General features: G+C 42.8%; 1 protein-coding gene across 1 annotated transcript; it reads left to right on the forward strand.

Moving 5' to 3' along the window:
* Positions 1 to 14,959: 14,959 nt before the first annotated feature.
* Positions 14,960 to 59,989, forward strand: LOC309568838 (uncharacterized protein; the record flags this gene model as incomplete). Its single annotated transcript, XM_082274623.1, has 10 exons — positions 14,960 to 15,055; positions 16,191 to 16,317; positions 19,509 to 19,616; positions 22,917 to 23,015; positions 30,396 to 30,470; positions 35,831 to 35,914; positions 48,836 to 48,873; positions 50,730 to 50,810; positions 56,773 to 57,125; positions 59,794 to 59,989. The coding sequence occupies 10 exons, from the start codon at positions 14,960 to 14,962 to the stop codon at positions 59,987 to 59,989; spliced, it is 1,257 nt and encodes a 418-aa protein (XP_082130749.1).
* Positions 59,990 to 72,089: the final 12,100 nt, after the last annotated feature.

Here is a 72,089-nt window from a genome sequence, read left to right on the forward strand (position 1 = left end):
TATTATTATTTTTTTTTTTTTCTTGCACAAAGTTGTCACTAAATGATACATTGCTCACACATGCCATGGGTATATGTGGGATGACACTCCAAAATACATTCTGCTGCTTCTCCTGAGTACAGGGTTACCCCATGTGTGAGACTTTTTGGCAGTCTAGCTGCGTACAGGACCCCGAAAACCAATCCCCATCTTCAGGCTTTCTAAGGGCATAAATTGTTGATTTCACTCCTTACTACCTATCACAGTTTTGAAGGCCATGAAATGCCAAGATAGCACAAACACCCCCCCCCCCCCCCAAATGACCCCATTTTGCAAAGTAGACACTCCAAACTATTTGCTGAGAGGCATGGTGAGTATTTTGCAGCTGTCATTTATTTTGGAAAATGAAGAGAAATCAAGAAAATGCATTGTTTTCCCTCTTTTTTCAATTTCCAAATCTTTGTGACAAAAACTGAGATCTGCAAAACACTCAACATGCCTCTCTGCAAATAGCTTAGGGTGTCTACTTTCCGAAAAGGAGTCTTTAGGGGGGGGAGGGGGGGTTGTGCTGTCTTGGCATTTCATGGCCTCCAAAACTGTGATAGGTAGTCAGGAGTGAAATCAACAATTTATACCCTTGGAAAGCCTGAAACTGGTGATTGGTTTTCGGGGTCCTGTACTCGGCTAGACTGCAAAAAAGTCTCACATATAGGGTATCCCCATACTCAGGAGAAGCAGCACAATGTATTTTGGGGTGTCATTTCACATATACCCATGGCATGTGTGAGGCAATATATAATTTAGTGACAACTTTGTGTAAAAAAACAAAAAAAAATAATAATTTTCCCGGAACTTGTGGCAAAATATGAAATATTCCATGGACTCACCATGCCTCTTAGCAAATAGCTTGGAGTGTCTACTTTGCAAAATGGGGTTATTTGGGGGGGGGGGGTTTGTGCTATCTTGAAATTTTAGGGCCTCTGAAACTATGACAGGTAGTGCGGAGGGGAAATGCACAATTTACGCCATTAGAAAACCTGAAAGTGGTGATTGGTTTTCGGGGTTCCGTACACAGATAGGCTCCCAAAAAGTCTCACACATGTGGTATCCCTGTACTCAGTAGAAGCAGCAGAATGTATTTTGCGGTGTCATTCCACATATACCCATGGCATGTGTGAGCAATTTATCTTTTAGTGACAACTTTGTGTTAAAAAATTTAAAAAAATAAAAAAATGTAATTTTCCCGAAACTTGTAGCAAAATATAAAATAGTCCATGGACTCGCCATGCCTCTCACCAAATAGCTTGGGGTGTCTACTTTCCAAAATGGGGTCATTAGGGGGGGTTTTGTGCTATCTTGAAATTTCAGGGCCTCCGAAACTGTGATGGTGGGTAGTGAGGAGTAAAATCAAAAACTTACGCCATTAGAAAACCTGAAGATGGTGTTTGGTTTTGGGGGTCCCATACACAGCTAGGCTCCCAAAAAGTCTCACACATGGGGTATCCCCATACCCAGGAGAAGCAGCAGAATGTATTTTGGGGTGTCATTCCACATATACCCATGTCATGTGTGGGAAATGTATCTTTTAGTGACAACTTTGTATTAAAAAAAAATAAAAAAATAAAAATGTAATTTTCCTAAAACTTGTGGCAAAATATAAAATATTCCATAGACTCACCAAGCCTCTCAGCAAACAGCTTGGGGTGTCTACTTTCCAAAATGGGGTCATTTGGGGGGGTTTTGTGGTATCTTGACATTTCAGAGCCTCCTAAACCGTGATAGGTAGTGAGAAAATGCAATGAAAAATGTACGCCCTTTGAAATTCTGAAGGTGGGGATTGGTTTTCGGGGTCCCGTACACAGCTAGGCTCCCAAAAAGTCTCACATATGTGGTATCCCTGTACTCAGGAGAAGCAGCAGGATATATTTTGGGGTGTAATTACACATATACCCATGGCATGCATGAGCAATATATCATTTCATTGACAACTTTGTGTAAAAAAAAAAAAACATTTTTTTTTAGTCATTATTCAAACACCTGTGAAAAAATAATTAAATATTCAATGAGCTCAACATGCCTCTCAGGACATTCCTTAGGATGTCTACTTTCCAAAAAGTGGTAATTTGGGGGGGTTTTGTACTGCCCTGCCATTTTAGCACTTCGTTAAATGAGATAGGCAGTCAGAAAGTAAAAACTGCATAAATTCCAGTATTTGCACCATAGTTTGTAGACACTATAACTTTTGCGCAAACCAATAAAAATACACTCATTAAGATTTTTTTTGTCAAAGACATGTAGCTAAATACATTTTGGCCAAAATATATGACATAAATTGAGTATATTGGATATTTTTTAAAAGACAAAGTTGAAAATGTAATTTTTCTCAAAATTTTCACACTTTTTTATTAATATCGCAAAAATTAAAAAGTGCAGAGGTGATCAAATACTACCAAAATAAAGCTCTGTTTGTGGGGAAAAAAAGGACGTAAATTTTGTTTGGGTAAAGCATTGCATGACCGCGCAATTGTCAGTTAAATTCACACAGTGCCAAGTTGAAAAAATCCAGAAAAAGCCAAATCCTCCGGGGCTTAAGTGGTTAAGCTATTCACTAGTCCTGAAGGCGGAGTAGAGGCGGAGCTCTATCACAGGTATGCTGCCATGGAGGCGCCAGGAAAATAACTGTATTCAGAAGTGGGTCTCGGCCCAAAAAAGTTTGGGAAGCCCTGTTCTATACAAACTAGAATACCAGGGATAATATATTTCCAAAAGGAGGCCTGAATATCAGAAAATGTATATTTTCAGACCGGGGCTTGCATATCAGGAAGTGTAAATTTTCAGAACAAGGCTTGGATTTTAGGAAGTGTATATTTCCAGGACGAGGCTTGGATTTCAGGACGTGTGTATTCCCAGTACGCGGTTTGGTTATCAGGAAGTGTATATTTCCAGGACGAGGCTTGGATTTCAGGACAAGTGCATTTCTAGGACGAATATAGAAAACCCCCGCTCCATCGCGGTTCAGTTTTTGGGGTCCCGATATATTGCGTTTTTTTTTTTTTTTGTAATGTTATTTTACTATATAAATCATTAAAAATGAAATATTTTTGTGTTTTCCATAGCTCTTGCTCTGTCTCTCAGTATCTTTTATGTGTTTAAATTAGTTTCTATTGTTTTAAAAGTGTGTTTAAAGACCTTAAAATGTTTTTACACGTACAGTGACAGTAAAAAAAACATGCCTACAATGCATTTTAATAGGGTTTTTCTATTTCGCGGATTTTCACTTTTCGCGGCTGGGTCCGAAACGTAACCCCCGCAATGGAGGGGGGTTTACTGTATCAGGAATTGTGTATTTCCAGAACGAGGCTTGGATTTCAGGAAGTGTTTCTTTCCAGAACGAGACTTGGATATCAGGAAGTGTATATTTCCATACGAGACTTGCCAGGACAAGGCTTGGATATCAGGAAGTGCATATTTCCAGAACGAAGCTTGGATTTCAGGAAGTGTTTATTTCCAGAACGAGGCTTAGATATCAGGAAGTGTATATATCCAGGATGAGGCTTGGATTTCAGGACGTGTGCATTTCCCGAACGAATATCAGGAATTGTATAGTTCCAGGACAAGGCTTGGATATCAGGAAGTGTATATTTCCAGAACGAGGCTTGGATTTCAGGAAGTGTTTCTTTCCAGAACGAGGCTTAGATATCAGGAAGTGTATATATCCAGGATGAGGCTTGGATTTCAGGACGTGTGCATTTCCCGAACGAATATCAGGAATTGTATAGTTCCAGGACAAGGCTTGGATATCAGGAAGTGTATATTTCCATACGAGACTTGCCAGGACAAGGCTTGGATATCAGGAAGTGCATATTTCCAGAACGAGGCTTGGATTTCAGGAAGTGTATATTTCCAGAACGAGGCTTGGATATCAGGAAGTGTTTCTTTCCAGAACGAGGCTTGGATTTCAGGAAGTGTTTCTTTCCAGAACGAGGCTTGGATATCAGGAAGTGTATATATCCAGGATGAGGCTTGGATTTCAGGACGTGTGCATTTCCAGAACGAATATCAGGAATTGTATAGTTCCAGGACAAGGCTTGGATATCAGGAAGTGTATATTTCCATACGAGACTTGCCATGACAAGGCTTGGATATCAGGAAGTGTATATTTCCAGGACAAGGCTTGGATATCAGGACGTGTATATTTCCAGAACGAGGCTTGGATTTCAGGAGTGTATATATCCAGGACGAGGCTTGGATGTCAGGAAGTGTATATTTCCAGAACGAGGCTTGGATTTCAGGAAGTGTATATATCCAGGACGAGGCTTGGATGTCAGGAAGTGTATATTTCCAGAACGAGGCTTGGATTTCAGGAAGTGTATATTTCCAGAACGAGGCTTGGATTTAAGGAAGTGTATATTTCCAGGACGAGGCTTGGATATGAGGGGTATTATTCTCCAGAGTGAGGCCTTTGAGCAGGCAATGATCCCCCCATGGAGTGGTTTGCAGTTGTGGTGACTACAGAAAGGAACTTGGCCACCTTTGGAGGTACTGTGGATGTTTGTATTGATATTACAGAGAGCTGACCAGTGCCTGTCTGGTTTAGTGAGGTTAGCACTGGTGAGATGGAGTGACATGACTTATAATGTAATGATTATTATTATATCTGATGTGTTATTTGTCTGATTTCTCCTCCTCATCAACATAAAGATTTTTTTATTTAAGAAAATCTTTCTGCTTTTCATGATACGCTTTATTTTAGACTCTGTGATGTCATCACTGGGTCTCTGTGTATTGCAGGCAGATCAGGGGTGGGGGGAGGGGTAGGTAGGGTGCTTCATGATGCTTTAGTACTCCTTAAAGAAGAATTCCAGGCCTGGGTATTATAAATGTAATTGCATTGTGTAACCATACCTGGCCGATGCCCCTGGAAGCTGGGAATCTTGTAGCGGACATCAATACTCCGATGTTCCTTCCAGGTCCTGTGCTGAGCGCTTGCTCTGCCGCATTATAAATGCAGGCGGTCGGCCGCTTACCATGGGCCCCATTCAGAGGATGCTGTGCAAATTGTGTCCATGGATGTAGTGGAGCAGTGAGCCCTCATTCACACCGGTACAATTTGACAGTTCCAGATCACATGACAAGTCTCCTCCTATTGCCTGCAATGGAACCATTCAAATTGCTGCGACTCCAAAAAAAGGTTCCGGCACTTGTTTTCCTGATTTTGCTGTGACTTCCATAGACTTCTGTTAAAGAAATCGGAGGGGCAAATCTCACTGAACTGCAGCTTAGAAATTGCACTGAAGTAGCTCAATTTTAAAGCCTTTAAAACCACTTTAACTGCTACATCTGCAGGGCAGCTTGTTCTGTGGAGAAGCAAGGCTTACTGGTGAGATCACCAGGAAAGAGAGTCATAAAACGAAAGCAGTCACTGGTGTCACTTTCCAACTCATCGAATCGAACACTTTTTTTAATCCATTTAGGAAATACAAAGCTTCCACTGAATGGTCGCTGTGCTGAGCAGCCGACTTCTTGTGTCCACCATGCAGGAGAACAGCCGCTCAGCAAAGTACCCAGGGGCAAGTGGAGATCCCTGGAGTAGCTGTGTTTGCTTCAGTGGCTTCCAGAGACATCGGCCATTGCATTCACTGTCCTAGGTAATGTCCATAGAAGATGCTGAGCCTCTGAAATAACAGAAATCCAATGAATGAAAGGGACAGGCTGGGGGGGGGGGGCTAGATGACCTTTTACTTCCTCCAGGCAGATAATGAAGTTGGCCCTGTCTGCATTGCTGCAGCTTCTAATGCACGTTAAACGGTTAAAAAGCAAGCAGCCTGCTATGGGGGAGACCTGAGCCGTTGCTCTGTGTATCCATTCAGACGTGGAGCCCCGGCCGGCCCCGCCCCCTCTATTCTCATTGGCTCACTGACTTTAAATGACAACAGCGGGAGCCAGTGGCGCCCACTGCTGTTTCAACCATTGAGGAGGGAGAGTCCCAGGCAGCCCTTGTGTAACATCGCTGGATCGAGATGAGGCTCAGGTAAGTATCAGGGGGCTGCTGCACACAGGCTTTTTTTATCTTACTGCATTAAAGCAGAGCTCCACCTAAAAGAGGAAGTTCTGCTTTAAGCATTCATACCCCCAAGTAGACATATGCCGGTTTTCGGTAATTCGATATATCGCGGTATTGCATAGCCACGGTATTGTTATTGTGGCATTTTTAAAATACCGAGTTTATCTGCTCCTGGGTCTGACTTGTGAATTGATACATTTTAGTGAGCTGGATGACTCATTCACTCACACAGCTAATGCCTTTCAGCATTAAGTCTCCTAACTATAAACAAAAATGTTTACATTTGTATCTTTTCCTTCCCTCTGCCAGGGAGAAAGGAAGTTTAACCTCTTAAAGACTGGATCTTTTTCTGACACTTGCTGTTTGCAAGTTAAAATCAGTTTTTTTTTTTGCTAGAAAAGTACTTAGAACCCCCAAACATTTTATATATTTTTTTAGCAGAGACCCTACAGAAAAAAATGGTGATTGTTGTAATATTTTATGTCACACTGTATTTGCGCAGCAGTCTTTCAAACGCAATTAATAGACTTTAATGAAAAAAAAAAAACGTAACAGTAAAGTTATCCCAATTTTTTTTTTTTTGTTACACAGAGAATCGTGAGAGAATCGTGATCTTTATTCCAAGCTAAAAAATCGTGATTCTCATTTTGGCCAGAATCGTGCAGCTCTAATATATATATATATATATATATATATATATATATATATATATATATATATATATATATATATATATATATATATATATATATATATATATATATATATATATACATACACACACACACACGCATAGCAGCCCACATTACATTATTATATAGCCATCAAGCAGTGTCTGGCCTACCTGGTGATGACTGGTCCTGGCGCTCTGATCCGATGGCCTGGTCTTTAAAGGGGCAAATCAAGATAAAAACACCGGTCCTCCTGCAGGTTTAACCAATTAATGACTTTACTATTGCTTTAGGCCTGGTTCACATGTATGCGGGTTGGGGGCCCACATTTGCACAGGCATAGCAGCCCATTGATGTGAATGGGCTTGAGCTGCTATGCCTGCGTTTTCAGCTGAAAAAAGGTGCATGCAGAATTTAAAAAAATGCAGTGGCCGTGAAATCCATCCTTCTTTTGCACCATGCGACTTACCTGCCGTTGCTGCACACGCAAACTGTTTTTAAATGCCGTGCCCACGTATACAAAAAATGCAGAAAGCTTGCCAGAGCAGGAACTGCAGGTTAGTCGCATGGTGCAAAAGCAGGATGGATTTCAAGGCCACTGAATTTTAAAAAAATGCTGCATGCACCTTTTTTCTGCGGAAAATGAGGGCATAGCAGCCCGTTCAAATCAATGGGCTGCTATGCCTGTGCAAATGTGGGCCGCCAACCCGCATACATGTGAACCGCCAACCCGCATACATGTGAACCACCAACCCGCATACATGTGAACCAGGCCTTAAGCAATAGTAAAGTAATTTATAAACAACACCTCCTTCAGGTTTAACCACTTCTTGACCACAAGGATTTGCCCTCTTAATGACCAGGCCATCGGATCGGAGCCGAGCGCCAGGACCAGTTATCACCAGTTAGGCCAGACACTGCTTGATGACCTATTTTAGGCCTGGTTCACAGAGTCTGTACTGACTGACTATATAATAATGTGCATAAGTGAACCAAAGCCCCTAAATTCAGCAATGAAATTGAAGTTAGGTGGAAATTTAATAATTTAAATTTAATAATAGAATACCGTGATAATACCGTATACCGTGGCAAAACCTTAATCAATTAATCGCAGCATGAAAATCTGATACCGTCACAAGCCTACCCCCAAGTATGCCACTTTTTTGGGGGGGGGGGGACATGTACTTAGTTTTGGCAGGTCCCTGCTCCCCCTCCCTCCATGCAATCTTCTGGGGACACGTCACAGGTCCCAGAAGATTGCCTGACCAATGGGGAGGCGCTGCTCGTTCATGAGCATTTCGCATTCGGCTGTGAAGCTGCAAACTGTCACAGCTGGGTGCCCACACTTGCAATGCCGGCGCCGCATGGAGCAGAGGAAGAGGAGCGAGGCTTCGGGCGGCCCCATCGCTGGATCCTGAACAGGTGAGTGTGTGTTCATTAAAAGTCAGCAGCTACACTTTTTGTAGCTGCTGACTTTTTACTAAACCCAAAAGTGAGTGGAACTCCACTTGAAGATAAGAAACTTCTGCCTTTAGAACCACTTTAACTGCTACATCTGCAGGACAGCTTGTTCTGATGAAAAGCAAGGCTTACTGGCTGGATCACCAGGAAAAAAAAAAAAAAAACTAAAGCAGTCATCACATGTAAGAATTGGTAAACTGCAATATAACAATTGCTTTTGGGTTTCCTCTGCCTGTCCTGATATTTTTCGAGATTCCTCTGGGTGGTGCCTCTTAAATTGCCACTAAACCCACATTATAAAAAAACTATTAATAAATGGTGTATTACACGCTGTTCATACTCGCTCAGTCACTATGGATTTTTTCTGTATTTTGCAAAAATCCTGGCTGATCCTGCTGCTCTCTATCTCCCCCTTCTGGCCATGTCCCAAATTCAGGTATTGTCCAGCATAACAGCTTCTGCATCTATAGAAAGCCTTTCTTGCATCAATATAACCGGTTGCCGACCGCCCACCACCTTTTTACTGCGGCAGTGCAGCTTTCCTGCGTGAAACGACGTACGTCTGCGCCGGCAGCTAGGGGGCGAGCGCGGGCCGCCTGTGGTGCGCTCCCACCCCCATTCAGCAGCGGGAACGCTGATGCACGGGGCAGGCGGCTCCGATTGCCGCCTGACACTCGCGACCGCTCCCCGCTGAGGACGGTCAGCTGTTGTAAACACTGCCAACCGTTCTTCTCCCTGGAATGATCAGAGTTCCTGTGATCCTTCTATATAGGATCACATGTCTCTATGGTCATTTCACAAGCCACGCCCCCCACAGTTATAATCACTCCCCTAGGCTCACATTTAACCCCTTGATCACCCACAGTGTTAACCCCTTCCCTGCCAATGTCATTATTACAGTAACAGTGAATATGTATAGCACTGATTACTATAGTAATGTCACTGGTACCCCCCAAAAGTGTCAAAAATGTGAGTCAGGGGTCCGATCTGTCCACCGAGTGTCGCAGTCCGGCTAAAAATCGCAGATCGCCGCCATTACTAGTTTAAAAAAGAAAAATGACAGATATCTTTCCCGTAGTTAGTAGAAGTGATCACTTTTGTGCAAACCAATCAAATTATGCTGATTGCAATATTTTTTATATATATATATATATATATATATATATATATATATATATATATATATATATATATATATATATATATACATATACATATATAATAATTTTTTTTTTTTTTTTTTTAAATATGTAGTCCGAAACAAATTGGCCTAAAATGGCAAATTTTGATTTTTAAATTTTATTTTGAGAATGTTATATAGCAGAAAGTGAAAAAATAAAAAAAAAATAAATATATATATATATATATATATATATATATAATATATTTTTTTTTTTTTTTTTTCAGAATTGTCGCTATTTTTTTGTGTATAGCGTAAAAAATAAAAATCGCAGAGGTGATCAAATGATCAAATACCACCAAAAGAAAGCTCTATTTGTGGGGAAAAAAAGGACATCAATTTTATTTAGGTACAGTGTTGCACGACCGCGCAATTGTCCGTTAAAGTAACGCAGTGCTGAATCGCAAAATAAGGCCTGGTCATTAAGGGGGAAAATCTTTCCAGTCCAGAAGTGGTTAATGCAGTGCCAAGAACGTGGTAGCAGAAGAATAAAGCCCCGTACACACGTGCAGATTGTCGGCCGAACGATCGGCCATCTTTTGTCCAAGGGCTGTGGTGTCTGTTGAAAACTGCAAAAGACGGCACACTAATTTTGTCGGCCAACAACAGCCGACTGCAGAAGTGATGTCATGTGATGGTTAACTTTCCTTGTCTTTTTTCTTTTCTGAGCATGCCCAGTCTTGCAAATCTGCTGTCTGTCGGCCGAATTCTGTACTGACAAGCGAACAATCGGCCGTTCTGGTGTTGGCCAACAAAAATTTTAATGCCTGCACGACAGATTCTGTTCGGCCGAATGTGCGCTGTCGGCTGTCGGAAGCATCATACTAACAAGCCGAAAATCGGCCGGTCGGCCGAATCTTTTCGGCCGACAATCTGCACGTGTGTACAAGGCTTTATAATTCACCTGTAATACTGTATAAAAAAAACTTGTTGACCCTTTAATGAGGTTTATTTGGAGGTCTGATTTTATTTTGCAGGATTCAAACCATTTTCCTTCTCCTGTGATGAGCTCTATGCGGCCTTACATGTGACCTGCAAATCTCGTCCTCCCAGCTCAAAGTTTTTACTTACTGAGGACTATTGAAGAAGAAATGACCGGTCAGGTAAATTTTCATTTTTGTTGTTCCAAGTAATGCTATTTTGAGTATCCTGGTGGTGATGTACAAAGCAAGACCAGAAAATATCTGTTTTAAGGGCCGGTTCACAGCACATGCAATCCAGTGTGTTTTTTTTTTTTTTTTTCTGCATGAACCCATGGATAGTAGGTCATATGGTTTTCAATGGCATAGTTTACACTAGTGCGCTCAGTTTCAGTGCCTTGCGGTTCCACAAAGAAGACTGTACTGGAACGCAGTAAAATGCATCAAAACGCAGTGGAATACATGGTTTTTTTTTTTAAGCGCTTGCTGACCAGCCGCAACCTATATACAGTGGCAGGTCTGCAGGTTCCCGCCGATCGTCGTACCTGTACGGCAGTTCGCGGTAGCGATCCTGGGGGCGCGCGCCCACTTGCCAGGGAGGAAGTCTATCCACAAGACCGCCAGGCACCCGTTGTTCTCTTTGGAACCAATGCAGAGCTCCTGTGTTCCTTTTTATTTAGGATCACAGGTCTCTGATATTGATATCACAAGCCCACCCCCTCGCAGTTAGAAATCACTCCCCTAGGCTCACATTTAACCCTTTGATCACCCCTTGGTTAACCCCTTCCCTGCCAGTGTCATTATTACAGTAACAGTGCATATTTTTAGCACTGATTACTGTAGTAATGTCACTGGTCCCCCCAAAAGTGTCAAAAACGTCAGTTAGGGGTCCGATCTGTCCGCCGCAATGTCGCAGTCCTGCTAAAAATCACTGATCGCCGCCACCAAATCGCATACCTGGTATGTTATTTGAGTTCAAGTGGTTGTAGCGGCAGGCATCACCCAGGTAATGTTTTTTTTTTTTTTTTTTTTTCTTTTTTTTTTAGAGCTGACACTTAGTTCTCTTGTAATAGCAATCATAGTGGCTAACTAGCCACTTGATTTGCTATTCCAAGCAGCGGGAGGGGTAAACCCAACAAATTTTATTCTCTAGGGTCTCTGCTTTAAAAAAATATATATATATTATAATGTTTGGGGGTTCTAAGTAATTTTCTAGCAAAAAACTGATGGTTACATGTGAACAAAAAGTGCCAGAAAAAGCCTGGTCTTTAAGTGGTTAAAGCGGAGTTCCGGGCACAGATGTCATTTTTTAATGAACATACCCCCGGGACAGTCAGGGCTAGTACATTCCACAATGGCTAGCCTCTGATCTGTCCCGGTTCGCACTTACCTTTTAGAAGAAATACTCACTTATAAAATTTCTTCCACAGCGTTTCCATCTCTCTTGTGGGCAGCTGAAGCCGGCGCGGTCCTCTTCTGTGTCTTCTTCCGCGTCTTCTTCTCCCGGAATGCGGCGCCGCACCATAAGTGACGAGAGGGGCCGGTGCGGCGCCGCATTCCTAAACAGCTTCTGGGCATGCCCAGAAGCTGTTTAGCAGGGGAATGCGGCGTCGCCCGGAAGTGACGAGCGGGGCCGGTGCCGGCGCCTTGATTCCTGGGAGCGATGACGTTCAGCTCCCAGGAATCATCGCGAGACAGGAAGTGACGGGGTGAGCCGCGGCTCCGAGGGAGGAAGTACTCTGAGGTGAGTATTTACGATCGTCAATTACAAGGTGAGTTTTAAAAAAAAAAAAAAAAAAAAAATCTAACTATCCAATTCCTTTTCAGGTTATGTTGCATTTTTTATTTGTTTTTATTCACATGACCTATGAAAATTGCAGTAAAATTGCTTGGGTTTTTTTTTTTTTTTTTTTTTGGTGTTCACTATCTGCGCTTTTTTCTATTGGCAAAACGCAGATATATCTCACCCCCCCCCCCCTCCTTCTTTTTTTTTTTTTTTTTTTTTTTTGTCGGTGCATCCCTAATGTAAACCAATCAGATTGAAGCTGTGCTTTAAAAAAAGAGGTATGGGCAGACAGTTGTTATGCTGAGAGTCTGCAGAATCTGACATTACACTCTGGATGTACTGTGTATGTCAGTAAAACCTCGCGCTTGTGGTAGGTGTAAGAATAAATTAATAAATGAATAAATCAAGTTCTCAAATACATGCTACACCTAATGAATCTATAAACAATCATAACTGTGTTTACACAAGCTGCTTGCTGCAAAAAAGTGCTTGTGCTCTTTAGATCATGTGAATAATGGCACTTTTCCACTGCAAGTACCGGCTCGGCCCGGTTTGCTTTTCCACTGCTGGTACCGCATGGTATAGTGTCGGAACGGTTCGGTACGGTACGGTATAGGTTTGCTTTTCCACTAAAGAAGTACTAAGTTAAGTGGGTGGGATAACAACGGGGTGGGTGTGATTCTCTGACCAATCAGTGGCTAGTAGTGACTGCATGCAAAGGATTGTGGGATATGGTACCAGTTTGGTACCTGTTGGAACCACAATCGAGTAGGTACTGTTTTTTCAGAGCTGTACCGTACCGTTCGGTTCCATGCAGTGGAAAAGCAAACCTATACCGTACCGTACCGAACCGTTCCGACCCTATACCATGCGGTACCAGCAGTGGAAAAGCACAAAAGGGTGCCGAACCGGTACGGTTCCATGCAGTGGAAAAGCGCCATAAGTGGTTGCAGCGCTGCTAGATCAAAAATACATATAGGTGCAAATTCCCATATAAATAACGAACAATAATATACCCAAAATTCATGTAATCGATAAAATTCATAAATTGATAAAAAAATCATAAAATAGTGAAAAAAATCATAAAATAGTGGAAAAAATATATAGTGAAAAAATCTTTTAAATAACGTCCATACTTTAGTCCATCAAAGAAATGCAAACAAAGTGCTTCTGTGCTTAATCCGTGCTTGGAAGGGGGTTTTCCCCCACGTGGTTTTCTACTTACCACAATGTACTTTTAAACAGGCATAGATTGCTGATTTCTCCCTTTAACATATGGCTCTCTGATGTTAATAGTAAGATCCTCAATGGTGCTTGTAAATCCAGAGTTTCCTTGTTTCTGTCAGCTTTTAGATGGTCACTCTTTTTTTTTCCAACTTCAAAAAATGCATCTTAAGACAAAGGCTGGCCATACATGATACAACTTTCTGTACAATTTTCTGTACAATTTACCAACTATGTAGTACAAAGGCCTGCCTTCCTGTAACTTCAGGTGTCCATCCAGAAACCTTCATATCCCATCATGCACCATCACAAAGTAGGATGTGTTGAATTTTTTCACTATTTTATGAATTTTTTTTATCAATTTATGAATTTTTGATTTTATCGATTACATGAATTTTGGGTATATTATTGTTCGTTATTTATATGGAAATTTGCACCTTTTATGTATTTTTAACCGCTTGCCGACCGCCGCAAGTAGATTTACTGCGGCGGTCAGCCCCGGCCAGGCAGAGTGACGTTAATTAACGTCACTAGCCTGGGAGGGTCTGGGGAGCGAGCCCACGGAGGCGCGGTCACGGAACCCCCCCCCCCCCGCGCGTGTGACCGGCGGACCCGATGTCCGCCGGTCCGCCGGTCACTCGGCGATCGTCGGGGGAGAGGGAGAAAGTCAGGCGGCTTGTGTAAACAAGCCACCTGTCATTCTCCTCAGTGTAAAAACACTGATCAGACGGATCTACTATGTAGATCCGTTGATCAGTGTCCTTACAGCTCAAGCCACAGCCAATCACAGTAGAAAGCACGCCCCCTAGGGACACACATAGCCCCGCCCTTTAAAAAAAGTTAACCCCTTCACTGCCAGTGTATTTTTACAGTAACAGTGCATATGTATAGCACTGATTACTGTAGAAATGTCACTGGTAACCCCAAAAGTGTCAAAAATGTCAGTCAAGGGTCCAATCTGTCCGCCGCAATGTCGCAGTACCGCAAAAAAAATCGCAGATCGCCGCCATTATGCGTTAAAAAAAAAAAACAACAAAAATGTTTCCCTTTGTTAGTAAACGCGATAACTTTTGCGCAAACCAATCAAAATACGCTTTTTGCGTTTTTTTTTTTTTTTTTTTTTTACCAAACATAGGTAGGATAAAACAAATTGGCCGAAAATGTTAAATTTTTTGATTTTTACATTTTTTTTGGGGGGAATTTCATATAAAAAATGTGAAAAATATTATTTTTGCAAAATTGACGCTCTTTTTTTGTTTATAGCGCGTGATCAAAAAATCGCACAGGTGATCAAATACCACCAAAAGAAAGCTCTGTTTGTGGGAAAAAAAGGACGTCAAATTCGTTTAGGTACAGCGTCGCACGACCGCGCAATTGTCCGTTAAAGTCACGCAGTGCCGAATCGCAAAATACCCCCTGGTCGTTTAGCAGCCAAATCCTCCGGGGCTTAAGTGGTTAAACTAGCAGCGCTGCACACTCTCGATGTACTGATTGTGGGTGCAATGATTGGACTTTAACTTGGAAGTGCTAATAAATATGTTTTTATTGTATCAACTATTTGTCCTTTGATTCTTGAGAGTAGGTGTGTAAATTTGGGGCAGGCTGGTAGAGGCCCCAGTGCATTAGTTTGCCCAGGGGCCCATGATGTTATTAAAACGGCCCTGAGCCGTAGGAATGACTAAGGCTGCAGCACACATGTGCAGTGTAAAGAAGAGCCTGCCAGGTCCTTGGGGGGGGATGATGGGGAACCTCGTTGGATCAGGGAGGAAGGTAAGTATTCTCTCTGGTGGGTTGCACTCTGTGGGGTGAAGGGGATTGAATGACAACTTTTACTAAAGGGGAGGTTGTCCGTTGAGGAGACTCTTTCATCAAGGATGTCCCAAAATCATTACAATTTTTGCCAAGTGATGGAGGTATTTCCAAATCTTTAACGGCATAGTATACATAATCTTGGGCTTAAAGCGGTAGTAAACTGCGGCATGCAAAAAAATAAATAAACGTAAATCCCCTGCAAGACCATGGCATAATGTCCTAATATACATCACATACTAGCACATTATGAAATACTTAGAATGAAGCCCTCCAGGAGTGTGCTGTCACCGCTGACAGGACTTCCATGTTCACCCGGTTTTCCTTCCGGGTCCGTGGCCTCCATCTGTGTGTGGCCGGGACCACGATGACGTCACTCCCGATCGTCGGCACTGAGCCCTTGGCTCTGGCATGGAGCTTTGAAGATCCTCTACGGTATGCCGGAACTTCAGAGCACATGCACCGGTAACATCACTGGCTGTATCCATTGTGAATATCTCCTAACGGTCCCAGTTTAGGAGATATTCACTGTGCCTACAGGTGAACCTTATTTTTAGGCTTGCCTGTAGGTACAATTTCACAAAAAAATGCATTTTTTTTTTCTACTGCTTTAAGAAACCACACTGAAATTGGCTGATTTTTAGGTCTTTAGTGAGCCTGAATATGTTGGATCTGCTTGGGTTTTCAAAACAGTACTTACATAGTTTAAGGCTCCATTCACACTTGTGCAACTTGTCCTACAACTTAAGTTGCGTGACAAGTCATTCCCTATGTTTTCCAATGATCACCGTTCATATATGCATGACTTAAAAGTTGCAGCAACTTCAAAGTAGTTCATGCACTACTTTTGGTCTGACTTTCATGCAACTTGAGGGCCATAGACTTCAATGTTAACCCCCAGAAGTTGCATGAAAGTCGTACCTGAATGTTATACAATGCAACTTGTGTGCAACAGTTGTCCGTTATCACTGGTCAAAGTCGTATCCATGTTACACTCATCCAAAGTTGCACTCCAAAGTCATTGCAACTTTGGAGTCGTACAAGTGTGAATGGAGCCTTACGTTCTCTCTAAGGTTGTTTTTTTATATGTTTCTAGGGTCCAATCGCGTTCCATGATGTTGCGGCTTCCTTTAGTGAAGAGCAGTGGATGCGCCTGGATAACAGCCAGAAAGAGGTTTATGGAAATGTGATGAGAGACATTCATGGAACATTATTGGCACGAGGTAAGTTTCAAATCAACCTGAAGCTGAATTCCAGGCAATTGGATAGTGCAGAGTACAAATACACATACTGTATGGGGGGGGCTTTACCTGTTAAAAGAGATGGGATTTTTCTATAGCCGTTCTTGTGCTCAGTCCCTACTGGACAGCATAGCCAGATCTAGGATCTTGGCTAAAGCAGAATTTGGACATGCCCTTTAACCACTTTACCACCGGAGGATTTTGCTGTCTTACGTCCAGGCCACTTTTTGTGATTCGGCGCTGTGCGACTTTAACTGACAATTGTGCGGTCGTGCGACGCCGTACCCAAACGAAATTGCGCTATAAACAAAAAAGAGCGTTTATTTTGAAAAAAATAACAATATTTTTCACTTTTTTTTTTTATATGAAATTCCCCCCCAAAAAAATGTAAAAATCTAATTTTTTTTTTTTTGGCCAATTTGTTTTCTGCTACCTATGTTTGGTAAAAAAAAAAAAATCACAATAAGCGTATTTTGATTGGTTTGCGCAAAAGTTATTGCGTTTACTAACTACGGGAAAGATTTCTGTCATTTTTGGTGTTGTGTTTTTTTTTTTTTTTTTTTTTCGGGACTGCGACATTGCGGCGGACAGATCGGACCCTTGACTGACACTTTTGGGGGTACCAGTGACATTTCTATAGTAATCAGTTCTATAAAAATGCTCTGTTACTGTAAAAATGACACTGGCAGGGAAGGGGTTAATTTTATTGGAGAGGGAGGGGTTAATGTATGCCTGGTGCTTACTAACGTGTGTGGGGGGAGGTGACTATGTGAGACAGGGACAGATCGCATGTTCAGCTATGCTGAACCCTGCAATCTGTCACTCCTTGTCACTTAGGCTAGCCATACACTATACAATTTTCTTATTCAATTTCCTTTAGATTTACCTTAAACTATGTAGTGCAAGGGCCTGCATGACTGCATACAAATTGAAAGTGTTTAGGTTTGACCCTATATTACATGGTTTTGGTAAATTTAAAGGAAAGTTGAACAAGAATATTGTATAGTGTATGGCCAGCCTTAGGAGATCCGCCCGCTCTGTTTACACAAGCGGGCGGATCTCCAAACTGGATTCCCCTGGCCCGACTCCCGCTGTGACTGAAAACAGCGGGAGCGCGCCGCTTACAGGGGGAGGAGTCCAGCGATGTAGGTCTACGTCGCTGGACGGAATCGAGCCACTTTGCCGCAGTACGGTCAACGTGACCGTGGTCGGCAAGTGGTTAAAGTGTATGTGTCTGGATGCTGGGTCAGAATAGTTCATATTCCCATTGCACACCTTACTGGGTATAGGCATATCTGTTGTGGGTGCTGCAGAGATCACCAGCTGGACACTGGATCTATCACAGATAAACATACATGTTCCCCAGCACACCATGGATCTTGCACAGCAGTCCAAAGAAACTTTTTATTGCAAAGGGATCACATTAGGATAAAAACAATGTTTCGGAGTCACATATGACCCCTTCGTCAGGCATGTTATCACATGCCTGATGAAGGGGTCCTGCGTGACTCTGAAACATTGAACTTATCCCAATGTGATCCCTTTGCAATACAATTTTTTTTGGACTGCTGTACAAGATCCATGTGCTGGCAAACATGTATGTTTATCTTGGATGCTGGGTCATTCCGATCAAGCAAAGCTTTTGTCACTTTCTAGTAGTTTTGAAGCTTCCTGTACCCTCCTGACCCTTCATACATTCCTATCACTGTCCCGTTTGTTGGGTATGCTTCAGCACTACCAGATGTTGCTATAACATTTCTTTAACTTTGTCCTATCAAAACAACCCTGAATTTGGGAAGAGCAAGGGGTTTTTTTTTTTTTTTTCTTCTATTGAGGCATTTTTTTTTATTTTTTCCCCTATACGGTGGGGCTGTGCCTGCACTGCATGGGTTAACTGCTCATTTGTGTCCAGGGAATAGGAGAGTGATGTTTTGTCAATATATTGTACCTAATCTTCTATCTGTACTGTTTTATTTTCTGAACATTTTCAAAAAAACATGTTTGTTTTAAAAAAAATAATAATAAATAAATGTGGCAGCACGGTGGCCAAGTGGTTAGCACTTCTGCCCTGCGACACTGGCGTTGTGGGTTCGAATCCCCTACCTACCTACAAGTTTCTCTTTCCTTCTACTTCACTTGATTTACTACTTGGACTGGCATTACCATCTTGGCCTTAACCGTTTCAAACAGTAGCCACACACATTCTCATTGCTGCACGATTGGCAATAGCTTGAAAATGGTAATCTTTGCAACCCCCGACTCTCCAAGAACTGATCACAATTTTAGACAGTCACTTTGCAATGCAATATCTCTTCTCCAAAGCCAAATTAACCACTGCAAAATTCTTGACAAACTGGGAACCCTGGATAAAGGATCCATGGAGCATTTCATTTCTCAATTCTTCAGAATCGCAGTTTGACAGAGTTTATAAGTTTCTAAAGTTAAAATAGTTTCTGGATAATCCCTTTACAGAGCGGGGGGCCATGGTCGGGGGTGGAGATGAGCCGCGTTCTCTTCCGGACATAGTTTTTACCCAGTTGGGTGTCCGGGTTATGGGTGGCGGGCTCAAATTCACCACTGGGCTATGGATCCCTCTGCAGATTATTAAAACTTGGTCTAATATTGCAATGTTTGTCAATATACTGTACCTAATCTTCTTTCTGTACTGTATTTTATGAAAATTTTCAATAGGAGAATGGACGTATACCTGCCTAATCCTCCGATACACTCAGCACAAAAGCGATACCTGCTGCTCCTGCTCCTCCCCCCTCCCCCTGGTCTTATGCAGTGAACTGTTCCTAAATTTCTCATGCTCATAGACCTGCTCTGGGTGTTAAGACATCAGGAACAGTACACCGCTGGATCGTGAAGGAGAGCTGTTTTCCGCTGGAGTGGAGGATCGGGTGAAAGTATAAAGCTTGCTGGTCACCCCCTGGACAAAACAAGTAGTCAAGTAGTTAATCCATGCAGTGCAGTCACAGACCCACTGAATAGTGAAAAGAAAATTTGTCCGGAGTTCAGCTTTAACTGCATCAATTGGTGTCTTGTTTTTATCAGGCAGACAAGCATTCTCTCTAAATGACTAACCCTTACATTATTTTATTTATATATATATTATAATAATGTGTGTGTGTTTATTTTTTCCCACTACTATTATCCTTCTCTTCTCTTAGGTTATACCATTCTGAATCCAAGCACGGTTTTCAGTATAAAAGGACGGAATGAATCCTTTGTCCGCCTAGACAGTCACTCTGCAGAAATGGAAAGCTCTGTAGTTGGAGGTAGGTGATATACTGTATACAAGGAATGATGAGCTACGTCAGGCTGTAGACGGTGGTTGGGTGCTAGTCTACTATCCAGATTTATCACTGACGTGTTTATATTTATGGCACATTCCTATCCTGTGTGTGTGCCTGAAATAAAGATATGTCTGGCTGTGATCCCAGGGAATAACGGATTAGTGGCCTAAAAATATCATACTTGCAAATCCCATATCATCCCACTATGACCTTTTCAGCAACGCAATTTGTTGAAGTCTGTGATACCCCGTAGAATAGGGTAGGCAACATTGGAGCTTCAGCTGTGGTTAAACTACAAATCCCATCATGCCTCTGGAAGTCAGTCTTGCAGTGGTGCCTGATGGGATTTGTAGTTTCACTATAGCTGGAGTGTTGAGGTTGCCTAACTCTGCCATAGACTGATACCCCATAAATCAGAGGTGTCCAACCTGAGGCCCTCCAGATGTTGCAGGACTATATCTCCCATACTACTCTCAGCTAAGAGGCTGGCAAGCAGGGGCAGACTGGCAACTTGCTGCCCAGGGGGCAAGTACAAACCAGAAGCCCATGTTGCAGTAACTAGGCCCCCCTCCCACTCTCCCTCTTCCCATCCTCCTCCTGACCCCCATTCTAGGCTGAAGCCCTGCTCCAGTTACTCTCTACTCACTGGCTGAATCTGGGTTACCAATCTGGCCAGCAGTGGGGCAGTTGGGGGGGAGCTGAGACAGCTCGGTTGGGGCTGGCCAGGGGAGGAGAGTCTCCAGTGGGGCATGGAACCGGCCTCTGCTCAGACAGTTTACACCATCCATGCTGTGGGGGGAGGCCTGTGCTCTGTCCTTGTCTTCAACCCGCACTCAGTAGGTCAGTGGGGGGGGGGCTTTTCACTTCTCTTCACCAGAAATTCCTTAGGCATGTCTGTGGCAGAAGCGGTTCAGCCTTTTTACAGGACATCAGAGTGGCCCAGGGGGCAATTGCCTCCCTGCCCCGGCCCAGTCCTCCCCTGCTGGCAAGGGAGTATGGGAGATATAGTCCTCCAACATCTGGAGGGCCGCAGGTTGGACAACCCTGCAAAATGGTTTGGTGGTCATGTGATCATAATTGCAGTTATTGGATGATACTTGTAACTCGTAACAACCAATCAGAATTCATATCATCAGGTATTCAGTTTTTGTAGTTTGCTCTCTAATTGAATAATTACTGGTCCTACTCAAATGTTGTTGAGTTATATGCTTTATATTTTTAGTTGAATAGCCTGGCCTATATTGTGTAATTAAATTTGTGCATTTTGATGTTTGTACCTTGTTACATAAAACACAAAATTCTTTAGTAAAAGCAGTGACTGGTAGCAACCAGATTGGGACTTTCCAGTATTTAGTGTACTCGGTATATTAAAAAATCTAATTTGGGGTGAAACGCTTTGCAAAGTGCCAATCGCCTATTTTTATATTAAGACTGCTATTGCACAAATTGCCCTCAATAAGGAGAATGCACTATAAGTACAAAAAGGTGCATCCATAAAATATGGATTATGAGTTTTGCAAAATATTGCATTCTGTTTTTATGTAGATTTTATACAACGACCCAACTTTTTGGAAACTGTATTTATAATTAAAGTAATTGTAAAGTCTGTTTTTTGTTATATTCATACAAAAAAAAACATATGTTCTGCTCTGTGTAATAGTTTTGCACAGATCAGCCCCAATTCTCCTCTTCTTCTCGGGTTCCTTACTATGGGGAAACCTGAGCTGAGCTCCCTGTGTCCGTTCAGACATAGAATTGTGGTTTGGCTCCGCCCCCTCTCTCTCCTGATTGGCTTAATGGCCAATGGCGCCGCTGCTGTATCTTAGTCAAACAGGAGGGTGAGTCCCAGATGGCTGAAGCACTCGTGCAGCATCGCTGGATAGAAATGGGGCTCAGGTAAGTATTAGGGGGGGCTGCTGCACACAGAAGGCTTTTTATGTTATTGCATGGAATGTAGTAAGATAAAAAAAAAACCTTCTGCCAATACAACCAATTTAAACATTTTTTTCATTATTAAAAGTGGAGTTTCACCCTAAATTTATACTTGCCTCCATCTTCTCGCTCCGGGTCACCTGATAAACAAATGGATAATCGCAATTTTTTATTTTTTTTTACTTACCTCGTTAAGTAGAAACTATACTTACCTTACTTCCTCTTCCTCCCCTTTGGCGGCCGCGGCCCATCGTCACTTCCTGGCATGCAATGATTCCTGGGAGCTGAACGTCATCGCTCCCAGGAATCAATGTGCCTGCACCGGCCCCGACGTCACTTCCGGTGCAGGCGCCGTCATACCTTGCTAAACAGCTTCTGGGCATGACGCTGAGGCACCGGAAGTGACGGCGGGGCCGGTGCAGGCGCCGTCATACCTTGCTAAACAGCTTCTGGGCATGACGCTGAGGCACCGGAAGTGACGGCGGGGCCGGTGCAGTGCATCGTGGGACCAAAGAAGACGGAAGAGGACGCAGAAGAGGATCGCGCTGGCTTCAAGCTGCCCACACCTGAGATGGCAGCGCTGGAGAAGAAATTTTCAAGGTAAGTATTTCTTCTTGCAGGTAAGTGCAACCCGGGACAGATCAGAGGCTATCCATTGTGGAATGCACTAGCCCTGACTGTCCCGGGGGTATTTTTATTTTAAAAAAAATGTTCACTGGGTGGAACTCCGCTTTAATAAAGCTCATCTTTTGATGCCCATATTTCTAGGCTAGTAACATTTATATTATGTTCTTCTGTAGAAATCAATAGATCCAATTTGTCCAAATCAGTGTAGCTGCACCACAAGCCAAACACTTAGGCCACGTTCACATGTGGGCGTAGCGGATCGCAGGCAGAATCGCGGTGATCCGGAAATCATTGCGATATCCGTGATTTGCAATGGCACCCCAAACGCTGTGCGATGTTGCCGCGATTTCCACCTGCCGAAGCGCGGTAACATGGCGCAAACAGAATCGCGGGACGCATGACGCACAACAGAAGCTCCTGTACCTTTTTTGGGCGTCATGCATCCCGCGATTCTGTTTGCGCGATGTTACCGCGATTCGGCAGGCGGAAATCACGGCAACATTGCACAGCATTTGAGGTGCCATTGCAAATCACGGGCATCGCACAGGCGTCCCCCGATTTGCAATGATTTCCGGATCGCGGGCAGAATAGCGGTGATACTGCCCGTGATCCGCTACGCCCACACGTGAACGTAGCCTGAAGATATGTGCTATTAAAGAAAACTAGTAAATGAGCAAATCCCAGATTCCATTTGAAATTCTTCATATTTTTTTCCTATTGTAGACTTTCCTGATATTATAGTGAAGATAAAGGAAGAACCCATTGGCGAGAGCCCAATAAGTCAGGGGGGACCTTCTGTCCTAGACAACCGGCCTTCCACATGTAAGTAGAGACCATATAACATACATTTCCAACTCTGTGTTTGTTTTGTTTTTTGTTTTTTTGATACAGCAAACTATCCTTTTTATTTCTGAATTCTATCAGCAGCTTTTTACTTCAATATCAAGCAGGAGAAAACAACCTATGAACCTGTCAGTTCGAGTACTGAAGCAAAAATGACAGGTAAAAGAAATCTGTTCTTTAACCACTTCATTACAGGGCACTTTCACCCCCTTCCTGCCCAGGCCAATTTTCAGCTTTCAGCGCTGTCACACTTTGAATGACAATTGCGCGGTCATGCAATGCTGTACCCAAATTAAAATTGTTATAATTTTTTTTTTTTTTTCACACAAATAGGGCTTTCTTTTGGTGGTACTTAACCCCTTGCCGTCTGCTCACTAGAGCTCTACTGCGGAAAAGTGGTTCGTTATCGTCTGGCGACGTAGACCTACATCGCCAGACACTCCCCTTTCTCGGCGGCGCACACGCGCCGCCGGAGGCTCGCTCCCGCTGTATTCAGTCACAGCGGGAGTCGGGCCAGGGGAGGAGCAGCGGCTATCGCCGCTGCTCTTCCCCAATCATCGGGGAATCGAGTGTGGAGATCCGCCTGCTTGTGTAAACACAAGAGGGCGGATCTCCTAAGTGACAGGCAGGGTCAGATTGCAGGGTTGAGCATAGCTGAACCTGCGATCTGTCCCTGTGTCACTCAGTCACCTCCCCCCACACATGTCAGTAAGCACCAGGCATACATTAACCCCTACCTCTCCAATAAAATTAACCCCTTTTCATTTAAATTTCATATAAAAAAAATGTGAAAAATATTGTTATTTTCTAAAAATTTATGTATTTTTTTTGTTTATAGCGCAAAAAGTAAAAATCGCACAGGTGATCAAATACCACCAAAAGAAAGCTCTGTTTGTGGGGGAGAAAAGGACGTAAATGTTTGGGTACGGCGTCACATGACCGCGCAATTGTCAGTTAAAGTCGAACAGTGCCGAATCACAAAAAGTGGCCTCGATGTAAGACAGCAAAATCCTCCACCGTAAGACAGCAAAATCCTCCGGTGGTAAAGTGGTTAATCACCACTGGGTTTTTCATTTACTAAAAAAAAAAAAAAAAAGACAGAAAATTTTGAAAGGGTGTTTCTTTTTTTTAATTTTTTTTTAGTTCTATTCTATATCAAGATGACATAACAATTTAACAAAAGCAAGTAATTGCAATATGAACAGTATGTAAAACAAGAGTAAATATTAGCCATACAGAATAATGAGGTTCAGGTTTGTACATTGGGCATAAAACCTAAAGAAGCAGTAAGCGGTGTTACAGCTAAGGCACTACTATCACTGCAGCCCATGAGGGCCCTTTTGGTACGAAAACAATGGTGGTACCTGAAATCTTCTAAGAATATGTGCTATCAAGTTAGGTAGGCAGAGAAACTATTGATACCTCCATAAGAAGCCTTAAAATGAGTTCAGGTAAGGGAGATGGATCTACAGTCTTGCTTTTTAGCTCCTGTTTTACTTGACTTAAAGTTTTTATTTGTGCACATTTTGTATTTTGCAGATTCACAACCTAAATCATCTAATACAACTCTTATTAAAAAGGAGGAGGAGGGGTTTTCTATAGATGATTATAACAGTGCTGGAGGAGAAGATACTTCCAGCAACCGTGCAGGTAAGGGTGCGTGTGGTGTTTGTATTGTATAAAAAAAAATAAAAATAAATTAAATATATTTTATGTATGTGTGCTTTTTTTTTAATTTTATGTACTCGATAAAGATAGATATTATATCAGGTAAAAAACTGAATTTTTGTAAAATTCCTTTCTCTGAGTCCTCCGACAGTCGCCGCCACCTCTAAGTCATCACTGTTGGGTATTATCCTCTGCTCCGCAGGAGTAGCTAGGCATATAGACTTAGTTAAAAACAAAAGGCATTTGCATATACACACCCATGGGGGCTGTCCCATCTGGTCAATACCCCCCTGCAGTGACCACTCCCAACTCAGTTTTAATCTGCCTAGCGTCAGGAGTAGTTAGGCTGAGACTGTAACCCCAGCACAGGGAAGCCTATCTAATCCTTTTTTATTTGATTTTCTTTTGAAAATGTCAGTTTTCTCTTACTTTACTAGCTGTTTATTTTGTCAGCTTTAGTTGTACACATCACAATTTTTCTAGGTAAATATATTTCCTAAAGGTGCTTTTGACCTGAAATTTTCGCCGCCTATTGGTAACAACCCGTGCAATCCATACATACAAAGAAACCAAAACAAATAAGTTCAGAAACGAAGTTATGTGTAATAAAATGGAATGACCCAGGGAAAATGTATTGCACACGCGAACTGTAATGTATTTAATACTTTTGTACACAATTCTTTGTTGGTAATGACAGCTTCAAGACGCCTCCTGTATGGAGAAACTAGTCACATGCATTGTCAGGTGTGATTTTGGCCCATTCTTCCACAAAGTCTTCAAATCTTGAAGGTTCCATGGGCCTCTTCTATGAACTCTGATCTTTAGTTTTTTCCATAGATTTTCTATTTGAATCAAGTCAGATGATTGGCTGGGCCATTCTAGCAGCTTTATTTTCTTTCTTTGAAACTAATTGAGGGTTTCCTTGGCTTTGTGTTTGGGATCATTGTCTTGCAGAAATGTCCGCCCTTTTTTCATCTTCATCATCCTGGTAGATGGCAGCAGATTTTTATCAATAATGTCTTGGTAGATTTTTCCATTCATCCTTCCTTCAATGACATGAAGTTTGCCAGTACCGTATGCTGAAAAAAGCCCCACACCATGATGTTCCCACCTCCAAACTTCACTGTTAGTATGGGGGGTGTTTTTGGGATGATGTGCCATTTGACCTCCAAACGCGTGGAGAAGAGACGCCTGAGAGGGGACATGATGGCTATTTATAAATACTTCAATGGTGATCTCAGCATAGAAAAAAAAGCTATTCAGTCGCAAGGATTGCATGAGGACTCGAGGACATACAATGTGATTAGAGGAGAATCGTTTTAACCTCAGGCAACGCAGGGGGTTCTTTACTGTTAGGGCTACAAGATTGTGAAATTCTCTACCACAAGAGGTGGTTTCTGCGGGTAGTATGGTGGCTTTCAAAAGACTCTTAGACGTACATCTCAAGGATCAGAACATTCAGGGGTATGAGAGATGATTACGGCCACACACACCTACACAGGTTGAACTGGATGGACTATTGTCTTTATTCAACCTCAACTATGTATGTAACATGGTGTGTATTATGGCATCCGAAGAGTTCAGTTTTGGTCTCATCTGACCAGACTATATTCTCCAAGTATTTCACAGGTTTTATAAATGTTGTGCAGCAAACTTTAAACAAGCTTCAACATGCTTTTTCTTCAGCAATGGAGTCTTGCGTGGTGAGCATGGATACAGGCCATGGCCGTGGAGTGCATTACTGCTACTGTACCTGCTAATTCCAGGTCTTTCTGAAGCTTTCCACTTGTGGTCCTTGACTCTTGGACAACTCTTCTGATTAATTCTTTTCACTCCTCTGTCAGAAACCCTGCAAGGAGCACCTGGTCGTGGCCGTTTTTTGGGTGAAATTATGTTCTTTCCACTCCTGGATCATGGCCCCAACTGAATGTTCCTTTACTGGAACATTCAGAAGTTTAGAAATCCTTCTGTATCAATTTCCATCAGTATGTTTTGCAGCAATAAAGTTGTGAAGGTCTTGAGAGAGCTCTTTGCTTTTACACATCATGAGAGGTTTCTTTTGTGACACCTTGGTAATGAGACCCCCTCATTACCTTTCATAGGCTGTCAGTTGAGACTGAACCAGCTGATATTATTATTTGCACAGACAAGGGTCAGGATTGCTTTCTAATTACTGTTCGAATCCAGTTAATGTCTTGGTTTTCTATGCCTTTTTTTTTTTTTTTTTTTTTTTTCCTGTGTCATTGCATTTTTTTTTTTTTTTTTTATACACATAACTTCATTTCTGAACATATTTGTTTTGGTTTCCTTGTATGTATGGATTGCACGGGTTGTTATCGACATATGGTGAGAATTTAATGTCAATGTCACCTTACCTAGAAAAAAATGGTGCCGTATTCAATACTTATTTTACCCGCTGTATATAAAGTATGTGTGCGTGCGTGTGTGTGTATATATGTATGTATATATGTATGTGTGTATATATATATATATATATATATATATATATATATATATATATATATATATATATATATATATATATATATATATATATATATATATATATATCTCTTTTTTTTTTTTTTTATAAAGTACTCTTGTGGAGGGATCTGGGGGTCTAAAATACCCCAAACCCCTCCTCTGCACTTAAAGCATTCAAAACGCCAAGTTTGGCTGTTTTTGAATGCTGTAATTTTTTTTTTTATTTGGCGCTGAGTACCCGGAAGTGATGTCATGACATCACTTCTGGGTTTTTATATGGAGACCCGATCAGAGCTGAATGCGGCTTTGATCGGGTCTTCTCTTCGGCGGCTGTGCGGGCTGGTTGCCCGGGTCTCCCAGTGGGACGGGAGACCCGGGTGAGCCACGGAAGGCGGCGGGAGGGGGGGGACGTCCCCTCCCGCTCCTTGTAATGACAGCCGAGTGGCTTCTCAGCCGCATCAGTTGTCATTACATGACAGCCGACAGTCAGCTATGGACGCCGGTACCGGGGTGATGCCTCTAGCTGCAGGCATCACTCCGGTACAGCACTTTCCAAATATCGGCAATATTGGTAACCTCAGGGGCCGATTCCGATATATCGGGGAAAGTGCATATCGGCCCTCTTTGCCAATCGGTCGATCCCCAAATAAATATATAATGTAAATATAATTTCCTATTACTGCCAGGCATGCAGGACTTTGCTGCTTCTGCTAGTGTACTAGTTCAGGTCAACTAACGGCACTGGCAATTAACAAACTGCCCTCTACTATTGTCCCAGTGCAATTCAAAAAGACATCCACTACTCTCATAGAGCTTCACAGCTGTGGGCACTCCAGGTGCCATCTTTGAGAGTCCATCCATGCTTGGTGTAACACCGTACAAGAGACAGGCTGCACACAGATGTCGCCTCTTTCCATCACTTGTATTCAGGTGGATGATGCATGATGTAAGGTCCTGCCCAGAAACTGCCCTCTGACAACTTTCATCCTCCTGGGCTGAATCCTAGAGGGCTCTCCACCGCTGCCTCTTGAGGGGTAGATGCAATCCAGCTGTTAACATAAGAACCCAGAAAGTTGCTTTTAGCCTCTCAGGTACAAGAACCACTGGGCTACTGTTTGGGCAGAACCCTTAGCACTAGTTTGTTAGCTGTCAATGTCCTTGCAGTGTAGCTCGCAGACTGAGGAACCATGAGTATCACCACTTGGAATCTAATGTATATTGAACTATCAATAAGGAGTTGCAACATTATGTGAGATTAAAGGGATATTAAAGTGGAACTTTAGTCAGAAAATGAAGTCCTGCTAGATGACTTCAGGCTGGCCCCTTTTTAGTCTATACTGTTTAAAATCTCCCCCTGCTCCGCACATGCTTAGTTGCTCTCTCTTTTTAGGCACTGCTGACAGCCCTAAAGTGGAATTAAGCACTCCTATCCTTTACAGCCAATGAAGCTGCTTCTGTTTGATCTGCAACTTCCTTGGTGCTGCACATCAGTTATGACACCAGACATTTGATGGTTTGACAGTTTGGTTGAGGACAAAAGCAAATGTGACAGTTAGCAATCCTGGCATTCCAGAAATGTAACTGTTTTTTGAAGCTGTTAAAATCAATGGATTAGGGACCTGTGTCTCTTTGAGAATTCAGGAAGAGGGAGCAGCAGTGCTGCAGCCGGGGACTGCACTGGAGCATGAGAGGAGAGGATTGGAAGAATGGTTTGCACTAGTAAAAAGCCATAGTATGTTCTATAGGTGTAGTAACAATAGGCAGTTGTGGCTCTACAGTATTATGCAGCTATTTGGGGAAAAAACAGATACTTTGGCTAAACCCTTCCACTATATTGTCAAAAGTATTGGGACACCTACCTTTTACACGCACATGAATTTTAATGGCATCCCAGTTTTAGACCGTAGGGTTCAATATTGAGTTGGCCCACCCTTTGCAACTAAAACAGCTTCAACTCTCCTGGGAAGGCTGTCCACAAGGTTTAGGAGTTTGTCTATGGGAGTGTTTGACCATTCTTCCAAAAGCAAATTTTTGAGGTCAGGCATTTAATGTTGATTGAGCAGGCCTTTGCTCTAATTCATCCCAAAGGCATTTTTTTGGGTTGAGGTCAGGACTCTGTGCAGGCCAGTTAAGTTCCTCCACCCCAAACTCACTCATCCAGGTCTTTGGACCTTGCTTTGTGCACTGGTCCAAAATCATTTGGTGAAGGGAGATTCTGGTGTGGGGTTGTTTTTCAGGGGTTGGGCTTGGCCCCTTAGTTCCAGTGAAGGAACTCTGAAGACGATGGCATACCAAGACATTTTGGACAATTTCATGCTCCCAACTTGACTGTTCCTGACCTCAACCCGATAAAACACCATGAGATGAATTTGAGTGGAGCCTGCGAGCCAGGCCTTCTTGTCTTACATCAGTGCTTGACCTCACAAATGCGCTTCTGTAACAAGCAAGCAATCAAACATTCCCATAGACACACTCCTAAACCTTGTGGACAGCCTTCCCAGAAAAGTTGAAGCTGGTACAGCTGCAAAAGGTGGGCCAACTCAATATTGAACCCTACGGACTAAGACTGGGGTGCCATTAAAGTTCATGCACATGTAAAGGCAGGCGTCTCAATACTTTTGGTAATCTAGTTTATATGAATAATCTAAGGTTGTGTTTTTTGCTTTTTGTTTTCCTGACCTCCTGCTAGTTTTGCTTATGGCTCCTTATCTCATACGTGGATTAGAAAGCATGCCTAGAGGTATATCAAAGATGCCCCCTTGCACACAATCCATTCGCCACATTCTGCTCTCCCTCATTCACACCTGAGCATTTTTTTGCTTGATTTCCAAAGCACGCCAACGCTCAGGTTGACGAATCCCATTATTTTCAATTGGCGCATTCACACCTGATCGCTGTGCCGCTTGATGCCTAAAGTACATGGACCTCTCTTTGGAAGAGTGGTGCTGTTTGACCCCATAGACTTTTATGGGAGCACCTGGAAAACACGTTTACATACGTTTTTCAGGCACTTCCGTATACAGTCTATGGGGTCAAAAATACACGACTCTGCTCCTGTACTACAAGTGGCAAAACACACAGGGAAAAGAAAAACCTCTAAAATTGCCTGCCTCATGTGAATGGGGCCTTCTAAGACTGTCCTTTTATTTTGAGGCTCTAGGACACCTCCCCTTTCCTACTATGACATCATTTTTGTGTCTGTCGCAGGTGTTCCTGGGATTTTTAAGCAAGAACCTGATGGTAATGCGGGGGAAGCAGACAATGAGGACCATGAAAATATAAGTAAGTGTATCTTCCCTTTCTGTCACGTGGTAAAGAAAAGTGTTAAGTGTATTGTTTTCGGTGTCCCTGCTGGCAAAATCGCTCTGATCTATTTCCCCTGGAGATCAATGTCACTGGGGAGTCCATCTTTTTCTTTTCTTTGTAATTGGAATGAGAATAAAGGTGGTGGGGGGGGGGGGGTTAAAGTGGGTGATTCTGGGCGTCCAGAATTTTCTGAGCCCGACTGCACGAATTTCCAAAATGTTGAAGGGGAGGTGACTCTCTACCCAAGACCATTTCCCCTGGACAGTGGCTTCCTCCAGAACAGCTCTCCAGCTGGAGACACTGGCATCTGTAGTCCCTACCTTCCAGGTCACTGGAAGAAAGATTTTTGGTCAACAACCACCAATTCAGACTCTGAGGTACTCTTGGTAGCAGAGATATGAACCAGTCCAAGGACTTAATTTTTCTGTTCCACTCAAACAGAAGGTTGTTCCGCAAGGGTCTGGCATGGAATTGAGCAAAGGGAATTGCCTCGAATGTGGACACCATCTTCCCCAGTTACATTATGTATACACAGATATCTCAGCCCTACTATAGACCAAACCTGACCCCTCAGGTCTGAGACCCTTCTTGCTGGCAACAATATTTTTGCCTTCACCATGTCGACAAGAAGCCCCAGGTATTCCAGATGCTGGACTGGCTGTAATGCTGACTTTGCTAAGTTTAGTATCCAACCCAGAGGTTCCAAAAATTGTACCGTCTGAACAATATTTCGGCTTAGAGCCGACGACAATCGATCTATTAGTAATGGATCATCCAGCTATCCTATTACAGATATCCGTCGGGACCTTAGAACAGCCAATACTGGAGCTAGGATCTTTGTGAACACTCTTGGAGCTGTGGCCAACCCGAAGTGCAGGGCCACAAACGGGAAATTATGGTTTTTCAATCGCAAAACGAAGGAACCTTGAGTCTGAAATATAGGCACATGAAGATATGCATCCTTAATGTCTATGGATGCTAGAAATTCCTCTCCCTGCAGGGAGGCTACGACTGAACAAATTGATTCCATGCGGAAAGAAGGAATGTTCAGAAACTGATTCCGCGCCTTGAGATCCAAAATAGGTCTCGCATCCTCGTTTGGTTTGGGGATTATGAATAGGTTTGCGTAAAAACCCTTGAACCTTTTCGTTTTCTGGAACCTCGGTTATCACCCTCTGAGCTCTCAGCTGGTCCAACGCCTGAAAGAGAGATCTTTCATTTAGGGGATCTGTTGGTATACTTGACCTCCCAAACCAAGGATGCTGGAACACCCAAAATTCCAGCTTGTATCCCTGTGAAATGGTGCAGACAACCCAGTTGTCTTGAATTAACTCCACCTATGCCCCTAAGAACTGCAGGAGTTCACTGCGTGGGCGCCCCTTCACTGAGGGGGCTTAGAGGAAGACTTGGCTGATCTCTGGGTCCAGGGCTTTTTTTCTGACCTTGCCCCAAAGGCTATGGTCCGGATGCAGACGGTTGAGTCCGTCGCCACTGCCTGGCATTGGAAGCACTGGTATTATGAGTGGTGGGGATCTTAAAGGGAAGGACGTCTGCTCGCCAGTCCCGTTTCCTGAACTGTCGGGATGCATTCTCGGATAAGGGCCTGGTATGGATTTGGAGGCTGGGATCCCAATGCTTTTTTTTTTTTTTTTTTTGCATTGCTAACATTGCACACACTTTACCTTGAAGCACATATCAGATCAGTTAAGATGGTGATCCAACTTGGATGCGACTTCCATTCACTTCTATGGGCTGAAATCGCACCGAAGTCGGACCAAAGTAGTACAGGAACCCTTTCCATAGTAGGGTCGACACTAGTCGGACCAGTTAAGACGGCTCTCATAGGGAATCTTTGTTTTTTTACATGTCCTGCGACTTGTGCTCTCAAAGTCAGAGCGCATGTCGCACCAGTATGAACCGGACCTTTGAGGTTGATTTTCTGAAACTGCAGACTGCAAACTCTAGTGAAGCTGTGCATGGTCGCCAATCGGCTTCTAACTTCACCTTGTTCAATTAAACATTGACAAAAACATGGATACTGGTTTCTATGCAGAGCTGCACCAGATTTTGCACTCTCCAGTTTTAGTAAACCCCTAGATGTCTTAATAATGTCCTCTGAGTAATAATTTTAGCTTTAGAACCTTTTGCATGCTGTGAAGTAGACCAAAATTTGACAATCCTATATAAGCCTAAACGTGTTTGTAGTTTCAAAATGTGTGTTCAGTCAATCTAAAGCCTCGTACACACGCATCGATAGTTGGCCGTGAATTTTCTGCCAACGTCCGATCGGCCGATTTTCGGCTTGTTAGTATGATGTTTTCGACAACCGACTCCGACTTTTCGGCCAAACAAAATCTGGTGTGCAGGCTATAAAATTTTTGTTGGCCGTCAACAGAACGGCCGATTTTTTTTCCGTCGGTCAGTACAGATTTCGGCAGACAAAAATCTGATGAGAAAGACTGGGCATGCTCAGAGAAGAAAAAACACACGGAAAGTAAACCAGCACATGACATCACTCACTTCTGAAGTTGGTTTTTGTTGGCCGAGAAAATTCGTGTGCAGTCTAGAGCACATTTCAACCAACACAACAACACTGGACAAAAGACGGCCGATCGGTTGGCCGATAATCGTTGCGTGTGTACGAGGCATAAGTGTGCAGCTTCCACTGGTGATCCTGTCAGGACGGTCTTTTTTTCAGGCACTTGTTTTGGTGGATAACGGTCTCCCAGTCATGCTTCTGTGCTGTCACTGTCACATGCATGTTCGGTGGAGACTACAAATGGCCATACTGACGCACATTGTGCAAGCAGGGGCCCATTGTTGTCATTTTTAGGAAGCTGGTCTAGACCAATAATGTGCAGCTGAGGCTGCGAGAGTGCATATTGACAGGAAGTGGCTAAAAGAGTCAAGCAATCAGCAGCAGCAGCGCTGAAATGCAAAACCAAATAAAAAAGGCGACCACAGTATCGTGATGTACATTTGTTTATGGTATGCAGTGCTTTTAGTAAGAAAAATCTTTCAGTTTGGGATTTACACCTACTCTTATGTACTTAAAGTGGTTTTAAAATCAGGAGGTTTTTTATTTTAGTGCATTCTATGCATTAAGAGAAAAAAAAATTTCTGTGTGCATCAGTCCCTCTAATATTTACCTGAGCTCATCTCGGCTGCCTGAGACTCATTGGCTGAGATGGTAGCACCGCACCTTTTTGGCTCCCACTGCTGTCAATCAAATTCAGTGAGCCAATTAGGAGAGAAAGGGAGCCGGGCCGTGGCTCCGTGTCGGAATGGACACAGGGAGCTGCGGCTCGGCTCAGGTGCCCCCATAGCAAGCTGCTTGCTGTGGGGGCAATCAGCAGGAGGGAGGGGCCAGGAGAGCCGAAGAGAAGGATCTGGGCTGCTCTGTGCAAAAACATTCAGTGACAATATGTGCTGCGCTAGAAGATATGATTAGATGGTATAAAGTGACATAGTGCAAAAATTATATAAATAAATAAGTAGTGACTGATATATTATGGGTATTATCCAATATATAAAAATAATCAAGTCCATGCAGAAAAAAAACTATATCCAAAATCCACTGTGAAGTGATGTAGTGAATAAAAAGTAAAATTCAAAAAAGCCACAAGAAATCCCAGTAGTAGTTACATCCACAAGGTATCTTGATCGATAAAACCACCAGCGTGCAGATCACCGTGTGATTAAAGAGGTTAGCAGCACGCCCCTGATGACGTCAAGCGTATGACGAAACCGGTCGGGTGAGTCGGACGTGACGATACCACGCCCCCAACAGCCGGCTTGCTCGTGGTTCCATACCGCAGGAGATGTTCGCTCCCTCCGAGGTGTTGCTTTACTAAATTGTATGCTCTCGATACTCGTCTAACGTGAGTTTGATACCATTTTTTTTCAATAAACGAGAATTATTTACGGAATTACGCTATGTCCCTGTTGTTATCTCTCTTATATGCATTATATGGATTCCTACTCTGAGTCGGTGAGGTGACACCCTGTGGCCATATTTGGTATTTCAACCTTAAAGCTTCTTTTTAAGCGGAGTTCCGGGCACAAAAACTTTTTTTTTTTTTTTTTTTGTGCCCGTCCGCTAGTTCAGCCTAACCTGAAAAGGAATTGGATAGTTAGATTTTTTTTTTTTTTTAAAAACTCACCTTGTAATTGACGATCGTAAATACTCACCTCAGGGTACTTCCTCCCTCGGAGCCGCGGCTCACCCTGTCACTTCCTGCGCTGCGATGATTCCTGGGAGCTAAACGTCATCGCTCCCAGGAATCAATGCGACGTCACCGGCCCCGCTCGTCACTTCCGGGCGACGCCGCATTCCCCTGCTAAACAGCTTCTGGGCATGCCCAGAAGCTGTTTAGGAATGCGGCGTCGCACCGGAAGTGACGAAAGGGGCCGGTGCGGCGCATTCTGGGAGAAGAAGACGCGGAAGAAGACGCAGAAGAGGACCGCGCCGGCTTCAGCTGCCCACAAGAAAGATGGAAACGCTGTGGAAGAAATTTTATAAGTAAGTATTTCTTCTAAAAGGTAAGTGCGAACCGGGACAGATCAGAGGCTAGCCATTGTGGAATGTGCTAGCCCTGACTGTCCCGGGGGTGTGTTCATTAAAAAATGACATCTGTGCCCGGAACTCCGCTTTTAAAGCTTGATTTGAGTGACCCACTCAATTTGGTAAGCTGCTAACCTCTTAAATCACACCGTGATCTGCACGCTGGTGGTTTTATCTATCAAGATACCTTGTGGATGTATCTACTACTGGGATTTCTTGTGGCTTTTTTGAATTTTGAATTGTACTTTTTATTCACTACATCACTTCACAGTGGATTTTGGATATAGTTTTATTTCTGCATGGACTTGATTATTTTTATATATTGGATAATACCCATAATATAAGATATCAGTCACTATTTATTTATATAATTTTTGCACTATGTCACTTCATACCATCTAATCATATCTTCTAGCGCAGCACATATTGTCACTGAATGTTATGTGGGGATTTTGTCTATGATTCCTATGTGCAGCAGCTGGTCTTTTCAAATAATTTTTTCATCATTTATTGGCGTGGAAATTTACACTTATTTATCAATGTGCAAAAACATTACACAGAGCATGCAAGTATAACATGTTTGTTTTTTTATTTTTATACTAAAAAAAAAAAAAAGAGACTTTACAATCACTTTAAGCAGATTGATTTATAAGGCTCACAATGGCAAAACTCACTACTTTTCTTCATGGAAAATCCACTCTTTTGGACCCCTAATGTCTAGAAATAAATGGGAGATTTGGGTCCTAATCATGGCATTGTGTTTATCCCATAGTCCCTGTGATTGTGAAACAAGAAGAACCTGAGCCAGGTAGAAATAACCACAATGAAGGAACGCAACCTGCTCACCGAAGTGCAAGTAAATGTTGCTTTTTTAATATATTGATTAAAATGTCGATGTGAAGTATGTTATCCTTTTTAGGGCTCAAGCACATGGGCATAATAAAATGCTGCCCTCTAAGCAAGACCCAAGTAAAATGCACGTAATGGTTTGTAATGTGCTTCGGAAGGGACTTGCAGACGTCTGTAAAACTCTTCTTCCACTAGCTCAGTTGTCAAACCCCAAAATGCTATTACTATTTTTTTTTTTTTTTTTTTTTTTGCTCGTAGACTTTTTTTTTTTTTTCTTACAGCATGTAGATTTGGCGCTTTTATTCTTTGAAGAGCTCCCTGCTCCTGACAGAGGTGTGCACGCTGGCTTTATTCTGAGTATTTTGCTTTGGCAGGTTTTGGGGATCCCATTGACAGTCTAATTGATGTAGCTCTTTTGCTGGTGGTGTTGAGGAGAAGAAGGTTGAGGGAGTTGGAGGAGAAAAGATCCAGGCGTCGTTATCGGGCACATCCTTTGACATCGCAACGGCTGACAAATACTCTATTTGACACAATATACAGAGACCTTCGCAAATATCCCAAAAAGTTTTTTAACTTCACCCAGATGTCTGTCTCCACTTTTGATGCACTGCTTGAGATCCTGCGACCACGACTTTCCCGTTCGGGTACCAACATATGGAGGAGCGTGCCTGCTGAAGAGCGACTATTGGTCACACTCAGGTAGGTTCTGATCATAGCGTGAATGTAAACTGTATGTATCCTTCATGTGTTGATAGCGTATAGTTGCACAGTATACTGTATTGTAAGGTATAGCATATAGTGTGTATACAGACAGATCTGCTATAATGTTATGACCACTCACCAGAACCTGTCAGGCATGGATGCCACTAGACCTCTGAAGGTATGTTGAGGTATCTGGAACCAAGCCTTTCAGTCCTGTAAGTTACATGGTGAGACTTCCATTGATTGGACATGTTGTTCCAGCACATCCCACAGATACTCATTTGGACTGCGATATGAAGAATACATGCTGTACCATTCTTGAATTCATCAGACAAGACCACCTTCTTCCATTGCTCTGTGGTCCAGTTTTGATGATCATGTGTCACTTTTTGGCTGTGGACACAAATCAGCATGAGCACTCCGATTGGTTCACGGCTGCACAGCCCTATAAACAACAACCTGCGATGCTTTGTGTGTTCTGACACCTTTCTATCAGAACCAGCATGAACTCTTTCATCAGTTTGAACTACATTAGCATCTCAGTTGGATTAGACTACTCAGGCCAGCCTTCGCTTCCCATGTGCATCAACGAAACATAACCAACCATAACCTTGTTGCCAGTTTTTTTTTCTTTCCTTGGACCACTTTTGGTTGGTCCTGACCACTGCAGACTGGGGACATCCCACAAGAGCTTCAGTTTGGGAGATGCTCTGACCCAGTTGTCAAACCCTTACAAGTTGCTTGTAGCCCAAGGTGCTCAAATCCTTACACTTGCCTCATTTGTCCTGCTTTCAACACACCAACTTCAAGAACAACATGTTCACTTGCTGCCTAATATCTCACCCACTTTTCATTAATGAGGTTATCATCATTATTCACTTTACCCGTCAGTGGTCATAATGTTTTGGCTGATTTCTGTGCTTATTTATTTGTGTGTGTGTGTAATATAACTTACACACACACATATATATATATATATATATATATATATATATATATATATATATATATATATATATATATATATATATATATATATATATATATATATATATAATATATTAGTGTGTAAGTTATAAAATGTATATAAATAATATATCTCATTTTTTTTTTTTTTTTATTGTCCATTGACAGACGCAGTAGCAATGCTTCTTTACCTTTGGGTTATGCGCTATTTACAGGAGTAGACTAGGCAGTGAAAAAAAATATCACTGACGCGCCTATAGGGGCTGTCCTTCTCGGCATAACCCCCCCACACACTGTGCTCTCAAATCAGTTTCTTGCTGCCTGGTAAAGGAGTAGGACCTAGGTTTCCTGCTCAGACTTCGGTCTGAGGTTTTTTTTTTTGTTATGTTTTTTGTTTTGTTTTGTTTTTGTTTTTTTTGTTTTTTTAATTCTAAGATTAGGAATTCAGATTCTTTTTGTCCTTACTGAGGGATCTCGTAAGGGTTTGGCTGCGTCTGCTGCGACCAAATCCAGATGGAGTCAGCAGACGGTTGTTCAGGCTTATTCATTGAAGGTTCAGGTACCTCCTTTCCCTGTGAAAGTGCATTCTACTAGAGCGCTGAGTGCCTCTTGGGCCTTTCATCATCAGGCATCTGTTGGTTAAGTGTGTAAGGCGGCGACTTGGTCGTCCATGCATACTTTTACAAAAATTTTACAAGATTGATTGATTGATTGGCATCTTCTGATGCCTCCTTTTGGCCGCAAGGTTTTTTTTTTTGTCTTTAAGGGGTCAAACTTTGTTTGTGGGTAAGCTCCTGTTACTGGTTGAGCTTTTTTCTTACCCAGTTGGCTACCATTTTTAGCCTTGGAAATAACGTTAACTGTTTTTTTTTTTTTTTGGTTGCGTTCTTCCCACCCCTCATGCCTATACTGCTTTGGGATGTCCCAAGGGTAAAGAAGCATTGCTGCTGCGTCTATCAATGGACGATAGAGAAAACTGGATTTTTGTAAGAACTTACCGTAAAGAATCCTTTTCTCTAGAGTCCATTGACAGACGCAGCACCGGCCCCTCCATAATTGGGATGGTTTGTGTTTTCTTTTTACTGCTTGCTATGAAACTGATTTGAGAGCACAGTGTGTGTGTGGCGGGGGGGGGGGGGGGTGGTTATGCCGAGAAAGACAGCCCCTATAGGCTTGTCAGTGTTTTTCTTCTTTTTTTTTTTTTTTTTTTTTTTTTTTTTCACTGCCTAGTCTACTCCTGTAGATGGCGCATAACCCAAGGGTAAAGGAGCATTGCTGCTACGTCTGTCAATGGACTTCAGAGAAAATTATTTTAAGGTAAGTTCTTACAAAAATCTATATATAATATATAGATTTATGTATTTTCTAATTTTAATTAAAAAAAAAAAAAAAAAAACTTTCTGTTCAGTATATAGACATTAGGGAATCTGAACAGTTCCATTATTTGCCTGTAACAACCTATCAGCTCCTAGCTTTCATTCTCCATGCTGCATAGAAGAACATGAGAGTCTGATTCTGACTGGTTGTTTGGGCAATAGGCAATTGGAGCAATAAATAACCTCCTATATATTTCCCCCCTATATCTATACTATACAAAAACCATGCAGTATATATACCAGGGATAGGCAACATTCAGGGTTTCAGCTACTCTATATATTCTTGGTTAATTTTTCCCAATGGGACAGCATATAAGATATTACATATTTAAATAAAACAAGGCAAGATTGTCAATGGTTTAGATACAGTTGCCTATAGCAGTCATTCACCTTTTAGATTTCCTTTTCACAATATTGCTGGATTTAGGAAACCACCTCCAAAATAGTAGCAATCTCCACACTTTTTTGGGATTCAGTTGAGGTGTGTGTATGTATTACAATAAATATATTGCTATTTAAGTTTTTTGCATTGCATTTGATGTTTCAGATTTCTGGCAACAGGACAGTCCTTTGCATCGCTCCACCACTATTTTCAGCTGGGTGTGAGTACAGTGGCCAAGGTGACCCATGAAACTTGCCAGGCGTTGTGGGAGGAGCTGCATCTGGTCGTGATGCCAAAGCCTAAAAAGCAACTATGGAAAGACGTGGAAGATGAGTTCTGGATGTTGACAGAGTTTCCCAACTGTATCGGAGCCCTGGGTTGCAGACATGTTAGAATGAAGATGCCCCCAAACGTTGGGTCAAAGCATTCAAAAAATGTCCCGATTGTCATCCTGGGTTTGGTGGATGCCTACTATCGTTTTATTGGCATTGATGTTGGGGCTTATGGGAATGCAGACAATTCCAATATATTCAGGGAGTCCACAATGGGACGTAGCCTGTATGAGGGATGCCTAAAGATCCCACCTAAGAAGCCTCTGCCTTGTACAACAGAGCCAAATCTCCCACATGTGATTGTGGCAGATGAGACCTTTGGACTGACGGAGAACCTAATGTGCCCCTACAGTGGGAATGAACTTGCCCCTAAGGAAAGGACCTTCAACTACCGTCTGAACAAAGCCCGTCAGGTGGTGGACTGCGCCTTTGAAGTCTGCACCTCTAAATGGCGTATTCTCCGGTCTGAAATACAGCTGGATGTGGAGAATGCCATTAAAGTAGTACAGGCTTGCTGTGTGCTGTACAATTTTGTCCTGGAACGGGAGAGAAGATCTTCATACCCTGTGCCAAGGAACACTGCTCAAGATGTGCCTGTCATGGACTTGCAGCCCACTAACTATGCCATGAACGTTAGAAATGCCTTTGCAAAATTTTTTGTGTCCCCAGCGGGGAAAGGTCTCTTTGCAGGATGAATATTTATTATTTGCATTTCCACACCTATAAAAACACTTTCTGTTTTAATCCCCCCCCCCCCCATTTGTTGTGGTCCCTGCAGTTCTTCAGTACACAGTGGGGACAGGCACCTACACCTTTCTCTGTTGTATGCTGAATATCAGCTGTGACCCATTCCCTATCACAAAAAATACTATGCTGCTTTAAAAGGAAAGGTGTATGCTCACGATAAGAGTGCTGAAGCTATCAGAATTTCAATAAACCCTCCAACAGGTCAATGTTATACTGTATATATTTTCCCGGGATCATTACTATCTGCTACTCTATCACTAGGATCTCCATTGCCATTGAGAATCTGGGCCTATTCTAAGGTTGTTTTCCAATGTTGGCAGATGGCCACACTTGCTGCCATAAGGCAGCGTCTCAGTATACCCTTCTTGGCCTTAGGTTGGACCCAGGAATCACTGAGAGAAAAGGTTAATCCCTACATGTAATTCAGGGGTCTCCAACTTTCTAAACAAAGGGCCGGTTTACTGTCCTCCAAACTGTAGTGGGGCCAGACTGTGGCCAGTGGGAGTAGATATTGCCTCAGGCTTGGTGTTCAGTAGGTGTAAAAAAAATTACCCAGCACCCCTGTGGTTAGCCATATGAATAGGTATAAGTGGGAGGAATAGTGCCCCAATCATTGGTGTCAGTGGGGAGAATAACGCCCCAATGTTGGTGTCAGCGGGAGCAATAGTGCCCCATCTTTGATGTTCGTGGAATGAATAATGCCCCATCAATGATGTCAGAGGAAAGATATTTGCTTCATTATTAGTGCCAATGGGGGAAATAATACCCCATTGTTGGTGTCAGAGGGAGGAATAGTGTCCCCCAAGAGCCAGATAAAGGCAAGAAAAGAGCTGCATCCGTCCTGTGGCCACAGTTTGCCACCCACTGGTCGACTGACAGACCACTTTTCTGCTGTGGTATTTTTTTTGTTTTGTTTTTTTTTTCCTCCTTTCTTTTTTTTGGACTTTGGACACCATGCTAGGCCTGGGCTTCTTCCCTTTCACCCCCCTTCCCTTTCTGCTTGTTTTTCCTCCTTTTGGGGGTTTTGCAACTATTTGATCCTTCTTGGCAATTGCATTATTTTGGATTACTTCTGTTCTAGGTCGTGATGTTAAATGTTATTAATGTTGATACCTCACTTCTTCATGTTCTTTGTTTTGCTGAATTTTTTTGAATAAAGGCTATTTAAACCAAAAATACTATGCCTCTTAAAAACCAATTAAAAAAATAAATAAAAAGTTATATTAACAAAGTATTAGTGTCCGGCTGTAATAAATGAATTTGGCCCTGTACCATGCAGTTGTTGTAACCAGTCACAGTGGTCACACTTGTAAACAAAGGCTGTTGCAACCTCCTGCTCTGTTTTCTCCTACAGTGATAGGCTCTGTAGGAAACACTCAGTGTGTGGGGGAAACAAAAAATCAGAGCAGTGCAGTGTCACTATAGTGACATTGTACTGCTGTGGTTAGTGATCAGGTACAATGGCTGGCTGCTCTGATATCACTGTATGCCAATGCAGCCAGCCAGTGTCTCTGATCACTAATCACACCAGACCAGTGTAAGCGAGCAAGTGTTCCTGATCACCTCCACACCAGTCCCAAGTGTCACAAGAGCAGTGTAAGCCAGTAACCGTGTTCCTGATTGCCTCCATACCAGTGTACGTGAGCAACTGTGTTCCTGATTGCTAGCCATGCCAGTCCCAGTGTCCCCAGACCAGTGTAGGCCAGCCACAGTGGAATTGATTTGCTAAATCCTAGAGAGTGCAAAATCTCATGCAGCTGTGCATGGTAGTCAATCCGCTTCTAACTTCAACATACAGCATGTTCATTTAAACTTTGACAATAAAACCTGGAAGCTGATTGGTTTCTATGTACAGCTGCACCAGGTTTTGCACTTTCCAGTGTTAGTAAATCTCCCCTAGTGTTCCTAATTGCTACCACACCAGTGCACCTATCAATAGTGTTCCTGATCACCACCAGACCAGTGTAAGCCAGTCAGTGTTCCTGATTGCTGCCGAGCTAATGACAGTGTAACAAGACAAGTGCAGCCAGCAACAATGTTCCCGATCACCAGTACACCAGTGCAGTGTTGCCTCTATCTGTCGTCTGTATTGACCCTAGCCTGTTTATTGACCAAACTTCTGTCTGCCACCTGACCTGACCTGACATATCTGCTTGTCCTGCAGACTACGTTCCTGCCAGGCACCAGTCCCAGCTATCCCCTGCAGACAACTGCACTCCTGGAACCACAGGAGCTCTTTTGTTCCCCCTTTTTCAGTCTCCTGTACTTCCTGGCCGCTTAGCATGGCAGGTAACCACTTAGTAGGCTAAGCTGAGGTGAGGCCACAGATAATGTTCCACTAAGCTATATACTTCCTGACCACTCGTACAGAGGAAGCATTACAGTACACAGTATTCGTTGATTTTTGTGACAGACAAGAAGCTATGTTCGGTACATAATCAGTTGAAACATTGAAAAATTCTCACACATGGTATCCCCATACTTGAGAGGAGTAGAGTAGCGGAATGTGTGTTTTGGGGGGAAATTCCAAGTATGATCATGCTGTGTTATAAAATATGAAATGTCTTTTTTAAATTACAACTTTTTGTAAAAATCTTGTTTTCTTGCTGCATTTTCCAAAACTTTATGGCAAAAAAAATGAGAAAATACTCACTATGCCTCTCAATTACTTAACTGGACACTTGCACCCCCTTCCTGCCCAGGCCAATTTGCCACTTTCAGCGCTGTCACACTTTTGTCAATTGCAACGCTGTCATGCAACACTGTACCCATACGACATATTTTTTTTGGAGACCGAGCTTTCTTTTTCTGGTATTTAATCACCACTGGATTTTTTTGTTTTTACGAAAAACGACCTGAAAATTTTGGGGGGGGGGGGGGGGCCTTTATCTTAGTATCATCTGTCATAAAATTTTGCAAATAGGTATTTTTTCTTCTTGCCTGATCAGTGCCCTGATTATCAGTGTAAACCATGTATTCACTGTGCCCTGTCAGACTTGCCAGTTATCGACTCTCCTTTGCTCACACACACAGTGTGGTGAGGAAAGGAATAACGATAACCAGCAAGTCTGTGAGTAGCTGTGATTGAACACAGGTGATCACATGGTAAAGGGCTATTGTGATTGGCACGCTGTAGCTGTCTTTTGACTATAGCGCGGGCAGGAAGAAATAAAAAAAAAATACCTTTTGGTGAGTAAACAGCCCAAAATGTTTTTCTTTTGCGTGTGTTTCTTTTGTCCTGTTGCTCCACAGCCTCCAAAAATGAGATAGTCATGAAATTTAGATGTGTAATTCACGTCCTATGCAAGCTTGAAGGTGCTCCTTGGGTTTTGGGTCCCTGTGTGTGGTTAGAGTGCAAAGTGTCTCACATGGGTATCCCCATACTCAGGAGTAGCAGAATGTTTGTTTTTTGGCGTGTAATTCTAAAAGCGTCTACTTACTGCTTGTTGTGATATTTTGTTAGAACCTTTTTTAATTTTTTTTTTTTTTTTTTTTTTACTTAATTTTCCAAAAAACTACAAAGAAATTAACGATGTCTCTTACTAAATAAGAAACAAAAATCGGTGTAAAAAGTGCTAAACTTCAATATTGTGATAAGTGCCTAATCGATGTAGGAATTCAATAATAATACATACAAAAGTGCACAGTGCTGATTTCATAAATAAATATACATATCTACATGTGTGTGTGTGATCATCCTATATGGTGACAACACGCATACATATCTTAAATTGAATGTGCAAACTATGCTGATTTTTAGTACTCTAATATGTGCTAACAAATTAAAAAAAAATACTGTGACCGTATATAAATACACTGAATAAAATTTGTAACAATCCATAAATACTAGTGCAAATATGCTGAAAAATTGATCACTGCATGAATGCTAAATCATATAGCTAAAATCATAAATATTATAAAAAATATAAAATTGCAGATCATTAGTAAAAAAGAAGTCCCAAGAAAGAGTCCAATAAGGTGCAACAGAAAAAATGTGCAGAAAGTGTCAGCTGTGAAGCACCCTTTGTGCTGCTTCCACCAGTCTCCCCAAACTAACTCACCGGATGGAGTAGCTGGTAAGTTTATAAACCAGCAGTAAAGCTATTTAGAATGTACAAGTTGATGTCCTACTTCACTGAATCCTCCTCAGACAGACATCCATATGACCTCAGACAGGGGTATATCATATGTGCAGGAGAAAGTAAAAAGCCAACATAGCGTGATTCTGTACAATATAAAAGACTTTTATTAAATAAAATGTAACTCCCATTTGATAAGTGTCATCCTAACACTAAGGAATCTGGCATAGGTACAGTTTCGTAGAAACAATATGGCTAAAACTTGTGTAAATAATCCATCTCTGGCTGCTGCATCCCTGGCCGTCAGAAAGAGATTGACATGCGCAGTGTCTCCCAACGTCCTAGTCCCGCCCAACTAGTTTCGTCGTTGACGTCTTCACTGAGCTCTTACTAAATACCTTGGACTTACTATACTTTCCAAAAAGGGATCATTTTGGCAGTATTTGTACAGTTCTGGCATTTTTAGCAAGATGAGATGGGCAGTCAGTACATCAGGACTGATAAATTTCAAATATATACTCGTCCATAGCATGTAGACTAAAGCTGGATACACACTATAAAATTTTCTTTAGATTTTTTTTTTTTTTTCTTTAGATTCATTAAAACCATATAATAATGAGGTCAAACCTAAACACTTTCAATTTGTATGCAATCGGGCAGGCCCATGCACTGCCTGAAAAGTAAATCTAAAGGAAATCGAAACCACAAAAGTTGTGTATCCAGCTTAACAGCTTAACTTTCCCACAGGCTAAATAATATACACTAATTTGAGTTATTTTTACCAAGTAAATGTAGCAGAAAACATTTGACCTAAATTTATGAAGAAAGATTTGTTTGCAAATTTTTATAGCAGAAACAGATGTTAATGTTTTTTTTGTAAATTTTTGGTCTATTCTATAGAAAAAAATAAAACCCAGATGTGATTTAAGTACCACCAAAATCTGTCTTAAAAAAAAATATATATATAAAAAAAGTAAATTGGGTACAGCCTTACATGCCTGAGTAATTATTTAGTCAAAGTATCAGAGCGCTGAAAACTCTGGACAGGAAGGGGTCTTACATGAAGGACATGGTCAGGCTCCAAAATGAAAATGGGAAGACAGGCTGGATGTTATATGCAGAAGATACATGCTTTGTCTATGCTGCATTAAAACTACTTACCTGCCTGTCCGCCCCTATAATGTAAGCGGCGCAATGCCGGATCTATAAGAAATAACGTGAATGCGCAGGAGTGATGTCATCTCGGTCCAGCCAATGACACCGGCCACGGCCAGAGATCAAGACCCAGAAGCTGGCCGCCCAAAGAGGTGAGCGGCCAGTGGGGCCCTTGGTGAACGGCACATTGCTGGATTCAAGGTGAGTATAGTTCCGCTTTAAATTGAGCAGATGTACTGGTCGTAGATGCACAATTTTCCATTTTGATTCTATGTGGCTGAACGAAGCACAACATTACTGCGCACAATACCGCTGTGTGCATAGGTCTATAAAATGCAATATTGCTGAATGCAGCATTTTTTTTTCTGCCCATAAGCATGAGCCCTTATGTTTGAATGCCACTATATAATTTAAGTTTACACTTTATTACTTATTTGTTTGATAACAGGTTATTCAGCCTAAACTTTCAGTTAGCTGCAATTGGTGCAATAATTCAGAAACTCACAAAAAAAATATATACAGTATATATTACTGTGCAAAGGTTTTAGGCTGGTGTGAAATAATGCTGTAAATTAAGAATGCTTTCAGAAATGAAAAAAAATACAACTGTTAGGAACACTTAAAGAGGTTGTACACCGAGAAAAAAAAATTTTCTCTTCTTTACATCCTGAAAGAGAAACCCATAATGAGCTAGTATGCATCGCATACTAGCTCATTATGAAATACTTACCTTAGAACGAGCCCCCGCCGTGCCGTCCGCTTACCTGTATGACGGGCGACATGTATAGTCGCCCGTCTTCCGGGATCGCGGCATCCGGCCATCTGATTGGCCGGAGCCGCGGTGACGTCACTCCCGCGCACGCGCGCGGGAGCCGACGGTTACGGCACGGGGCTCTGAAGGAACGGCACGATCTGCCGTTCCTTCAGAGCGCATGCGCCAGTGACGTCACTGGCTGCATTAAAGGTAAATATCTCCTAAACGGTGCATGTTTAGGAGATATTTACAGTACCTATAGGTAAGCCTTAATATAGGCTTACCTATAGGTACAACTTCCCGAGGAGGGTTTACTTCCTCTTTAAAACATAGGAACTGGGTGCAAAGAAATGTCAGTAGATGCTCTGCACTGATGAGTCCAAATTTGGCTGTAACAGGAGGCAGTTTATACTCCAAAGGGCTGGAGAACGGTACAATATTGAGTGTCTGCATGCAACAGTAAAGCATGGTGGAGGTTCCTTGCAAGTTTGGGGCTGCATTTCTACAAATTGAGTTGGATATGTGGTCAGGATCAATGGTGTCCTCAGTGCTGAGAAATACAAGCAGATACTGTACTTGCCCATCATGATGTACCATCAGGGAGGCATGTGATTGGCCCCAAATGCAGCAGGACATTGATCCCCAAACATACAGCCAATGTCATTAAGAACTATCCGTGTATGAACAAGGAGTCCTGGAAGTGATGGGTTGGCCCCGCAGAGCCCTGTTCTCAACATCATCAAGTCTGTCTGGGATTGCATGAAGAGACAGAAGGATTTGAGGCAGCTGACATTACAGAAGATCTGTGGTTAGCTCCCCAAGATGTTTGGAACAACCTACCTGCTGAGTTCCTTCCAGAACTGTGTGCAAGTGTACCTAGAAGAATTCATGCTGGTTTGAAGGCAAAGGGTGATCACACCAAATATTAATTTGATTTGGATTTCTGTTCATTCACTTTCCATTATTTTTCTATTCATTAATAAATATAAAATATTAACACTAAGAGTCCATTCACACTGCCGCGACTTGTGAGGTGACTTGTGTGCCCTCAAGTCGCCCCAAGTCGCTTGACATATCAAAAGCAATGTTAATCAATGAGTGCCATCTTAATTGGCACTACTGAAGTCACTCCGACTTTAGAAAAGGGTTCTGTACTACTTTGAGGCCACTTGTATCCGACTTGTCCCATAGACTTCAATGGGAGTCGCCTCCTTATCTTATTTGAAGTGACTTGTGATCCGACTTTCCAGGAAGACGGAAAATTAACCATGTATTCCCCACATTGCAGCCATGCCTACAGTTCCTATATACCATTATCTCTGCCTGGTCTGTGTGAGTGGCACTGGTGGACACTGATACGTGACACTGGTGGACACTGATACTTGGCACTTCTGTGTAGGGGTATATATACACACACACATATATGTATATATACACATACACACATATAGGTGTGAAAGTAGCGGAACCCTATGCCTGCGCTAATGAAATTATTTGCAGGCATAGGGTTCCACTCCTATCACACCTATATGTCGCGCTGAAAGTCGGGCTAACAAGTCGCCCCTTATGAGGAGACTTAGAGGTTGCGGTAGTGTGAACCGGCTCTTATATTTCTGAAAGCATTCTTAATTTAAAGTATTTTTTTCACACCTGCCACATGGCAGCCAGCATCCCCCCCCCCCCCCTCCACTGCCTCATTCTAGCACGCACAGTAAGCACACAGTGCAGAGCAAACTAAAGCCCCTCTTCCCCTTCTTCTAGGCTGTGCTGTTCTCCTATACAATATACACAGACAGGAGGAGGGGGGAGGAAGATGGACACAGCTCTTCATGCCCTGTGCTGCGCTGAGGTCTGTACTGATTGCAATATACATGAGACTTGCAGGTGAAGGGGGCAAGTTTGCAAAGAAGAAAATAATATTTGCAGAGATTTGGGAGGGGGCACTTTGGGAGTGGAGAGAACTTGTGTTGGGGGGGGGTATGTCTAATCCTCCTCTCCCCTCACCTCCCCTTCCAAAGCACCCCCTACCACATACAGAATCCTTCTACCCCCCCCCCCTACTTGGCACACTTGCCCCAAACTTGAATGCAATGCTGGCTGCCAAAGAGGGGCACTCTGGGATTCCGGGCACCTCACTAAAGATTCGGGGCATCAAAATGCATCTTCAAGTAGACGATAATCCTTGCATTGCACTGGCCCTGACCCACACTGCATGGTAGAATTTTTAGGTTTCCTGGAGTTTAGCCTTACCTGCTCAGGAAAAGTAGGTGAAAGGAAGATGTTTTTTTCCGACTGCACCATAAGTGTATCTAATTGGTGTTAAGGAAACTAAAGTTGGGTTTTAATGGGAAGTCCTGGGGAGATATTAGTCAAGCCATTATGATTTGACTTCACGTTCTGTAGCTTGTCCTTTTTAAAGTAATCTTCTGTTTCAGATGGTGGAGGCAAACATAAAACAGAAAAGATGACACCAGTAAGTAGCTCTAGTTCTTCACCTATTTGTCCATTCAGCTGAAAGGGAATGTCAGCACATTGTTGGTACCCCATGGATTATTCCCTGTCAGTTTTTATAGCTGTCTGTGCCCCTGTTAAAAATATTCACCCTCTCTATATGTCATGTTTACCATTATCATTGAAAGTAAAAGAAAATCCCAAATTTTCGGTTGTCTACAGAAAAGTAAAACAGCGGAAATCTTCTAACGGGGACACTAGTTCTGGTGACCTGGGGGTCCCCAAAGAATTCCTTTAATTTGCAGGGATCTCCTCTCACTTCCTGTTTGGTTATGGGACAGGAAGTGAAGGGAAATCTCCACAATGAGACACAGATGGTAAAAAAAAAAAAAAAAAACTGACAGGGGTTATTACCCTCCCTTACTTGATCCAAAATGAAAAAAAAAAAGTTTTGCTTATAGTTCATCTTTAAAGTTGTAATGCAGTAAGGCCATCAAAGCCAAAAGGCTTTGTATAATTAAGGTAATATACTGTAAATTACATGATTTTAATGTTACTTGATTTGTAACATTTCCCACATTTCTTTAGACTGTTTGATATATATTGTTCAATTCAAGTCAATTTCTTTTTCTTTGTATATTACACCTGGGATCACCAGCCACCCGCTTGTAAAAGTAATCTTCTTGAGCCACTCCTTTGTTGCCTTGGTGGTATGTTTTGGGTCATTATTATGCTGGAATACCCATCCACGACCCATCTTCAGTGTTCTAGCTGAGGGAAGAAGGTTCTTATCCAAGATTTTACAATACATGGCCCCGTCCATTGGGCCCTCAATGCAGCATAGTCGGCCTGTACCTTTAGCAGAGAAACAGCCCCAAAGCATAATGTTTCCACCTCCGTGCTTGACTGTAGGGATGGTGTTCTTAGAGTCATAGTTGGCATTTTCCTTCCTCCAAACATGGTGAGTCCCCCTCCTCAAGAAGGCACATGTACTGTCATGCCAATGAGCATCTAAATGATTCAGAGAAGGATTGGGAGAAAGTGCTGTGGTCAGATGAGACCAAAATTAAGCTCTTTGGCATTAACTCCACTCGCCGTGTTTGGAGGAAGAAAATTGCTGTGACCCTAACAACACCATCTCTACAGTCAAGCACAGGGGTGGAAACATTATGCTTTGTGGCTGTTTCTCTGCTAAAGGTGCAGGCCAACTTTGATGCATTGAGGGGCCAATGGACGGGACCATGTATTGTAAAATCTTGGATGAGAACCTTCTTACCACAGCAAGAACACAGAAGATGGGTCATGGATGGGTTTTCTAGACAGACAATGACCCAAAACATACCGCCAAGGCAACAAAGAAGTGTCTCAAGAAGAAGCACATTTGGGTCTTGGAATGGCCTAGCCAATCTCCAGACCTTAATACTATAGAAATTTAATGGAGGGAACTGAAACTTTGAGTTGCCAAGAGACAGCCAAGAAACCATAAGAATTTAGAGAAGATCTGTAAAGAAGAGTGGACCAAAATCCCTCCTGAGATGTGTGCAAACCTGGTAACCAACTACAAGAAACGTCTTACTTCTGTGATTGTCAACAAGGGTTTCTCCACCAAGCACTAAGTCATGTTTTGCTTGGGGATCAAATACTTATTTTACTCACTGAACTGAAACTTATTTATAGCATTTGTTGTATGTGTTTTTTTCTTGATTTTTGGTTGATATTCTGTCTCTATCATTTAAAATATATGATAAAAATTATAGACCCTTCATGTCTTTGTAAGTGGGCAAACTTACAAAATCTGCAGGGGGATCAAATAATTATTTTCCCTACTGTAGGTAGTGTACACCGATATAAACGTGTGGTGTTTTTTCTGCTTTTCAGCTGTCAGTAGAAGCAAAGAAGAGACGAAGTGGTCCTCAAGTCCATGGGGATATCCTGAGCTTGGAAGAAAGAGAAGCGAGGGTAGGTGCATTCGGAAGGCCACACAAAGGCTAAACCATTTTTACAGACTCACACTGGGGTTATGTTAATTATTGCAGAGAGCAGAAAGCCATTAAAACTATTAGTCAGCTTGTAAAAGCTTTGTCTTTATGCCAGCTGATTTTTTTTTTGCTATATTTAAAATTAAAATAGAACTTTTACATAAAAACTAAAAATGTGCCAACAGGCAGGCTCTTTTATTCAGAAGAAACATAATGGGGGATATTTACTAAAACTGTAGCACACAGAATCTGGCGCAGCTTTTCATAGTAACCAATCAGCTTCTAACTTCAGCTTGTTCAATTAAGCTTTGGCAATAAAACCTGGAAGCGGATTGTTTACTATGAACAGATTCTGTGTGCATCAGCTTTAATAAATCTCCCCCACTATGTCTCATCTGCAATAAAGGATTCTCATTTGCCTGTTTGTTGCATCATTCCGACACAGCCAGTCCAAAATGGCAGAAGAACTCAAAAGAAGATTGGGCAAAGACGACTGCACCAGCTAAGGGAGCTCACGGACATTGCGTTCCTGGAGGGGAGGTGAGTAGGATTGCCACTTCATCCCTTTAAAACTGAACACATATTAGGGGTAAAAATATATTTTTATTAACCACTTACCGCAAAGTGACGTACCCCTACATTGGCAGACTTTGCGTGGTTATACCGTTGTTTAGAGATGGCGGTCGGCTTTCCGGCGGTAATGACCTATGAGGCTCGGGAGCCTCTCGATCGTTACCCCGGCGAGCGGGAGGGGACGTCCTCCCGCCGCCTTCCACGGCTCTGCCCCGGTCTTCTGTCCCACCAGGAGACCCGACCAACCAGCCGGCTGGATGGAGTCCCGATCTAAGTCGGATGCGCCTTCGATCAGGTCTCAATGACGTAACCCGGAGGCTGCGTCCATGACGTCACGCCCGGGTTACTCTGCTGCTAAAGGCGGCACATTCAAAAAAGTGAGTGTATTCAAAAATGCCGTTTTGCATACAGGGAAGTGTAGTGGAGGGGTTTGGAGTCTTTTAGACCCTCGATCCCTCCATAAAGGGTACCTGTCACTGCATATTGCTGTCACAAGGGATGTTTACATTGCTTGTGACAGCAATAAAAGTGATCAGATTTTTTTTTTTTTAAAACCTGTGTTAAAATAAAAAAAAAAAAATAAAATAAATAGGAAAAAAATAAAATAATTTTAGCCGCCCCCGTCACCGTTAGCTCGCGCATGAAAGAAAACGTATATGGAAGTCGAGCCGTGAATTAAATCACTGTTCAAACCACACATGTGAGGTATCGCCGCGATCGCCAGAGCGTGAGCAATAATTAAAAAAAAAAAAAAGCTACACTCTAACTCTAAACTGATAATCGTTAAAACATTTTAAAGCGTCGCCTATGGAGATTTCTATTGACCGTAGTTTGTCGCCATTCCACGGGTGTGCGCACTTTTAAACCGTAACATGTTGGGTATCTTTTTACTCAGCGTGACATCATCTTTCACACTATACAAAAAAAATGGGCTAACTTTACTGTTTAGTTTTTTTTAAATGCAGTGAAATGTGATTTTTCCTAATTTTTCCAAACAAATGGCGTTTGAAAGACCACTGCGCAATTACCGTGTGACAAAAAATATTGCAATGACTGCCATTTTATTCTCCAGAGTCTTTGCTAAAAAAAATATACATAGTGTTTGGGGGTTCTAAGTAGTTTTCTAGCAAAAAATACTGATTTTAACTTATAAACAAAAGGTGTCAGAAATAGACCTGGGGCTTAAGTGGTTAATGTAGAAAAGTTGTAACGATAAACAAATCAAGTATAAGGGCTCTTTCACACACTCCGTCCGTTGGACGGAGTCCGTTTTTCTCAGCGGGGGATCGAGCCGCGGATCCCCCGCTGAGCAGCAGGAGGACAGCTGTGTCTCCGCGCTGTGCGGAGACACAGCTGACAGTTCCCCATGCATCTCTATGGGGGAAATCGGATGTCAACGGACCGTCAGTCCGTTCTCATTCGATCCCATCCGATCCGCTGGACGGATGGAAAATAGGGTTTCCATCCGTCAAGATTTGACGGATCGGGTCGGATGTCAGCAGACATGTCTTCGCTGCCATCCGATGCCCCATAGGAATGCATGGGGGGACCGTTCAGATCCGCCAAAAAAAACGGACAGGCGGATCTGAACGGTCCGCCTGTGTGAAAGGGGCCTTAAAGACAGTTCAGGTGTATAGGATCCAAAATTCGAAAACAAATAAAATCCAACAGCAGAAAGCATTATTGGAGTTCAACAATTTATAATATATTAAATAATTGGGAACCATGAAGCCATACAAATACAGAGTTAAAGAAACTCGTTATACCAGGGAAAGCTTTTGGCTATCCCTCATAAGAAAATGTAAAAGAAAAAAAATACAAAAAAAAAATAAAAAAAACTGTCAGACATCAAACAAAAAGGTCTGTAAAGGAAAAAAAAAAAAGAATTATTAATTTTCAATTATAAGCGGAGGGAGTAAAAAAAAAAGAAAAAAAAGGGAGAGAGGGGAAAAAAAAGAGAAAAAAGGAGGAAAGAAATAGAAAAAGTATGGTGGGGATATCAGGAAAGATAATAAGATAATAAACTACTATAAGTAATGCACAGCAATAAACAGTAAACCGGCAGGGGGAGGGACCAGGGGAGGAACCAGGGAAGGCCATAGGCAAGCTCCCGAAATTACAAGTCAAAAACATTTTTAGCAATTAGGGAGAAAAGAGCATATTTTTAAGGGAGTCAGAGGAGGAGAAATGTGACCAAACCAGCCATAATGTGATAAAGATAGGGATTATTGCGCTCAGCAGTAAACTCACAATAAAGTGCTATAGGGGGTCATGACCAGCATGTGTCTCCACAAGAGCTCCAGATTATCCTAATACTGTCTCCACATCCAGTGTGTAATAAGCCAGAAGTATAAAGGTAACTCCTGGACTCCGGAAGCCTGAGAGATTCCAAAAGTGGAACTTCCGCTTTAGGTGTTCCTACCCCCCTGACATGCCACATTTGGCATGTCATTTTTTTGGGGGGGGGAGCGGGTACCTAGTTTTGACAGGTACCCGCTCCCACTTCCGCTCGGAGCGCCGCGGCGCCCTGAGCGGAAGTTCTCCTCTCTCCCTCCCTGCAATCTTCTGGGACACGTCAGAGGCCCCAGAAGATTGCCGGCCAATCACGGCTCGCAGCGCGACTCGCGCATGCGCAGTGGGTACCCGGCTGTGAAGCCGCAAACTGTAACAGCCGGGTGCCCACAGCAGTGATGCCGGCGCCGGGGGAGAGGATCGAGGCTTCGGGCGGCTGCATCGCTGGACCGTTGGACAGGTGAGTCAAATGGCTGGAACTCCGCTTTAAGTCCAATTTGCTGCTGAGACAAGTAGTTTGCACCGAGCACTTTAAGGACTTTACTTATTGATATATTCACCTATTTACTGCTATTTATATTCACCTATGAATTCATATTGGTTCATTTATTTATGCGATATATGTGAGACATAACACTGTTTATGCACTAGCACTTTATTGTGAGTTTACTGCTGAGCGCAATAATCCCTATCTTTATCACATACTGCGTTTTCACGTTTTTATTGCTGCTCGCTAGAGGAAGAAATTCCCTATTTTTCACATTTATTTATTGATTGTCAAATATCACTCTGTTTGCGCAGTTCTTGTTTGGTATAAACCGAATTTTGTTTTTCAAACCAGCCATAATGCCATAAATTTACTGAGCACTTATTAATTACACAGGTTCTGTGGCTGAGTAAGGTGGTAATTAAACTCACTTATTGCCTTATGTGCATTTAATTAGCCTCAAAACCTGTGTAATTCATGTGTTCAGTTTTAAAGGGATGAGATGGCAACACTAGAGGAGAGTATTTTTCCACTTAAAAGAAGAATTATGGACTCCCGTATAAAAATATGTGCCATGGCACCGAATTGTAAGTACATCTGCACTGAGGAAAATGTCACAAATACCTACTGATCCTGCCAGTAAAGTCCACCTCATGCTTCCTGTGGTAGGTGACAATGCAGCTGCGCTTTTCCTTAATTTAGAGAAGTGTGGTCACCGTTATGTAAGCTGTGTCTGCTTATAACACAGTGGGATGAGAAGACATTGCAGAAGTCTCGGGTATCATGTCACTGCTGAAGCCTTGATCTTGATCAGCAGTAGGCCACAACTAGATCTGCCAACTTCTTTCTGGATTGACAACATTGACAACATTGTCTCTGGCAAAAACACTCCTGTAAAGCGCAGATGGGAGGATTTGGCTCGCTTATGGAGGGTAAAGGGTTTTTTGTGCATCACCTATTAAAGCGGATCTTCACTGCATCTGATCAGCACAAACCAAAAATGATATTTAATTCATTTTTATTATTCAAAGCAAACTCCCCCATCTATCCATGTCTCCATCCTTTATTTTGTTGAAAAATCACTTTGAAAAACAACCCCCTAGCATTTCTGGTCGTGGCCATCTTGAGTAAGGGCAAACGATTCATGTAGCATTCACTTCCTGGAATTAGCTCAAGCATGCATGTAGGAGAGTGTGCTTAGCTGAGAAAGCCCATCCTTCCCTTATGAAGACCCCTGGGATGTATGACATCTATTGCCTAGGCAAAAAAAACAGAAAGTAACTTCAGAATTGTAAAAAAAAAAAAAAAAAAGTTTAAACAAGTAAATAGCAAAGTATATCATATCTATTTACTAATGCTAGCAGCATGAGGATTAAAAATAATCAATGTTGATTGGGAGATTAAAGTTCCACTTTAACTTGATTTGGGACTGGATTAGGCTGGCCATGTGCAGAGCAGATTTGCTCCTTTGGTGGCCCTATTGACACCCTCCTGCCCATCATACTTCAAAGGTGCAGGGAGACAAATTGTTGGCCTAACAGCCCCAGCATCCAATCAGATGCAGGCACTGTTTGGGCATTCTGTTGGCAGGACCGGCTGCCAGAATACAACAGTCATAGAGGGAGATTCAGTCATGTAAGCTGTTTAGCTCTGATGGAGAAATCTGTTATTTATTTATTTCTATCTATGTGTATGGCTAGCTTAAAGCCCCGTACACACTATCAGATTATCGAACGATCTGTCGTCCGTTTTTTGTGGCATGCTAGTCTAATGTGGAAAGTGAAGAGGTTATTTTCATACGAATTTTCCCGTACGACAGAATTCTACTTCAGAAGTGATGTCATGTGTTGGATTGTTTTGTATGTCTTCTTTCATCTCTGAGCATGCCTAGTCTTGCTCTTAAGATGTTTTTCCGTCGAAATCTGTACTAATGAGATGAAAATCGGACGTTGTTTTACGGACAACAAAAATTTTATAGCCTACACATCAGGATTTTGTTAGCCGAAAAGTCGGAGTTGGCTGTCGAAAGCACCATACTAACAATCCGAAAATGGGCAGATCGGTCGTCGGACGAATTTTCCCTTCAGATTTTCTTATCGTGTGTACGGGCCTTAAGACTTCACATAAAAGCCTTTACATCAGTCTTTCTCAACCTTTTTATCCAAGAGCAACCCTTGAAATAATTTTCAGGTCTCATGGAACCCCTAGTAAGATTAGTCCATTGGGGCTGATTGGGAAAATTCCCCTTACATTGGTGTTGGTAAGTCTGAAGAATGCTACCCTTAGAGGTGGCCAGAATGACACACTTGCGGTCATGCCACTGGTTATTCCAAGTGGCATTGGCCCTAGAACTATGCAGACACCATCAGATGGGAGGTCGGTTAGCCAGAGCTCTAGGAACCCCAAACCAAACCTGGAGGAACCCTGGGGTTCCACAGAACCCTGGTTAGGAATAGATGCTTTAAATTGACTTTGCATCTCTTGCTCTTATTAAACCATGCTGCTCTGTTGAAGGGAAATAAAGATAAAACTAGAAATCTCCCTCTAATGCTTCCTCACAAGCTAATAATGTTTTTTTTCCTTCTCACAGCGGCTCAGAGTTCTGGAAGGCAACATAAAACCATTCATGCAACAACCCAGTTTTACGTTTGAACCTATAAGAACATCGTCAAATATAAAAGTAGAAAGTGCAGATGTTCCTAGGATAAAGAAAGATATTGAGAACATGGACTGGTGTAAATGTGGTCACTGTTTTCAGATGTCCACAGTGGAAGAGTCTGTGTGTTGCCATGAGATCTCTGGGTTGAATTACCCGCTGAACGATGACTGTATCACCCTGCACCCGGCCTTCCAGAAACTGTGTCTCGAAAAGGATCGCTTGGACTTCCTGTACCGATTTCTTGGTCGGCTGAAGAAAAGAAATGACATTCCATACTATCTCCAGTAAGTATGATATGTACACTGTAAGATGGTATCCAGACTTGTTGATTTGAAAGATTAGAATTGCCTGTCCCCTCACCTATGTGCTGAAGTCTTACCCACAGCAGGCCGCTATGTCACTAGCGTGTCCTTACCACTCTGATGGGACTAGTGACATAGCAGCTGGCTGATGGAAGGACAATGGGATTTAGCACTGCTTTTTATTTATCATTTACAGCTGGTATAATAGTTGGTTAAGTGGCTGCTTACCTTTTCGTTTTTTTTGCTTGACCTAGCACAGATTTTTTTTCTGTTTTATATTGGGAGAAGACTATTTAATCGTAGATCCCCAAAAAAAAAAAAATATGCGGCCACAAAATGAATTTGGATGAGATACATTCAATTTCAAACTGTCAAAGGAGTTCTTTACTGCTAGAGCGATAAACATGTGGAACACCCTGCCACAATTGGTGGTTTTAGGGAGTATAGATAAATTCAGAAACTTTTGGATGGGTTTCTTTTTCGAGCACAATGTGCAGGGATATGGAAAATAGTAGACAGACACACATGTAGGTTAAATGGATGGACTGGTGTCTTTATTCAACCTTACCAACTATGTAACTATAATAAAAACCAAGAGGAAGGCCGAAATTTTGGAAAAATATGATATCAGGGAGAGGACACTCCTTATATACTGTATACCATAAATATAGATTTACCAAATGTACTCAAACAAGTGCAAACCTAAGGAAGAACAGGTTGGTTTTAGAGCAGGGGAGGTAATAAACACATACATTCCTTTTCACTTTACCTCAACTCGAAAACCAACCTTTCTTGACGCGTTTCACCACTCCTGGCTTGCCCATAAGGATAAGGGAAGTCCTGTTGTTGTGGGCAAGCCAGGAGTGGTAAAACGCATCAAGGAAGGTTGGTTTTCGGGTGGGGAAGGTGTATGCAGAAATTTTTCTGACTATTGATAAATACGGAAAGAGGAGCTACGTTATACTTTTGGAGATTGGAGACGGACTACAGCAGCCAGCACCTGGATTGTCCATATATGATAAGAGGAGCAGGTCTTGAAGGGAGCTATCGATTCAAGTTTGGACACATGATTGAAAACACAAGGGGGAAAAAGAAACCTAGTTAATCACTTGCTGACCGCCAGTAGTACATACTGGATACTGCGGCAGGTCGGCTCTATTGCACGAAAAAACGTATCTGTGCGTTGTTTCGTGCAATAGCCAGTGGGGGTGCTGATTAGCCAGAGGGGGAGCCAATCAGCAAGTCCAACGGACGCGATGCCCGCTGCCACCTACGATCGCTCCACGGAGGGACAGAATGGATATTCGCCTATGTAAACAAGGCAGACCACCGTTCTGTCAGAGATGTAAACAGGGATCCTGTGTTCCTGCTATCTAGGAACACATGTCTCTATGTTCATCAGGTGAGTCCTTCCCCCACACAGTTAGAAAGCATCCCCTAGGGACACACTTAACCCTTTAATTGCCCCTGGTGTTAACCCCTTCCCTGCCAATGTCATTAGTATAGTAACAGTGCACATTTTAGCACTAATTATTGTAGTGATGTCACTGGTCCCCTTCAAAGTGTCAGTTAGGGGTCCGATCTGTCCGCTGCAATGTCACAGTCCTGCTAAAAATCGCAGATCGCCGCCATTACTAGTAAAAAATAAATAAAAATGACATAAATCTATCCCCTAGTTTGTAGACGTGATAACTTTTGGGCAAACCAATCAATATACACTTATTGAGATTTTTTTTTTTACCAAAAATATGTAGTAGAATAACTATTGGCCTAAAATGATAAAAAAGTTTGATTTGTTAATTTTTTTTTATTGGCTTTTTTTTTAATAGCAGAAAGTTAAAATATATTTTTTTTTTCTCAGAATTGTTGCATTTTTTTTATTTATAGCGCAAAAAAGAAAAATCGCAGATGTGATCAAATACCACCAAAAGAAAGCTCAATTTGTGGGGAAAAAAGGACATCAATTTTATTTGGGTACAGCGTCGCACGACTGCGCAATTGTCAGTAAACTTAACGCAGTGCCAAATCGCAAAAAATGACCTGGTCAGGAAGGTGGTAAAACCTTCCAGTCCAGAAGTGGTTAAAAATAAGGATAATTTTGTAAGGGAAAAAGCAAAATCTCACACAGTGGTGGGGATACACTTCAGGCTCCTTTCACACGGCCGCTCCGTGTGAAAGGTCCGCTGCGGGACTTTTTTTTTTTTTTTCCACGGAGCGGATGACATTTCTGTCATCCTCTCCGTGTGCCCGCATATCATCCCATCCGTTTGCGGATGATATGCGGACCTAATGTAAGTATATGGCACTGCGGATGTCAGCGGATGACACCGCTGACATCCGATTTTTCTTCCTTTCCGTTTTTTACACGGATGAAAAAATAGGGTTCTGTTCCGTTCCAAAAAACGGAACAGAACTGAAAGGAGGAAAATCGGATGTCAGCGGATGGTATTCCGCTGACATCCGCAGTGCCATTCACTTACATTATGTCCGCAAATCATCCGCAAACGGATTGGATGATTTGCGGACACACGGAGCGGCCGTGTCAAAGGACCCTTAAACAGTACTCGTTATAAAAGTGGGGGTTTTTTTTAACTTTTGTTATTACAGTTTATTCCTCTTAAGCTAATCCAATGCTTTTACCTTTTTCCAGCAAGCTGCGCCGTATGTCATACAGGGCGTTTGTGGTGTGGGCTCACGGTTTCCTGGATAAGCGCAACTGCAAACCTGTCCCAGCTTGTGTGGTGAAAGTTGTACAAGAACTTCTGCCCTACCCGGAGGAGCTAAATGTCGGATATATAAAGATATACGATTACCCAGCAGCCATAATGGCTTTGGATCATATTTAATACATTTTTGTACTTTTATAAGTGTTCTATGTATGTATATATATATTTTTTTTACCTAATAAATATCTTGCTTCTGTCTGGTAAAAGAAGACATTTTCAAAGGGCATTTCTTTCCTCCTTCAGAATAGTATGGGCTTGATTTACTAAAACTAGAGAGTGCAAAATCTGGTGCAGCTCTGCATAGGAACCAGCACACCTATAGTAAAAGGATCAGGCGCCAGTTGGAGTGCACAGACCTAGGAAAAACCTTGTGACAGCAGACCGTCCATAGCTGCTAGAGATCCCCCTTGGGGTAAAGAGGCAGGGGGCATAAAAAAACACATCCAAAATTCTCTGTAAAGCGCTTAGGACATAGGCTGTGCCTACAATACCACTGTGATTAGACTTTTAGCAATGTCTTGGATGATGAACATCAAATAAACATAAGGAACACATAGTGTTCACAAAATAAAAAGTGGGACTTTATATGAGGTGTGGCCAGTAAACACATAATGATATAATGGTAGTACGTATACACTTGCTGGTAAGCATAACATCACGTGTTTATTAAAATGTTCTATAGAAGTTGGCGTAGGTACAATAGATACATAACCAATCAAAGGGGACATAAACAATATACAAATGGGTAATATGAGAAGACCATAATAAATTGTAAAAACAATAACAGAAATAGACCAACAGACATAGAAAATGTAAATACAACATGATTATTGGATGCATGCTGAAATAAGCAATAAATATACAGTACATGGCCTCCTTAGCTCGACGCGTTTCATGAAAAGAATTTCACTTCATCAGGAGCAGGCACAATTGAATTAATAGGATAATTATTGTCAATGAGGCTGTTGGTCACCCAGGAATGCGTTCGGAAGGGAACTGAGGGAGCAAAAAACTCTGCACAAGGCCAAAGTGCAAGGTCCATAGACATAGCGCGATTGGCTAAAAAAAAATCAATGATTATTTATTCCGTCAGTTCAATGTAAAACATATTCTAAAAACACCCAACTGCCCTAAGTCCAATCCAGTGGCTGTGTCAGGCTACTTGCCCACAGATGGAGATTTCACGGAATAATCCTCGGCTGTGAGAAGATTTACAGCAAACGTTGCCGTCTGTCAGGACCCGCTGATGGAGTAGGTTGCGATGGCCCTCGACTGCGGTTGCAGCTGCTGCCCACGGCACCGATGGTGAAGATGTTAGGAGGAAATGCCATAAAATCAACTATTATATTACTGGTAAGTTCAATGGATACCATATGCTAAAAACACCCAACTGCCCCAAATCCTATCCAGTGGCTGTGTCAGCCGACTTGCCCACAGTTGGAGATTTTGGGGAAGAATCCTCGGCTTTGGGAAGATTTACAGCAAACGTTGCCATCTGTCAGGACCCGCTGACGGAGTAGGTTGCAATGGCCCTCGGGTGCTGTTGCAGCTACCGCATCCGGCGCTGATGGTGAAGGTATCAGGAGGAAATGCTATAAAATCAATTATTATGTAACCGGTCAGTTCAATGGATACCATATGCTAAAAAAAAAAACTAACTGCCCCATGTACAATCCGGTGCCTGTATCAGCCTACTTACCCACAGATGGAGATGTTGGGGAATAACCCTCGGCCTTGGGAAAATTGACAGCAAACGTTGCCATCTGCCAGGACCCCCTGATGGAGTAGGTTGAGATGGCCATAGGCTGCTGTTGTGGCTGCAGCCTGTGGTGCCAATGGTGAAGGTGTTAGGAGGAAATGCAGCAATTTTCCACAACATGGGTACCCGCTATCCGGGTGAGGCAGATGGAGATGACGTCATGGAGCCGCGCTGGAAGAAGGAAGGCCGCTGTGGGTGTTCGTGAGATGGACCGCAAACCAATGTGTCAGTCAGTCACCGTGACAATGCGTTTCGCTCACCTCAGCCTTATCAAGTCACATTGGGGATTATTTCCCAACATCTTCATCAGTGGTCAAGTAGGGTGACACAGCCACCGGGTTGTACATGGGGCAGTTGGGTGTTTTTAGCACATGGTATCCATTGAACTGAACAGTTATATAATCATTGATTTTATAGCCAATTTTGTTTTGCCTATGTGACCTTATAGTTCCAAACAAACGTTTTTTTAATATCATTTTAATCCTTCTGTGTGAATTGGTGATAACTCATCCAAGACAATTATTAATATAAATAAGAAGCGGCGCAAAATCCTAATAGTGCAATCATGAACAATCATATGGTAAATAATGTGGCATGAAAACAAATAAACATGCAGTGAATAAAATGTGAGCAAAATATATCATTAAAAAAATGTAGAAAAAAAATCAATCATATAAAAGTGATATAATGAAATGGGTCCAAAATCCAGTGTTAGGCAAACATAAAAAAGTCCTTTTAATGAAAAATTCCTTTTCATTATTAAACAAGAGTGTCCATAAAGTGCAAAAAGGTGTATAGGTAATTGATTGATGAAACCCACCACCAAGCACCAACACCTCTTACCCGATAGCGTGGACCATAAATTATAATAGTCAAAAAAGCACAAAATAACCTGGCATCCCAGATAGGCGGTGGCTGCTCAACAGCAGCTCCAAATGGATCGGGAATAAAAAAAAAAATGAACAAGTATAGTGAAGCCTGCTAACATTTAAGTCCATTTATTTAACCACTTCCCACCTGTCATATAGCAAAATGACTGCCGCAAAGTGGTTGCTCTGTCCTGATGGGGCGTCATATCGGTGGTGCGGTGTGTCACTCTTACTCCAATCCCGGTAAAGAGCCTATGACTTAGGCTCTTTACCATGTGATCAGCTGTGTCCAATCACAGCTGGTCACATAGTAAATAGGAAGTGCCATTGATCGGCTTTTCAGAGCATTGATTACTAGTGCAGACCCTTGGGGGATGCCACTAGAGCCACCAGGGATTGCCCACCCATGTCCACCAGGGATGCCCACCCATGGCCACCAGGGATGCCAATCAGTGCTCAGGGAGCCTGTCAGTGCCCTCCTCATTAGTGCTGCCCATCATTGCCTTATATCAGTGCCGCCCACCAGTGCCCATCATTGCCCATCAGTGTCGCCTTTCAGTGCCGTCTATCAGTGCCCATCATTGCCGCCCAACAGTGCCCACCAATGCTGCATATCAGTGCTACCTACCATTGCCTATCAGTGCCGCCTATCAGTGCCCATCAGTGCTGCATATTAGTGCCTCATCATCAGTGCCTCCCCATCAGTGCCTGTCAGTGCGGCCTCAGCAGTGCTCATCAGTGCAGGAAAAAACTTTTTTATTTACAAAATGTTATAACATAGACAAAAAAACTTTTTTTTTTTTTCAAACTTTTCAGTCTTTTTTTATTTGTTTAGCAAAAAAGAAAAAACCTTGCGGTGATCAAATACCACCAAAAGAAAGCTCTATTTGTGGGGAAAAGATGACATGAACTTGGTTTAGGTACAGTTTTGCATGACCGCGCAATTGTCATTCAAAATGCAACAACACTAAAAGCTGAAAATTGGCCTGGGCAGGATTGGGGTAAAAGTGCCCTGTATTGAAGTGGTTGTAAACAGGCACTAACGATTTAAAAACCAGGAGACTGTCAGCGCATGAGAAAGGAACGCCATTAGTAAAGGCTAAGCAAGTGTGATGTTTTCAGTAACAGCCAAATCCCTATGCGTTTCGTCATCAGTGACATCTTCCCAGGGGCAGGCCGAATGTCAGATTCAAGATACAAGACCTTTTCAAAAATAAGTCTAATCACAGTGGCATTGTAGGCATAGAAAACCAATCTGCTTCCAGGTTTTTTATGCCAAAGCTTAATTGAGCAAGCTGAAGATAGAAGTCGATTGGATACCATGCACGGCTGCATCAGATTTTGCATTCTTCAGTTTTAGTAAATCAACTTCTATGTTCCCCAAATACTAAATGTGACGATAACATGAAATCACATGTAGAGGTAAGCACGGTAGTTGATATTTGAGCCTTGCAGCTCCGGAGTGCGGAATTTGACTTCAAACTTGGGACACTAAGCAAAATACGCTCCCCTTCGTCAGGGCACAGTAATGTTTGCAAGTGTTTAGCTGGGCTCAGAGAAGCAGATGTCAGTAAAATCTTAAAGTGGAACTTTAGTCAGAAAATAAAGTCCTGCTAGATCACTTCATGCTGGCCCCTATTGCAGGTATAGCTATGTAAAACATTAAAAAAAAAGCATCTAAACTGTTCATAATCCAGTAATACACTATCTCACCCTGCTCTGCACATGCTCAGTTGCTCTGTATTTTAAGGCACTGCCGAAATTGTAGAGGCCGATCTGCTGACAGCCTTACAGGGGAATTAAACCCTCCTACGCTTTACAGCAAGGGAAGCTGCTTCTGTTTGATCTGCAACTGCCATGGTGCTGCACATGTGATCAGTCATGACACCAGCCATTTGATGGATTGACAGTTTGGTTGAGGACACGAGCAAATGTGACAGTTAGCAATCTCGGCGTTCCAGGAATGTAACTTTATTTTTTTAAAACCGATAAAATCGATGGGTTTAGTTCTGCTTTATGATTTACTGCTTCTCTGGGCTCTGGGCTTCAGCAAAATGGCAGCCTCCTGCAGGAAGAAACAGGAGCAATTCTGGAGGCAATTTACAGCACACACTCATTTTGGTAGCATAATTATTAACCACTTCAGCTCCGGAAGGTTTTACCCCCTTAAAGCGGTAGTATCCCGCTTTTTGACACTTTTACCTACAGGTAAGCCTATAATAAGGCTTACCTGTAGGTACAAATAATATCTCCTAAACCGGCATGGTTTAGGAGATATTTACAGTGCATGCAGCCGCTCTCGCGAGCGGCGCATGCGCTCTGAAGGTCCGGGGGGACCTTCAATTAACTTGCCGGGAGCTTGCCGGAAAATCACTCCCGCGCGCATGCGCGGGAGTGACGTCATCACGGCTCCGGCCAATCATCGCGCCGGAGCCGTCTCTTCCGTCCAATCACCGCGCCGGAGCCGCTGAACCCGGAAGAGACGGCGAGGGATCATGGCAGCGCCCGCAGCGATGTCCGGGGGTCCGTGTGGGGGCTTCGTTCTAAGGTAAGTTACACATAATTGGCTAGTATGCTATGCATACTAGCCCATTATGCCTTTGTCTTGCAGGTTTTTTTTTTTTTTCTTCTAGGGTTTACAACCGCTTTAATGACCAGGCCATTTTTTGCGATTCAGCACTGCGTTACATTAACGAACAATTGCTCGGTCGTGCGATGCTGTACACAAATACAAGTGATGTTCTTTTTTCCCCACAAATAGAGCTTTATTTTGGTGGTATTTGATCACCTGTGCGGTTTTTAGATTTTGCGCTATAAACAAAAAAAGAACGACAATTTTGAAAAAAACACAATATTTTTTACTTTCTGCTATAAAACATTCCCAATAAAAAAAAAAATTAAAAATCCAATTTTTTTTTATCATTTTAGGCCAATTTGTATTCTGCTACATATTTTTGGTAAATCCCAAAAAGCGTATTTTAATTGGTTTGCGCAAAAGTTCTAGCGTATACAAAGTACGGAATAGATTTTTGTACTTTTTATTTTTTATTAGTAATGGCAGCGATCTGCGATTTTTAGCGGGACTTCGATATTGCGGCCGACAGATCGGACCCCTGACTGACATTTTTGACACTTTTTGGGGACCAGTGGCATTAATACAGTAATCAGTGCTAAATAATATGCACTGTTACTGAATAAGTGACACTGGCAGGGAAGGGGTTAATACTGGGGTTGATCAAAGGGGATAATGTTTGTGTGCTTACTGACTGGGGGGGGGGGGGGGTTCTATGACAGGCACAGAGAGATCGTGTGAGCTTAGCTAAAACTTCTGATCTCTCTCTGCCTGTGTGACAGAAGACTCGCCTGCTTTGTTTACATAAGCAGGCGGGTCTTCTGCCAGTTTTTCTCTGACGATTGCAGGAGGCCGGTGGCGATCGTTGCCGCTCCTACCTCCTACCATGGCCCGCCTCCCGCTGTGGCTAACCGCTGAGACCGCGTGCGCAAAATCCCGTAGATCTACGTGATTTTACGCAGCAGAGCCGCCCTGTCACCCTGCCGCAGTATATCTGCATGGGGCGGTCGGCAAGTGGTTAATGTGAAAAGTTGTTATGGGTCTTTTTTTTTTTTTTACACTTTAAACTTACTGCTTGCAAATGAATCAGATAAGGCAGAGTTTTGCCAGCGAAACAGCTACCGTTTGTTGTAGAGATTGGCCGATATGGACTTTCCCCGATATATCGGAATCGGCTTTTTATTTACCGATATTGCCGATATTTCGGGAAAGTGCTTGTACCGGGGTGATGCCTGCAGTTAGAGGCATCACACCGGTACCGGAGTCCATAGCCGACGGTCGGCTGTCTTGTAATGACAACTGATGTGGCTGAGAAGCCGCTCGGCTGTCATTTCAAGGAGCGGGAGGGGACTCCCCCCCCCCCCTCCCGCCACCTTCCGCGGCTTGCCCGGGTCTCCAGTCCCACCGGGAGACCCGGAAATCCTACCTTCACCGCCGCCGTCTGACCCGGGTCTCCATTTCTTTGAATTCGGCGGCGCCGCCACGTGCCCGGAAGTGTGACATTACTTCCGGGTACTGGCGGCGCCAAATTCAAAAAACGTACACAATTCAAAACAGCCAAACTTGGTGTTTTGAATGCTTAAGTGCAGAAGAGGGGTTTGGGGTCTTTTAGACCCCCAGATCCCTCCACCACAGTACCTGTAGACATTAAAAAAAAAAAAAAAAACGGCAGATATCGGCCGATACCCATTGACCATAATATCGGTATCTGTGGTAAAAAAACGATATCGGTCGATCAGTAGTTTGTTGTAGCTGTTTCACCAGCATAATTCTGCCCCATCTGATTTATTTGCAAGTGGTAGGCATCTGCTTTCCTGAGTCCATTCAAACACTTAATACACACATACGTACCTGACTTAGATGGAATGGAGACCCCCCATAAAGAGTGAGTGTTTTTTCACGCCAAGGGATTGTGTTATTAATTTGATTTGTGTTGAGGGGATTTATTTAGCACAGGTTCTGTCTACAGCCGTAGTTCACATATGTATAACATGTTGTTCAGGTCCAGGGATCACATGGCTCAAAGTCCTCTAACATTAATGGCAGGGTAAGACAATAAACTCAGTTATATTACTCTATATGATATGATGATGTGAGTGCAGATAAGGACATAATATAGGTTAGATGCACTCATAAACTGGAGACAACAGATAAGGCCAGAAAAAATGCTATGCCTATTGGATGCCTTTGACCTAGCCGATGTTGGTGGCATCCACCTTCATTTCTACCTTTTCCTCCTCCCCTTCTTCCTGCGCTTTTTCTCCTCCTTCGTCTCAATTCTTCCTCTATATATGTGATTTTAGCATGTAGATAAGCATCAAGAAGCTGTGTTTTTTCCCACCTAGGCAGTGGTTCACCATTCAGAATGCCTACACATTTTGGCTTATTTTGAAGATGTGATGAAAATGGTGACAAATGGAAGAGCACAAAAAGCCGCACAACCGGTTGAAGATGCAAAAAGTTAAAATCCAAATTTATTTTGCAGACAAAAAGATAAAATCATCCAAGATGAAACCAAAACAGTCGGAGAAATGGGGGGGAAAAGGGGAGCACGGCGGTTGATGCGTTTCACGGAGTCTTCCGCTTAGTCGTAACCAACGAAAATGGTGAGCCATGAAGAGACACATATTAGTAACCCAATGTTCCTCCAAGAGCACACAAAGCCTGGCCTAATAATCACTAAGAAAGAAACATCCACTGCAACATCACCCATATTTAACATAAAGTTCCTGACTCTGGTGGTCCCACATTGACATATTCCTACTTGCCATTGCTATTTCAGTTCATTATTTAGGCCTTGCTCAGGTGGGTGTACTTGAAAAAGAAGGAAGGGTTTAGGTAAAAAAAATTATACTTACCTAGGTGGATGCAGCATCGGTCCCTGGCTATAAGATTGAGAACTGAGCGATCTAACACTGCTAATCGCTCAGTTCTCAGTCCTGAGGCTGCAGAGAGCTGGTGGCTGTCAGTCACCGGCTCTCTGCTCTGCCCCTCCAGCGCTCACTGGAGTGCTGGGCTATGGAGGAGAGGAAGCGGCTGGCTCAGGTTCTCAGTGGATCGCTGAGAGTCTGAGCCAGCTGCCGGACCAGGTATATGGATGGATGGATCAGAATCTTTTCAGAGCCTGGAGCCGCTCTGTAAAGTCAGCTAACAGTGGCTGAAAACGGGTCATTGGAGTGCAGAACAAATGACCCAATTTATTTGGATACTGGGTTGTACTTTAACTACCTCCCATCACATTTTCGGGAGGCCGTCTTTAAACGGCCTCCCAGTAACAGGCTCCCCGCGCGCTCCCGCGAGCGCGCATCGGGGAAAATCTGTGTCGGCCGTGTCCCTTGGACACAGCCGATCACAGATCGTGGTGAATGGCCAATCACAGCGGCCATTCACCACGTGATCGGACCGTCCAATGAGAGATGATCTCATATGTAAACATATGAGATCATCTCTCATCGCCAGCGCTCCTTCCTCACACAGAGCCTGCGTGTGAGGAAGGAGAGAGCCAATCAGCCGTCGGGGACAAAGAAAAATGTAATCAGGGCACTGATCACCAGTGCCCTGATTACAACAAAGGTACACTAAACACACTAACTGCTCACAGTGCCCGCCATCAGTGCCCATAGTGCTGCCAGTCAGTGCCCATCAGTGCCTGCTCATCTAGGCACTGATGAGCACTGACTGGCAGCACTATGGGCACTGAGTGTGGGCACTGATGGTGCTGCCCATCAGTGCTCATCAGTGCCGCCCATCAGTGCTCATCAGTGCCACCCGTCAGTGTTAATCAGTGCCACCCGCCAGTGCCCATCAGTGCCGCCCGTCAGTGTCAATCAGTGCCACCCGCCAGTGCCCATCAGTGCCGCCCGTCAGTGCCCATCAGTGCCGCCCGTCAGTGCCCAGCAGTGCCACCTCTCAGTGCCCAGCAGTGCCACCTCTCAGTGCCCAGCAGTGCCACCTATCAGTGCTCATCAGTGCCGCCTATCAGTGCTCATCAGTGCGGCATATTAGTACCTCCTCATCAGTGCCACCTCATCAGTGCCTATAAGTGCCACCTCATCAGTGCCCATAAGTGCCACCTCATCAGTGCCTATCAGTGCAGCCTATCAGTGCCCATCAGTGCCGCCTCATCAGCGCACATCAGTGAAGGAGAAAAATGTATTTATTTTCAAAATTTACTCGCAGAAAATAAGAAAAACTTTTTTTTTTTCAAAATTTTCTGTCTTTTTTCTTTTTTTTTGTAAAAAATAAAAAGCCCAGAGTCACAAGTTCTTTGCTTAGGGGGTTCTGAGTGATCGGCAGTGTTTGATCGCTTGATTCTCAGTCAGAGCCGATGGGGAACAAATGCAGCATCCACCTACGTAAGTATGATTTTTTTTTTTTAACCCTGGCAATGCTGTGGATAGATGGCTAATGTGTTCACCTGGAGCAGCTTTCTCTTCAGAGATAGACAGAGGGACTTTATTCCAAATCAGGAACAGTCCCTTAAAATCAGGGACAGTTGGGAGCTATGCACTAAACCTCTGAAGGTACGCTGTGGTATCTGGCACCAAGCCATCAGTAGCAGATCTTTTAAGTCCTGTAAGTTGTGAGGTGGGGCCTCCACAGATCGGACTGGTTTTTCCAGCACATATCAGGGATACTCGATTGGATTAGGATCTGAAGAATATGGAAGCCAAATCAACACCTCAAACTTGTTGTTGCATTTCTCAAACCATTCTTAAAATCATCAGACCAAGTTACCTTCTTCCATTGCTGGTCCAGTTCTGGTGCTCATGTGCTCATTGTAGGCACTTTTGGCTGTGTACCTGAGTTAGCATGGGTATCCTGACTGGTTCACGGTAGGGATGGGCGAGTGGTTCGGGCCGAGCATAAGTTTGGATGTTTGCATGCCAAGCGCACAGTCAATATGTTGTTAGGAAGTGGGGCTGGGAAGCCAGTCACCGCATCCTTAACAACGAATGAGTCATCAGCTTCCCCGCTGACAGCTGAATTTAAAAAAAATTATTGACGGCAAAAAAAAAAAGATCAGGGAAAAAAGGTGTGGGCATCCCCCCCCCCCCCCCCCAAGCCATACCAGGCCCTTTGGGTGGGTTGGTATGCATGGGGGGGGACCCCATGTCATTTTTTTTTCATTACTTTTATTTATTTTTTGTATTGCCTGCCGGTCAGGAAAATTAATTTAAATGTCATTTTTTGTTCTTTACATATGTCAGTTTTGCTGCAGCAGGTTCTATACATGGTACAGATGCACCACTTTACAGGCAGACTAAGGGGACCCCCAGGCACTATATTTAAATGCATTTTTAATTTTTATTGTTCCACTTTAAGCATCAATAAAATCACTGCTTCTCTAAAAACAATATTTAAAAACATTTTTGCATTGATACCTGTCCCCTAGGGCAGTACCTGGGCCCCCATACCCTTATGTATAAGCCTTCAAAATGGGGACTTTTGATTTGTTCATGCTTGGGTCCCATAGACTTTAATGAAGGTTGCGGCTCGGGTCAGAACTTTTTCCCTGTTTGGGAGTTCTGGCGCGAACCGAACTGAGGGGGTGTTTCGCCCATTACTAGTGTGCAGCTATACAGCCCCATACACAACAAACTGTGATGCACTGTGTGTTCTGATACCTTTATATCTGAAGCAACATTAACCACTTTAACCCTGCTCACCGTACATTTACTGCGGCACTCTGCCGCTGTTGGGCAAAGGGATGTAGCCCTACGTCGCTTGCTCAGGAGACTGTAGGGGCGAGAGCGCGCCGAGCAGAGGGAGAAAGACAGACGGCTGATGTAAACACAGCCGTCTGTGATTCTCCCTGAAGTGATCACAGAGGCTATGTGATCCTGCTATATAGGATCGCATGTCTCTGTGGTTACTTCACTAGCCACACCCCCTGACCGTTAGAATCACACCCCTAGGGACACACTTAACCCCTTGATCACAAGTAAAGTTAACCCCTTCCCTGTCAGTGTCATTTTTACAGTAACAGTGCATATTTATAGCACTGATTACTGTAGTAATGTCACTGGTACCCCAAAAAGTATCTAAAATGTCAGTCAGGGGTCCGATCTGTCTGCCGCAATGTCGCAGCCCCGCAAAACAAATCGCAGATCACCGCTATTACTAGTAAAAAAAAAACAATAAAAATGACATAAATCTTTCCCGTAGTTAGTAAACGCAATAACTTTTGCGCAAACCAATCAAAATACGCTTATTGCAATTTTTTTTTACCCATAATATGTAGCAGAAAACAAATTGGCCTAAACTGTTAAAAAATTTAGATCTTTACATTTTTTTTTGAGAATCACATATAAAAAAAATGTGAAAAATATTTTTATTTTTTCAAAATTGTCGCTTTTTTTTGTTTATAGCGCAAAAACTAAAAATCGCACAGGTGATCAAATACCACCAAAAGAAAGCTTTGTTTTTGGGAAAAAAAGGACGTCAATTTCATTTGGGTACAGCGTCGCACGACCACAAAATTGTCCGTTAAAGTTACGCAGTGCCGAATCGCAAAATAGGGCCTGGTCATTGAGCAGCCAAATCCTCCGGGGCTAAAGTGGTTAAGTCCACAATTTGAGCTACAGTAGCTCTTCTATTGGATCAAACTACATGGGCCAGACTTTGCTCCCCACATGTATCAGTGAGCCTGTCACTGGTTCACGGGTTTTCCTTCCTTGGACTGCTTTTGGTAGGTCCTGACTACTGCAGACCGGGAACTTCCCACAAGAGCCACAGTTTTGGAATTGCTCTGACCCAGCCATCTATCCATTATCCTTGTCAAAGTCGCTCAAATTCTTAGGGTCCTTTCACACTGACTTTCCGCCCGGCGGACTCAGTTTTGCTGTGAGCAGAGAGCCAGGCAGTATCTGAAGGTTACATTCTCCCTCGGCGCTTTGCTGATCGTCAGATAATGCCTCAGACGATCTGCGCACGCGCAGTGTTGATGTCATGCCAGCTGATTGGGATATCAGCTGTAGCGACGTTACGTACTGTGCATACGCAGATCGTCTGACGATT

Source organism: Pelophylax lessonae (genome assembly GCF_965119305.1).
Source record: "Pelophylax lessonae genome assembly, chromosome: 12".
Classification (NCBI taxonomy): domain Eukaryota; kingdom Metazoa; phylum Chordata; class Amphibia; order Anura; family Ranidae; genus Pelophylax; species Pelophylax lessonae.